The sequence below is a fragment of the Mytilus californianus genome, unplaced genomic scaffold (genome assembly GCF_021869535.1).
Source record: "Mytilus californianus isolate M0D057914Y unplaced genomic scaffold, xbMytCali1.0.p SCAF_4, whole genome shotgun sequence".
Lineage (NCBI taxonomy): Eukaryota > Metazoa > Mollusca > Bivalvia > Mytilida > Mytilidae > Mytilus > Mytilus californianus.
This window is the reverse complement of record NW_026262690.1, coordinates 113,697,375-113,769,463: the sequence shown is the minus strand read 5'-3', so window position 1 is coordinate 113,769,463 and position 72,089 is coordinate 113,697,375. Positions and strand designations below refer to the sequence as shown.

Below are 72,089 nucleotides of genomic sequence, written 5' to 3'. Positions count from 1 at the left end.
CCACCAATGGGTCTTCAATGCATCGAGAAACTCCCGCACCCTGAGCCATTGTGAATCTTCGGTTTTATATTTTTATCAGATTGATTTTTAGATTAATCATTTATATAGAAAATTCAGATAATTGGAGCCAAGGAAATGAAATTTTGAAGTCTGATCATAGTATTTGTCATTGTCTCGCCTGCTATGCGAGACATCGGTATTACTATCCTGCAGCAGCGGAGTAAACAATTTGTATAAAGCTTTATATTTCAGAAAGGTAGAGGACCTGGAAACTTCATACCTTGTATGCAGATACCTTATGTTCCGAAATTTCCGTCTGTCCTATGTCCATTATCCATGACCTCATTTTCATGGTTTAGTGACTGCTTGGAAAAAAATTATAATTTTTTGTCATGTGAATTTCTCATTTATTATAAGTAATAGGACAACTATATTTGGTATATGGGTTCTTTGCAGGTCCATCAGACAGGGTTCACCTGACCTTGACCTCATTTCATGGATCAGTGATCAAGGTTAAAGTTACATGATTAAGTTAGTTTCTCAGATACTATAAGCAGTAGGTCAACTATATGTGGTGTATGGAATGATTGTAAGGGGTACATGTCAGTCTGGCAGGTTTCATCTGACCATGACCTTATTTTCATGGTTCATTGGTTAATGTTTTTGTGTTTTGGTTTGTTTTTCAAATACTTTAAGCAGTAGGTCAACTATATTTGGTGTATGGAATGATTGTAAGGTGTACATGTCTGTCTGGCAGGTATCATCTGACCTTGACCTCATTGTCATGGATATTAAAAAAATGTAAAGTTTATGTGATGCTCGTAGTAAAATCTTTATCTTTAAGACTCAACGTAAAATCAATGTTCAGTAAAGCAGGCGAGACATTTCAGTGTGTGCACTCTTGTATAGAATAGTTACTCCAATAATTATAATGGTATACTAATCTTTGCTTGTTGAGGATTAAATTACATGTAATACCATTTTTTTGGTTGTGGAATTTGCTGTTAATAGACTGGATAACAAATATTTAGAAAATAGAGAAAAAAAATTGCCTAATGAATTAAAAAGATTTTACATTAGAGTTATCTCCCTTTGACCAATACTATTACCAAAGTCTAGTCCAAGTCAATTAGACTCTTAGTATTATAAATCAAAATGAAGAACATACTTGATTAAATAGATAGATAGCTGTTTTTCTAAAGCATTTATCTAAGTTTATGTAAGGAGAATTTTCTCTCCTATGCAGATATTATTATTGCATGAATACATCAGATTCATATAATTTTCCATTAATACCAGAAAAAAACATTCTTGCCATACCCTAATTTTTAGGTCATTTACATGTTTTATGGGCAACTGGATCCATACATCCTGGAACTTGCAAGGTCATTGTGGTAGCTCAAAATTGTGCATGCATCTTTATTGTTATGTGCATTATTCAACTCTACCTACACAATTATGTTAATTTTATCATTTATCATATTTGTCTTAGCCGCAATATGGAAATTATCCTTAGTAAGAAGTTCAGCCCTTTGCTCAACATACTGACGTAGATTTAACGCCCAACAAATGCACAAATGTCATTAAAAAACCAAATACTCTGTCTTTGTTTGATTTAGGGGTCACAACCGCATATAGAGCTATACTTAAATAACCCTAGCCATAACGCATACCTAACCGTAACACTATCCCTAAACCATACCCTAACCTAACCCTAAACATAAATGAACCTTTACCTTCAAGTACAGGGACCTCTAAAGTAAAAGAAGTCTAAATACCGGTACTTTAACATGATGATAACAATTGGAATCTAACATATTATTTTGTGGGAACTTTATGGTAAAGAAAAACTAGATTGTTTGTCATCAACAAAAGTACTTCAATCATGATCATTGTCAATACAAACTTCAAAACCTTATCCATAATATATTTCCATTTGTTCATAGTCATTTTTAATATGTTTTGAAAACCACATATTTTCACAATTTCACCTCAAAAAGTTAATTTCAAAAAAGGGGGAAGCATCAAAAGCAACTATATGGAAGATTTAGATTGCATTTCAAAAAATACAGTAAAATTTATGTATTTTATTTTTTATTTTTGAATTCATGTGTAATTTTAAAAAAGATGACAGAATGGTTTTTGTGTAGTGTCTTGTAACATTTGATTTCGTAAAGTCTAAAAGGTGATATATTCCTTAACATAATGATCTAAGGCCCACAAAAAGAAGATTGAAGAGTTTTTTTTATTTTATTGTATCAGATAACAATTGGTTTAGATTATAATTTGTACTCTTGACGTCCAGTACTTGTGCTGACTATCCCCGAATCAGTGTTTCTGTCTCCTGCTGACTTTAATCTACGATTTTAGAACATGTTATTATAAATTGACATTTGTTTATAATATTATGCATAAATTAGAACACTTTATATTAAATTGAAAACCAATTTATCAGTATAGTTTTGAATAATTTGGACCAGTGTACTATAAGTACATGGATTTTAATAAAAAAAATAATTTCCATCTCACGATACAAACTTGTAAATTATGAATTATGAAAGTAGATGGATCTTTTCTTGACTTTGTGGTTCAAGATTTTTCGGTACAGATAATTATGAGCATTCTCTATAATCGAGCTATTGTCAGGGCATACAGGTATGTAATCAAGGTGTATAGGCCTGATTTTTAAATTGATTTTATCGAAGATAAAGATTTACTTGAAATCATCCTTTTATCAGAGTAGATTTCGTCAATTTGGCATGCATTTTCAATTACCTTGATGGGAATAAGAATGATAAGTTAACCTCAAGTGTTTTATCGAGATTTTTTCTTTCACAATACAGCGCTTTGTTCGTAATCCTGTATGATAGGCCTATGAATGGTTTGAGAGTTTTGTTTAGATGTATTTGCGGTGCTTGATACAAATGCTGGGTTACCTCAACAGATAACATTGATTGTCCCAGTATAAAGAAGCCACTGTTTAAGTTAGTGAATTTTTTGTGAAAGAACTGCAGAATTTATCATGTAAATGTAAAAGATGTTTGAAAGAAATATATCACCTTGAAATGAGGTTAACGAAAAAACATCAAATGAAATCTCTTTCAAAAAGATAAATGTTTTATTTTTCTTTTATTACTTGTACATTGATTGGTTTGGGAATGATAGCAAGGTATTTGGTATGGAGAATAGTTAATAATAACATATATACTGTACTCTGGAGAAAAAAAAATTAGAAATCATAAGTCCGTCATCACTGGCAAAATGTCAAACAAATTAAAAGTAACTCTTCTTGCTAACTTACTATAGGGAACCAGAGGGGAACCAGATTTTATGATTTTAAGATTTGCCAAATTATCCATTTTTAAGACAGATATTTGCAATTTCCCTTTATGTATGCCCTTATGCAAAATTCAAAATACTTTAAGTTTAGACACTTATAAACTTGAACTTTACATAAAAGTCCAGTTCAAGTACTCTCTGATCAAACAGAAAACATCAGTGACATTAGGATCTTTTACGTATTCTTGATAACTTCCTCCTTTGGTTACAATTAAAAAGTTTTAAAATATGATTGAAAATGTAAAGAATACATAATATTACAGGACTTGATATATGTTGTTTTTGGTTTTTTTTTTATTTGGATAATTTGGTGTTTATCTCTTTGATAGTTTGTGCTTAATTTATTCTGATTACACATATCTATTGTTGAAACCCTCTTGGTGTCTTTTGGTCATTTTTGTCATGAGGTTGCTGTCTTGTTTAACATTGACATATACCCTCAAATCTCCTTTTTGTCATGAGGTTGCTGTCTTGTTTAACACTGACATATACCCTCAAATCTCCTTTTTGTCATGAGGTTGCTATCCTGATTAGTGGGCAGGAATTTTTAAATTACATATTTGATTGAAGATGTCATAATAGTTGTGATAATTCACCGATTATGATGCAGGGCTGATAATGGTCTAAAAACCTATAATTAGACCATAACAATCCCCGGGCTGTAATGAGGGTCATTTATCATTTGATGCCTTGCGTCATTTTGTCAAATACTGAACGTAAAAAATGAACAATTTGGTTAAATTTGATGTTGTAATTCATCAACATTAATATGTTATTAGTAGATTTTTGTTGTTCTACAGTAAAGGTTGTTGAACTTATGTTCACTCAAAAAGTGGCTTGATGCTCTGCATGCTTCATCTTCTAGTTACAACAAGGAATCATCATTAACAGTTGTATTTCCTAATTGATGTAGGTCACTGTGACCTAATTACAATTCTTGACATTGTTTTTGTGGAATGGAATGAAATCATTAGTAAATAATTGGCACATTTCTTTCCTGTTCTTAATGAGAAAATAATTAGAAAATTGTTACTTAATTGTTATATGAAATATTGACTATTTTTATTTCTACCAGAAGGTCATGTCTGTTTGTGTCAAGTAAATTAAAATCTACCAGCCAGCCTGCCAGGATGAAAAACTCACAACATGGCATATAGTATAGCACAATTTTAGTGTCTGCAACAAAAGTCACGAAGGTGAGACCTATTGATCCGTACATTTCATCTTAGTTGGTGTTGTCCACGTTTAGGTTCAGTCTGTCATGTCTGTGGTTAAAGTCAATAACTTGTCAAACCTTCATAGAACTGTAGGAAACCTGGACAGTAGCTTCTTTAAAATCAAGAGAGAGCATCTGGAGCAATCTTTTGAAATATATTTTTATCTATTTTCACATTTTTTCTGATAAATGGACTTTTTATTGCCTAACATTTAAATGCAGTCAGGGGATAAAATGTTTTAAACATCAATAACTTTATCATACCGTTATACATGTAGTTGTAAAAACAAAAATCTCGTGTATTTCAATACTCAAATGTAACACACATTTTTGATAATTTACGAAGTATTATCAGTACATGTATGTAGCATTTACATATTGGTTAAAGTTATACAATTCTTCCTTTTAAAGTGTCAGTCTGATTGTAAATATGATATTATTTTACATAAAAAAGTATCCCCTTGACCTTTGATTGACTGCCACCCACGTCTGAAGTTTTTAAAAAAAGGGTATATAATGGTGTATATTTCAGTTGTTTGAATTATACCTTTGGCAAGTTTTCATCTTGCTAATCACAAAGTTTTATCTTGGTGTATCGGTGATCTTTTGTTTTGACGAGGGTACAATGTTTATCCCAATGTTTTCAAGAGTTGTGTCAGTTTTACTGATATGAGAAGTGCTGCTTCCTAAACTTACAGTTAAACTTGATTTCTCATACATTGTTGAATGAGTGTTTTCCTCTCGATGAAATATGTCTGATTCATGATATTTAAACATAGCTTGAAGTAAGAGATTTTAATTAATTTAAATGATTTTATCAACATTAGGATCGCATATCTCTGGTAAAAACATGGTAACACTTTCAAGAACTCTCAGATTCCCCCGGGCGGGATCTGGAAATTAACAAATTTGTGTTAATAGTACAGTTTTTTGGCTAAATTTCATATAATGATTCACATTATTTCATGTAAGAATGCGAAAATCTCTTGTTATGCTTCAATTTTAGTACATTCAATAAAAATGAAGCATTAATGTACCATATTAAAATCGTAGGTGTTTGTGTGTGGCTGATTACTACTTAAAATATTAAAATACGTTTTCATGTTGATTTATTCGACTCAGGGTTATTCTGTGAGAGCAGACGTCTTGAGAGGAAATGACAGTACATGATAAGCCAAACCAAGGAAGCAAACAGATTTTGTAAAAAGGAACTAGTTTTTGAGGTTTTATGCAACATGTTGTAGTTTTTTTTCCTGTTTTATACCACCTGATATGTTACCAGGGATCCTGGTCTGGATCCTGACAGCATTCTAACGTACTCCTGCATACGTATATTGGTAAAAAAGAAAAGAGAACATATGTAAAGAAAAGGCATATAGTTTTATCAATGATTAATAGGAACTGCTGCTATGAAAATGCTTTGAGCTGCCTTGAACTCTTTGGAACTGTAAAAAGAGAAATTTTTGCTAATTTAACGGTTTAGATAAAATAGTAGAATATCCCTCCAGGTGAATTTAATTTCTAAGAAAGATTGAATCATGGGAAAAGAAAAACATGAAAATGAAACCTTGGGAATAGGTTTAACACTAAAAGTTGCAAAACTTGGTTTAGTTGGGGTTCGTCTTACACTGGTTTACTGAATAAAAGAAAGGGCTTGTTTGGATTGGGTTCTTTTTTATAATCTATTATTTTCTATTCTGTAAAACTCTTCCAGACCCTAAAAAATGTGGCAGTTTGTACTGTGCTGTGTATTATTTAATCACAAACATCGTTATAATTATAATTAAATATTTATTTACATTATTTACATTTTGGAATGATAAGTTTATTGATAAGGTCATTTTCTGTCATTTTGAGGCTGTCTAATGTCTCGTTGTGTTGTAGACACAGAAACTTCTATTGTACAAATCTATATAATTGTTTCATGTTGTTATTGCTCGGCTATGTGTGTGTATACATTTATCAAATTTGTATTTAGGTGATGAATATCTATGTTATAATAACTTGTGACTGATCCTATATATTACACATAATAGCAAATATGATCTGCTTAAATGAAATGGAAACTTGAAAAACTTAGAAAAACTATATACCATAATAACAAGAGAAATGTTATTGTCCTTAAGCATAAAAATGCAACTAACCACGATGATAAATATTTTAAACAAGTTTATTAACCCTAAACCAAGTACAGACCATTTTCCGTGATTTATTTGCCGATTTCAGGGAACATGTACTTACAAACCATTTGTTTAGGTGTGAATGTTAGACTAATGTAACATGCTTTGTTATAATTGCATGCGTTGGTTATGTTAATTAATTGTTAATCACAGTTCAGGAACAACTTAATCCAATTAGTGACATACATATCAATTAACCTTTTTTAAACTATTAAAAAGTCAACTAATGTTATTCAGTAATTAAAGCATACTAAATCGTTGCTTAAATCCATGTGGTTTTGTCACAGGTGGATAGTTTTTATGCCCCACCTAGGGGCATTATGTTTTTTGGTCTGTCTGTCCCGCTTCAGGTTAAAGTTTTTGGTCAAGGTAGTTTTTGATGAAGTTGAAGTCCAATTAACTTGAAACTTAGAACACATGTTCCCTATGATATGATCTTTCTAATTGTAATGCCAAATTGGAGTTTTGACCCCAATTTCACTGCCCACTGAACATGAAAATGATAGTGTGAGTGGGGCATCCGTTTACTACGGACACATTCTTGTTTTTCATTTGAAATCCTACCACATCCTCTCATTTTATGAGTGTCTTGATGGGTGGTCATTTATTTCTTTATTCTTTCACTTTTTAGTCTATTTTTCTCTATTCTTTATATATTTTGCCTTTTATTCTGCACTTTTCCCCCATTATTACCTATTCTGTAAACCCAATCCAGACCCTCTTAGATCACAGTGTGAAGGTTGTCTAGTTTCATTTTAGTTGAAGGTTTAGACGATTTATCCACAGGCAAGGAAACATCCTTAAACTAACTATAGTTGATTGTTTATATATAGAAATAAGAAGGTGTGGTATGATTGCCAATGAGACAACTCTCCACAAGAGACCAAATGACACAGAAATTAACAACTATAGGTCACCGTATGGCCTTTTGGCTTTTTATGTCCAGTTTTCATTTGTAAAGATGGAGAGAGTTGACTGAGGCTTAGGGTCATAAAACTTTCAAGAACCTGGTTTCAGACTCAGAAATCAAAATTGGTGTTTCCACTATCAAGCACAAATTTTGTACTCCGAGTACTGAGGAAAGTTTTATGATCGAAAAGCCAGGGTATCGAAATATCATCACCTTGACTTTTCCTGTCCAGCAGTAGTACCCATGCTGAATGGACATCTGATTGGATGTATAGGTACACAGCTACACCGACTTAGAATGGGGACATTAAATCTATTGCCATTTAGAAAATTAAATTTGAATACTGTTGATTTAGAATTTTTACATACATATTTTATTTTAACCCTCTATAATGAAATTACAAAATTTGGTGAACTTCTTATATGAATATTATGAAAAGGTTCAGTGTAGTTTTTTTTGTTTTTTTGTTAGGCTTTATCTGACATATTTGTTTTACTTTAATGCAGTCCCACCTCCCTACCCCCCCCCCCCCCCCCCCCCCCTCCTTTTTTTATGGCGAAAAAAAAAGTATATATACATAATACTAAGAAATGTACATCAGCTTGTATACAATTTCCTTATGAAAAAGGAATAAATAAATATTCCTTAGCGATGAATTTTAATGACAAGAAAAGCATACACATGTATAATGAATAACAAGGCTTGAACACAGAAGTACATAAAAAAATAAAAATGGAGTAATAAGCAGACGGGAAAATAATATGTACAACTAGAAACCAGCAATAATTTAGTAATTCACAGTAATTTTGAAAATTCTAAACCTGTTATTCATTTCATTGATTAAATACATTTTAAAATAAAAAAAATAAAAACTGATGACAAACAGGTAAATTAATGTCAGCTTAAATGGATATATAATGACTGAGTGATGTGTTTGTATTTGTTCTACACCCTAAAACACATTGTTTAAATTTTATGTGTAAAACATATACAGCGATACACATGGTGACATCGGGAATTTACTTTCTGGCCAGTAGTCGATAGGTCGTTACTTATTGAATTCTAAATTGACAGTTTTGTCATCCTTGCCACGAAAGGTTACTTCATTATAGCAATCTAAAAATGTTGTTGATTTTCAGTTAGATGAATTTTAGTCGTAGTCGTCATTAAATCTCGTCCTTTTATGGTGAAAGCTCGTTACTGCTTTGTCCGCTATGATAACAAGGATGGTTGATGTTTGTTCAGGATTTTTATCAATATCTGTATTATGATTTCGGAAGACATGAAAAAATACTAAATCAATCATAATTAAATCCATGTCATGATAAAAGTCTTATTACCTCAAGTGATAAAGTATTTAACACCATTTAATGAAATCTTGGTTACTAAGATTAAGTCGGACTTTATTTATTGAGTTATCTCCCTTTGGATGTTATTTATATTGTTGTTTACTAGTTCTGTAGTCTCTGGGTAATTTATAAGACAGATGGGTGTCAGTTTTTGTGGTTTTGAAAAAATCAGTTGTAAAAAAAAATGATAATTTTGTGGTTTATTGATAAATTGAATTGTAAGCCCAATGAATGTTAGGTAAAACTGAAACCAATTTAAAAAAAAATCATCCTGTTATTACAAATTGATTGATTGATGACTCCTTATCACCCAGCAGCAAATATTACATATTCAGAACACTAGCATGTTTACATGGAATGAAGATGTCCTGTTTTGTACTAGAGGAGGGTCTGGATGGGGTTTACAGAATAGAGAATAATAGGCCAATCTACAGAAAAATGGACCCCAAAAATAGTTTTTAAGAGAAAAATATGGCAAAAACATACAGAATAGAGAATAATGGGGTGCTTAAATATAAAGAATAGAGAATGATGTGCAAAAAAAACAAAAAGGATAGAGAAAATAGCCTTAAACATTAAAGAAATGAAGGACCCCATCCAGACCCTTCTAGACTGACAAGATGAGTCCAATTTTTTGTTGTGGTACCTAACCAGGAATGTGATTAACATCATTTCAGGACTACTACAACATGCTATCGGGTTTACAGCAACCCAACCAATATGACAAGTCATTTGCTATTTTTTTTTATTATGATAGTTAATCTTGAACAAAACATCATTTTTAGACTACTTAAACAAGATATAAGGTTTGGTATTGTCAACAATTTGATAAAGTTTGTGATTTAAGGGGAACAACTAATGGTAAGTTGATGATATTTGGTATGCAATTGTAGTAGCATTGGCATATATATCTCATTTCCATAGAGATTATTTTACTTAGCCCCTCTCAGTAAAGTTCTATTGACTTTGAAACTTACGGTTAGTTTACATTTTCAAGTATCTCCATTTTAAATTTCAAAATCAAAATTTCATACAGGAAAGACTTATCACTGTATCAACAGTTTATTAGTACATTTGTTATCTTCTATTCTCACATCTTATGCCATGATATCCGGTTAAATATAACATTTTTCATTTCTCGATAGTAAAACTATTTTTTGTGGTTTAGAAATTTGTCATAAATTTGACCCTGAACGGTTGCAGATGAAATAATTTCAAAAGTACATATGATAATAAATTGGTTATGTTTTATGATAAAAGTGAATAAACCACAAAAATTATTTTCTGTCATTCATAAAAATATGTAACTGCACCTTAAAATGCCTTTCTAACTAGGCAGATCTTAAGTCCTATGATTTTTATCAGTTTTTCTTTCTTATTTGGTGAATTGAAACAATGGTTTGCTTCTGATGACTACTGATAAAAGTTTACAGAATGTTGGGAAAATATTTCTACACCCTTATTGTATTGCAGCCAAGAATTTGTGGAAATGACAAAACCAAAACTGACAGATGTATATTGTCTTTATATAGACACAACATGTAGATAAATAGTTTGAGGTCCTAAAAAGGGTGTGAAAAATCTTTAAACAATAGTCAAAAATACTTTTTATTTAATTAACTATAAGAAACTTGCATCAGAATATGTTTTGAAATAGTTGGTAAGTGTGAATGACAAGGACATTATGATTTTGTATAGAATCAATTAGCTGTCTCTCCCTCAATCAGTACATAAATCCTCCCCCTAGACCACAACTATGTATATCAATGAAGGACATAAAATCAATCACTCTTACATGCGACATTTATACCTTTTGTGTGAAAACCCATGTTATGACAGATAATACACATTAACTGTCCGACAATATGGATAGAGACGATAGAGACCAACAGTTGTATCGTGACAATACATTATTAACCTTTACTCTTTTCTGAGGGGGATGACACGCTATTGGGATGTTGGGATTTGGGGGTAAAAAAAGTGGAAAGTGGGAAAAAATTACCAAAAAAATGGGATTTGGAAAATGAGCACCCCCTGTCACCCCTCTCTTTTTCTGGAAATATCAACTTTTACATCGGAATTTATTGCATAAAAAATGAGGTAAACTTGCAAGCGCCCCAGATCAATCAAAGGAATGAATGGTAATCATTTTCTGATGGATGTATTAATCCCTACCCCAATTAACTCCAACCTTTTCTTCCTTAATTTTGTTTGACCACACTTCCCCCTTTTGCTATAGAACTTTTAGATATTGAATTTTGTCATAGTTTCATTTTGTGATATGTTCAGTCCAATGAAATATCTATAAAAAGGTAAAATCACAAAAATACTGAACTCCGAGGAAAATTCAAAAAGGAAAGTCCCCAATCATATGGCAAAATCAAAAGTTCAAACACATCAAACGAATGGATAACAACTGTCATATTCCAGACTTGGTACAGGCATTTTCTTACGTAGAAAATGGTGGATTGAACCTGGTTTTATAGCTAGCTAAACCTCTCACTTGTATGACAGTCGCATCAAATTCCATTATATTGACAACGAAATATAACGGTTTTACTTTTTCTAGGTACTTGTGTACTCCTTTCCATAGGTTAGTACAGATGTACTCTTAAAAAAAAAATTAGAAATTTTATTCCTGTTTTGTGCTCTGCCTATGATAGTAGGTGGCATTATGTTTTCTGGGCTGTGCATCTGTCATGTCTGTTAATCTATCAGGTTAAATTTTTGGCCTAAGGAAGTTTTGTATGCTGCTGTCTTATTCCTTTTTTTAAATAAAAGAGGGGGGTTTAACAAACCAATAAAGAGGAAACACTTGCCAGAATTGTTGATTAGGATATGGAAAACATTAACAAACTTAATTATTATTTTGGCCTCTCAGAACTTTTCAATGGCTTTATCAATAACATTGTGTATTTTCTTACCAAGCATGCAACATAAATAGCTTGAGTGACTTATAGCCCATAAAAGTCATGTCATGTTATCATAGCACAGAGACACAGCTTATCATCTTGGACTGGATACTACCAATGTTTTGACAATTTATATATACCAGTCAACACATAATAGTGGTCAGTATCTATGTAAACAGTCATAAACCATGATGGGTCAGTGGACTGTGGTCAGTTAACATTGATATGTCAGTAAAGTTTATGGCCTACTAGGGAACATTAACCAAAGTATTATTCTTGTCTTATAGGTGTATTGGGAAGCTATTAACGGGAGATAAAAATTTTGATGGGTCTTTGAAGATTGGCTAATGTGTTTTGTCATGGTCTGACCACCTGGGTGTAGGAATATGATACAGAGACTTGTCATCAGGAGGCTGGCTACTGATGGTCTGTCATGTTGATACAGAAGTTTATCATTAGCAAATTGACCACTGGTCAGTTAGGTGATTGACCACCCATAGTTTGTGCCGTACATAATAATTCAATCTATCTCCTGTTTATATTGATATATTTTGATAATTTGAACCTCGTTAAAAATTAACATTTAGTATTTTATGAAAATGTCCTTTTTTAAAGTATTACCCTTCATTGAACAGAAAATTCAAGTAAGGTTCATGTTTTTTACTCATCAGTGTTGATTTTTTAAATAAATTTTCCAATATTTCTTTAGAAATCCTAGCAATGAAGTAGATATCAACACAGTTTTGAGATGTCTGACTCACTAGCATTCAGGACACGAATCTGAAAATTTACCTTTTATTATGGCCTTGAAAAATACAAAAGAAAATTGATATCTTTTACAAACCATTTTTCTTTTCATGCTGTCTGCACGGGCTTTCTTTAATAAGAACAACCCTCACATTGGAAATTTACTCATATGGTAAATATTTAGTTCTTGGGAACTGACAGGATTGTTTCCTTGAATTGGGCATTCCAAGAATTGGTTTGGATTTTGGAAATTTGCGAAACAATACAGGTGTCTGTATGATTAAACACAATTGACCACTTATATACCTGTATACAATATTGAAATCACTTGAAAAAGCGGAAGTTAGAAAAGTAATTTGAGGAGTTTAAAACATATCTCCCATTACTACTGGGTTTTTCCCAATTATCCATTCAGCTGGTAGGAGGACAAGTAGACCCTGATTATTAACAAACACCAGGATTTAAGCTTCAGTAAACCCATTTTTCCTGGCCAGAGTAGTTTTTAATTAGTATGCATTCTGGACAATACTTAACTGACCATTAAAATCATCCAGTTGTAAACTGACCAATAAAACTGGTCATCCACTTATCTTTTTATGAGATGGAACCAGAGATTATTTGAACTCTCTATATGACCATTAATTTCTTGTGAGTCATATCTCGTTAATGGACTTAAATTTAACATGGTTTCTACATCAGTATACTTAAAGATAAGTTTAAGCTGCTTATAGGAGGAACTATTATTTGTAAATTAAACATGCTTTGAAGTGTTGTACAATAAAATGTTACTATGTGAATTCTCATTACTAATTAAGTAAGATAGTACTTTCAAAAAAAAAAATGGTCTTGGTTCGGTCAGTACCTTATTGAAAAAGGTTTAAAGAAGTTGATGAAAATTAAAATTGTGGTTTAGATCAGATAAAATTATAAATCTACACAAATTGTCAATTAAATATTTTATTGGTCTAAAATTCTTATAATGGAACATTTACCAGTACAATTAAGTAGAAATGACAGCAAAAAATCAACAATCAATTATAAATAACTGTACACAACGGATACTGAACTATTTCCTTCTTTTCTGCATACCGCTTACCAATAAATTACAAAACATCTGAATATTTTCTGCCCCATATAGTTCCTACAAACAATATTAAAGAATGAAATGAAACAAGATAAAAAGAGATAAATGATTATTCTGTATATTGAAATATATTTTACACTCAATTACACCTCAGCTGTTCGGGAGTAAAATATCTTAATAAAGTACTTTATTTTGATTTAAGATCGGTCTATTCAAGTTTTTATTACATATAATTTTTGCTGTTTGAATATCCTCCGAAATTTCGCCAACAATGAAAAAAAATGTGTGTCTTCAGGTTAGTGAAGAAGGCATATCCGAAAATGTGCATCAAATTCAGTAACTAGTTTTGACTTTCATTTTCTACCACTAGATCAAAACTTATTCTGTATTACTGTCATCACTTGAGATGTTCTTCTTGGAATTATCCCATGATGACCTTCAGAGGCAATTATTATCTTCAACCCCCCCCCCCCCCCCCCCCCCCCCTCCGGCCACCAAACAAACAAACCTGCTGGGGTTGGGGTTTGATATACGAATCACCTTCTCCATATGTCTGTCTATCTGTTAGCTTACTCCTAAACTGCTATACATTTTAATGAAACTTTACACAGTTTTGAACACTACAGAGGATGAGTGCAAAGGAATTTAATTCCAGTCCAACAGTGGCGGATCGGGGGGGGGGGGGGGGGGGGGGGGGGGGTGTTCTGGAGGTTGGAACCCCCTTTTTTTTGACGATCAATGCATTTGAATGGGGACATATAGTTGGAACCCCCCCTTTTAAAAATGGCTGGATCCGCCCCTGTCCAATATATTTAAGGGGAGATCATTGAATTTACTCACTTCAATATAATAAAAGTATTCAAGGTGAGTTTTAGTTGAATCTAATTTTTTCTGTTTTTTTTTTCCTTAACTTTATAAGATTGATAATTTGTGGACCTTTTACAAAGAATTTTCATTTAAAGTTGTTCTGATGACATGCATTGTGGTAATAGTCCAACATACCCGCCCAACCTTATGGAAAATCAATTTATCATCTCCCCTGAGACTATACTTAACCAATTCAATACAAACTAAGCTGGATTAATGTATGAAAATTCCTCTTTGCTCTGGTCAGATTGAAATGTGGCTGCTAGAATTAGTTGATTATGATTGTCATTTTTCAAATTTAAAAAAATGTAATCAAATTTTAAAAAGCCTCTAAAGGGTTAGAAACTTCCATAGGTAAGAGTTTGACAGTAGCAACTGTTTATATTAGGGGATAGATGCTGTGTGGGAGGTGCAGTCTCCAAGGGCGGATCCAGCCATTTTTAAAAAGGGGGAAAGGGGTGGGGTTCCAACCATATGTCCCCATTCAAAAGCATTGATCGTCAAAAAAAAGGGGGTGTTCCAACTCCCAGAAACCCCCGCCTGGATCCGTCACTGGGCTCTTCTTATTAAATTTATGTGCTGATTAAATCTATAGACTCAACATGTGCTTACCTGCAGTGCATCTGTGAACTTCTATTGGGGACAAAAGATGTCACAAAGAAACCCTCTGTCATATTAATAAATGATTTTATTGCATTTCTTTATGGGGGTTAATTTCATACAAACCATCAGATCTTAAACAATTAACGTTTTCAAATTATTAATGATGGCTGTTTGAACTATTATTATCAAAAATGAACTATCGTAAAAACTAAATTTTAATATGGAGACCTATTGTTATTAAAAATAACTGATGTTAATTAACAAATATTTGACCTTATGGAATAATGAGATATAATGCATATTTATGTTTGGTAATGACAATTCATGTTGGCTAATTGTGTGTAGGAATGTGATATTCATGAGAAATAGAAACTTGTCACCTGACACATGTATTTAATCACATGACTACTCAGGTGGAAGATACAAGATTATTATCTTAATGAACTTTTCTTTTCATACTAATTAAACTAATCTGATTTTGTCTACACAACAAGAGCGAGGATTGTCACCCTAGGAAGGAAATTGACATTTTCAGAATTGATTATTGAAATTTTGACATCGTTCATTCATAACAATTTACAATTTTAAATGTCAAAATATCAGTTCAGTTTTCACATGATGAGGGTGGTAAAGGGTGATTTTCGTGCAACATGTTTTGGCTTTTTTATTTCACGTGCAGCCGTGAAAAAGGTTCGTTATTCACCGTGTTTCGTGAAATCGGTAAAAAGATCAATGTGCAAGAAATTTTTAATCGTGAAATGGCAATTTTATTTCGCGTTCTTCCGTGCAGATACCCCCCCTTTACGACCCTCCATGATGAGTGAGTTGTTATTTCTATCATTATACAAAAGTGGTATTTGGTACAAAAGTAAATTATTATAATTACAAGTCCCCCTAGATTTTATAATGAGGAGATTTGTGTACACTTTCCACTAAATGAAATTTATTTAATATACTGTGAAATAAGTTTGATAGGTACATTGATCCTACCAACAGTCAAAACAAGTCATTCTTGTCTGTCCAGAAAAATGAGATTGTTTAGAGGAACAAAGTGTGGAGATGACGAAATATAGGAACAAAAGAGAACTATACACTACAGAGAAAACTAATGATTGAGCAACACTAATCGAAATAAAAACTTGATTGAGCAACACATACCCAAATAAAAACTTGATTGAGCAACACTAACCCAAATAAAAAATCATTAACCCAAATAAAAACTTGATTGAGCAACACACACCCAAATAAAAAACACTAACCCAAATAAAAACTTGATTGAGCAACACTAACCAAAATAAAAACTTGTTGGAACTGCTTTGCTTTGGAAGGGTAACCCTAAATCCATGAATATAAGTACAAGGATAGATACTATATATATAAAACTTTATTTCATCTGTAAATATATCCATTGCAAAAGTAATAATAGTTTGTCTGAAGTGGGCTCTCAAAATACTCTCTTTATGAGTATCACATATGAAAAGGGCTACATTTATTCTCAGTCCAATAAATTTTCAACTGGTACAAAGTAGGTTCCTTTTTTAAAACAGCCAATGAAATGGGGGACCAGGGACTCTTGATAAACTGATAGTAAAATTTGTTTTAGATGTTTTATTTAATTTGTATTTTGTTTGTCACAAGCTGTATTTATGCTATATGTCAATTTAGACTTGTTTGAAAAATTGAAAGTGTTTGCTGAAATGGAAGAAAAAGAGAGGGAGAAATTGATCTATCTTGTAGCTGAGTACTTATGTAAAGAATTTTAGTTTGATTGACTTTAAACTTCCATTGTATTAATGACGTGTTTTGTGATTTTTTTAGGGCTGTAAGACAGGGATTCCAACAGAGTAACCAGATTAGAAGATATAATTAAGTAACGTATGCTACATCTAAGTCGAAGAAATAATCGGACAGAGTCGTAACTTTAGGGATGCCTGCTGTAATCGGACAAAGAACAAGACTTAATCCAAACTATGGATCTGATTAAGTGATGTGGGTTAAGTATGGTTGAAGTCTAGAGGCATCGTAAATATTTGATCGTTATGTGTTTGTTGACAATTTTTCTACGTATTATGAAATCTTACTATAATGATATACGACAGAAAGAGTCAAGATCTTTGTTTAGAGAGGGATTAATGTTTTAATCTGCAGTCTATGTGTATTCTAATGTTTAGAAATCATCAGATTAGAGATGGACTTAAAAGTTAAATGACACTATGCCTTTGTTATCATTAAAGGAATAACCTTTCCATCTATTATTTCTGTTTTGCCTTTAGCATTAGTATACTATAATTATTTAGTCTGACAGATTTTTAGGTTAATAGTACATAGTTTGTTTACACTTATGGGACCATGTTTTAAAAGTGTATAAGCCTATTAAATGATCAATTAGGCCACATCAATTTAATATCATTATAGATCTTTGAATTTTAAGGAACAAAAATCTTTGAGTTGCAAGAAGCAAAATTTTCTTGGGACATGGTCCAGTGACTTCCAATTGATTTTTTCAATGTTAAGTTTTCTGCTTAAAGTTAGATTGAAAGGAACTAATAACTTACAATAGACAACGATATTTTCTATAAAGTTACAATTACTGTCAGTACATTTCAGTTTGTCGACCATTTTCAGGCCCTGCCCACTAAATCATGTTCCAGCGACTGATTAAATAAGGAATATTGCTGTCCATCAGATTGCCTTTTTCTGAATTTTATGCTGACAGGCGAGACATATCTCTGTGTCAACAGTTTATATTGTATTTGGATTGCTGTCTCATTGAAGCATTACGTTGAAGATTTTAACAAATTTTGGTGATTTTGGTGAAAAGTATAGTAGACAGAGGGAGATTGCGTGGAGCAAAAATGATCAGCAAGATAAAATCTACAAATAGGTCAACATAAGTGAAATTGGCAATCTACTCCTGATGGAAATGCCCTTGAATTTCAATTTTTGTCCATTTTTGCATTTTTGGCTATATCTTGAACTTGGTTGAAGCGAAAATGATCATCAAAATACAATACACAGAAATAATTCAACAGAACCGAAATCGACATAAGCTTCCATAATGATGTTAAAACACATGATTATATAATTTCCGCCTTGTTGACCTAATATGTATAAATAAAGAATCCATATGTAGGTATAGATGGTATTTCATAATGTACAAACCAATTAAGTTGATGTGGTTTCATGTCTGGAAATTCTATTCGATAGACAATAGAACTACTATGATCCAGTTCTATTTATAGTTGCAAATCAAACAGCTGTTGCAAAATGTATGTCCTATATTTACCATATATAGTATTTGTAGATTTTTTAACAAAAGAATATATAAATAAATCTCATTTATTTTCTATATAAATAAATCTCATTTATTTTTTTATATAAATTAGACCATTTCATTAAAAACAGATATTTAATCCTACTTTATTGCGACTACTGTTGAGATAAAGAAAAAAGATGAAAAATTGATCATCAATTTTATCGCTACATCAAAGAGGTTGATCTCACATTTCTATCTTAAATCCTTGTTGGATTATAACCATATTGTTATTGCATAAATTTATTACGAAAGTTTATCATAAAATTCCATCCCATTACCCAATGTAATAAGAAGATTAATCATAAAGTTTTTTCTGTACTTTCCCAAACGGACATTACATGAAATCGGCAATAAACTGCAAATTGAAGTCATTACCTTCAATTCTATAAAAATGAAAAATGAGCACATGGAATGTTGAATATGTAAATTTGCATGAAATAATCTGCGAGAATAGAATTATAAATTGTGGTATTTATATTGGGACCGTTGACAGTAAATAACATCTAGATAAGATAGCCACATTGAGGACAATAGTATTAGCTTGATTTATTCCGTTTGTGTTGTTATTTATGCGTAATGATGTTCAGTTTTACTTGTCTCTAGGTAGCTCATACACCTGTATGTTTATCTGTATTTACCAAAAATGGTGATTTACTTTCTTCATAATTTAAGATCAAGTGGTCTGTTTTGATTGTGATTTTGGTACGGAGGTTTTTCCCACATAATGGACAGAAGATAAGTCTGTTGTTGAACGATATAAGGTTTGGACAGTGATTGAGACTGATCCAAGTTTCCTGGAGATGGGCTATTAGATCTAGTATTACACTTCACATCAAAGTTTGTCTAAATCACCACTATTATATATGTTTATATTGACTCCTTATTGTAAAACAAGTTTATCAAAGGAGTTTATATTTTTTAAGCTCCATATTTGAACATTATTATAGTAACCTTTTAGTTAGTGGTCACTGAGAAAGTGTACTTCACAGTTTCATATCCATTTCATATACAAACAGCTTTACATAGTACTTTCATAGAACCCTGAACATTTATCTTCAAAAATCATTCCTACACCGATACTAGAAAAAGAGGTTCCAAAATAAGTTTAATTTTTTATGTCAAGCCTTTGATAATAAAGGGGTATTATGTTTTCTGGTCTGTGTATCCATAGCCAACTGTCCGTCCCGTATCAGATGAAAGTTTTGGTTTAAGGTAGATTTTGCTCCAATCAACTAGAAAATAAGTACATACGGTATGTTCATTATGAACTGTTAAATACACATGTATACCAATTGGGGCTATTACCCAGATTCCAATATTCACTGAGCATAGAAATGTGATAGTGAGAGTGAGGCATGGTATCCTTTGGACACATGTTCTTGGTTTACATAGAAATGTGATAGTGAGAGTGAGGCATGGTAACCTTTGGACACATGTTCTTGGTTTACATAGAAATGTGATAGTGAGAGTGAGGCATGGTAACCTTTGGACACATGTTTTTGGTTTACATAGAAATGTGATAGTGAGAGTGAGGCATGGTATCCTTTGGACACATATTCTTGGTTTACATAGAAATGTGATAGTGAGAGTGAGGCATGGTAACCTTTGGACACATGTTCTTGGTTTACATAGAAATGTGAGAGTGAGGCATGGTATCCTTTGGACACATATTCTTGGTTTACATAGAAATGTGATAGTGAGAGTGAGGCATGGTATCCTTTGGACACATGTTCTTGGTTTACATAGAAATGTGATAGTGAGAGTGAGGCATGGTATCCTTTGGACACATATTCTTGGTTTACATAGAAATGTGATAGTGAGAGTGAGGCATGGTATCCTTTGGACACATATTCTTGGTTTACATAGAAATGTGATAGTGAGAGTGAGGCATGGTAACCTTTGGACACATGTTCTTGGTTTACATAGAAATGTGAGAGTGAGGCATGGTATCCTTTGGACACATGTTTTTGGTTTACATAGAAATGTGATAGTGAGAGTGAGGCATGGTATCCTTTGGACACACGTCCTTGGTTTACATTGAAATGTGATGGTGAGAGTGAGGCATGGTATCCTTTGGACACATATTCTTGGTTGATATTGAAATGTTTAAGGAAATATAAGATAATAAAATGCTCCGCAGGTCGCAGCTTGATGCGACCGCAGAGGTCGAACACTGAACAGTTGGGGGAAGTATGGACACAACATTCAAGCTTGATACAGCTTTGCATTTGGATTGTGATTAAATATTTGACACAGCATAGGTTTCTAACACAGAATGAATGTGGTCTAAGAACTTAAAAATTTTAAATTGGATATTCACCTATTATGGTCCAATATCCAAAATCTAAATACATGGTTAGATTCAGCATATCAAAGAACCCCAAGAATTCAATTTTTGATGAAATCAAACAAAGTTTAATTTTAGACCCTTTTGACCTCAATGTGGACAAAGTTGATAACGGGGCCCAAAAATCAAAAATCTAAATACATGGTTAGATTCAGCATATCAAAGAACCCCATATATTCAATTTTTGTTGAAATCAAACAAAGTTTAATTTTGGACCCCGATTTGGACCAACTTGAAAACTGGGGCCATAATCAAAAATATAAATACATGTTTAGATTCAGCATATCAAAGAACCCTAAAAAATTAATTTTTGTTAAAATCAAACTAAGTTTAATTTTGGACCCTTTGGACCTTAATGTAGACCAATTTGAAAACAGAACCAAAAATTAAGAATGTAAATACACGGTTAGATTCGGCATATCAAAGAACCCAAAGAATTCAATTTTTGATGAAATCAAACAAAGTTTAATTTTGGACCCTTTTGACCTCAATGTGGACAAAGTTGATAACGGGGCCCAAAAATCAAAAATCTAAATACATGGTTAGATTCAGCATATCAAAGAACCCCATATATTCAATTTTTGTTGAAATCAAACAAAGTTTAATTTTGGACCCCGATTTGGACCAACTTGAAAACTGGGCCCATAATCAAAAATCTAAATACATGTTTAGATTCAGCATATCAAAGAACCTTAAGAATTCAATTTTTGTTAAAATCAAACTAAGTTTAATTTTGGACCCTTTGGACCTTAATGTAGACCAATTTGAAAACGGAACCAAAAATTAAGAATCTAAATACACGGTTAGATTCGGCATATCAAAGAACCCCAAGAATTCAATTTTTGATGAAATCAAACAAAGTGGACCCTTTTGACCTCAATGTGGACAAAGTTGATAACAGGGCCCAAAAATCAAAAATCTAAATACATGGTTAGATTCAGCATATCAAAGAACCTCATATATTCAATTTTTGTTGAAATCAAACAAAGTTTAATTTTGGACCCCGATTTGGACCGACTTGAAAACTGGGCCCAAAATCCAAAAACTAAATACACTGTTAGATTCAGCATATCAAAGAACCCCATGAAATCAAGAATAAAACCCCATTGAAATTGGTCAAGAAATAAGCAATTTATAGGAAGTATCTTCTTTTGCACAATCCTGTGCTATTAAATATTTCTTGCTATTGCGCAATACTGTACAATTGACAATTTCTTGCTATTGCGCAATATTGTGCTATTGGATATTTCTTGCTATTGCGCAATACTGTGCAATTGAAGATTTCTTGCTATTGCGCAATACTGTGCAATTGAAGATTTCTTGCTATTGTGCAATACTGTGCAATTGAAAATTTCTTGCTATTGCACAATACTTATTATATAATAATTTACACATCCTGTTTGGTGTGTATCTCCTACCATATCATTATTATTTGATTTTAATGTAAATCAGAAATAACCAACTTAAAATGGAAAATTTTAAAAGAAACAAAAAAGGAAAACAAAAATAAATCCCCCCCCCCCCCCAAATTTTTTGAACCCCCTTATGATTCATCACCCCCAAACTCAATCCCAGCCTTCCCTTTGTGGTATGGTACCTTGCAGTACAATTTCAGAGAGATCCATACACTTGAACACAAGTTGTTGTCTGGAAACTAGAAAAATGTTTTTTTTGTCCCTTTTTGGCCCCAAATTCCTAAACGTTTAGGGCAATTACCCCCAAACTCAAACCCAGCTATCCCTTTGTGATATGGAACCTTGTAGTACAATTTCAGAAAGATCCATACACTTACACACAAGTTATTGTCTGGAAACTAGAAAAATGCTTGTTTTTGGCCCCTAATTCCTAAAATTTTGAGGCAATTACCCCCATCATCAATCCCAGCCTTTCCTTTGTGGTATGGTACCTTGCAGTACAATTTCAGAGAGATCCATACACTTGAACACAAGTTATTGTCTGGAAACTAGAAAAATGTGTTTTTTGGTCCCTTTTTGGCCCCCAATTCCTAAACGTTTCGGCAATTACCCCCAAACTCAATTCCAGCTGTCCCTTTGTGATATGGAACCTTGTAGTACAATTTCAGAAAGATCCATACACTTACACACAAGTTATTGTCATGACACTAGAAAAATGCTTGTTTTTTGCCCCTTTTTTTGCCCCTAATTCCTAAAATTTTCAGGCAATTACCCCCAAAATCAATCCCAGCATTCCTTTAGTGATATGGAACCTTGTGGTACAATGTCAGAGAGATCCATACACTAACACACAAGTTATGTCTGGAAGTTACAAAAATGCTTATTTTTGGCCCCTTTTTGGCCCCCAATTCCTTTACTGTTGGTACCATAACCCCCAAAATCAATCCCAACCTTCCTTTTGTGGTATTGAACCTTGTGGTAAAATTTCATAAAGATCTCCACTTAAACTAAAGTTAGAGTGCGAAAACCAATGTGTCTTCGGACGACGCAGGACGACGCCGGACGACGACGACAACGACAACGACGACGACGACGCCAACGTCATACCAATATACGACCACAAAATTTTTTTTGCGGTCGTATAAAAAGACTTCATCAATCATCATGTTAAGACTGTTATTTATAGCTTGCCATATCATATAGAACTTTTTATTATTGACAACAGTGTGTTGATGTATTGTTGGGTTGCTGTCTTGTTGATGTTTATGACACATGCTTTTATTTAAACCGTAACCATTGACATATCAGACATTGATTTCAATCAATTGAAGGTAGGCTGGCTTTTGGAATCATGATAAAAAGTGGAGATAAACTCAATGAACATGATGCATGACACCATCTCTTAATAAACTGCTTCGCTGAGCGCAGCTGGATACGCCCGCAGAGGTCTAACCCTGAACAGTTGGGGCAAAAATGGACACAATATTCAAGCTTGATACAGGTCTGAATTTGGATTGTAATTAAATATTTGACATACATCTATTATAGGTTTCTGAATAAATGTAGTCAAAGAACTTGAAGTTGGTTATATGAATTGAATTTATATTCAATTAAAGATTTCTTGCTGTTGTGCAATACACTGTGCTGTTGCGCAATACTTAGTAAATCTGTTGTCAGACTATAAACAAATAAAATTTATAAAATTCTAAAGGGAGCTTACATCAATAGATATAAACAGTTCACCAAAGTTTCATACAAATTGCTGAAAGCATTTTTGAGTTTTTGTCTGAAAACTGGAAAACCCCCCTTTTTTAATGAATAAACCCCATAATTCGGAAATGTAAAATCTAAAATTTATAAAATTCTAAAGGGAGCTTACATCAATAGATATCAACAATTCATCAAAGTTTCATGAGAACTGCTGAAAGCATTTTTGAGTTATTGTCCAAAAACTGGAAAATCCCCCTTTTTTTTATGAATAAAACCCCATAACTCGGAAACGTAAAATCTAAAATTTATAAAAATCCAAAGGGAGCTCATGTCAATAGATATAAACAATTAACCAAAATTTCTTGCAAGTTGGTGAAAGCATTCTTGAGTTATTGTCCGAAAACTGGAAAATCCCCCTTTTTAGCTCACCTGGCCCAAAGGGCCAAGTGAGCTTTTCTCATCACTTGGCGTCCGTCGTCCGTCGTCCGGCGTCGTCCGTCGTCGGCGTTAACTTTTTACATTTTGAACTTCTTCTAGAGAACCACTGAATGGAATGAAACCAAACATGGCATGAATGTTCCTTATGAGGTGCTGACCAAGTGTTGTTACTTTGTAGCCGATCCATCATCCAAGATGGCCGCCAGCGGGGGACTTAGTTTAACATAGGACCCTATGGGAAATGCATACAAATGACTTCTTTTAGAGAACCACTGAATGGAATAAAACCAAACATGGCATGAATGTTCCTTATGAGGTGCTCACCAAGTGTTGTTACTTTGTAGCCGATCCATCATCCAAGATGGCCGCCAGCGGGGGACTTAGTTTAACATAGGACCCTATGGGAAATGCATACAAATGACTTCTTTAAGAGAACCACTGAATGGAATAAAACCAAACATGGCATGAATGTTCCTTATGAGGTGCTGACCATGTGTTGTTACTTTGTAGCCGATCCATCATCCAAGATGGCCGCCATCGGGGAACTTAGTTTAACATAGGACCCTATGGGAAATACATACAAATGTCTTCTTTTAGAGAACCACTGAATGGAATGAAACCAAACATGGCATGAATGTTCCTTATGAGGTGCTGACCAAGTGTTGTTACTTTGTAGCCGATCCATCATCCAAGATGGCCGCCAGCGGGGGACTTAGTTTAACATAGGACCCTATGGGAAATGCATACAAATGACTTCTTTTAGAGAACCACTGAATGGAATAAAACCAAACATGGCATGAATGTTCCTTATGAGGTGCTCACCAAGTGTTGTTACTTTGTAGCCGATCCATCATCCAAGATGGCCGCCAGCGGGGGACTTAGTTTAACATAGGACCCTATGGGAAATGCATACAAATGACTTCTTTAAGAGAACCACTGAATGGAATAAAACCAAACATAGCATGAATGTTCCTTATGAGGTGCTGACCATGTGTTGTTACTTTGTAGCCGATCCATCATCCAAGATGGCCGCCATCGGGGAACTTAGTTTAACATAGGACCCTATGGGAAATACATACAAATGTCTTCTTTTAGAGAACCACTGAATGGAATGAAACCAAACATGGCATGAATGTTCCTTATGAGGTGCTGACCAAGTGTTGTTACTTTGTAGCCGATCCATCATCCAAGATGGCCGCCAGCGGGGGACTTAGTTTAACATAGGACCCTATGGGAAATACATAAAAATGTCTTCTTTTAGAGAACCACTGAATGGAATGGAACCAAACATGGCATGAATGTTCCGTATGAGATGCTGACCAAGTGTTGTTACTTTGCAGTCGGTCCATCATCCAAGATGGCCGCCAGCGGGGGACTTAGTTTAACATAGGACCCTATGGGAAATACATACAAATGTCTTCTTTTAGAGAACCACTGAATGGAATGAAACCAAACATGGCATGAATGTTCCTTATGAGGTTCTGACCAAGTGTTGTTACTTTGTAGCCGATCCATCATCCAAGATGGCCGCCAGCGGGGGACTTAGTTTAACATAGGACCCTATGGGAAATACATACAAATGTCTTCTTTTAGTGAACCACTGAATGGAATGAAACCAAACATGGCATGAATCTTCCTTATGAGATGCTGACCAAGTGTTGTTACTTTGTAGCCGATCCATCATCCAAGATGGCCCCCAGCGGGGGACTTAGTTTTACATAGGACCCTTTGGGAAAAACATAAAAATGTCTTCTTTTAGAGAACCAATAAATGGAATGGAACCAAACATGGCATGAATGTTCCTTATGAGATGTTGACCAAGTGTTGTTACTTTGCAGCCGATCCATCATCCAAGATGGCCGACAGCGGGGGACTTAGTTTAACATAGGACCCTATGGGAAATACATACAATTGTCTTCTTTTAGAGAACAACTGAATGGAATTGAACCAAACATGGCATGAATGTTCCTTATGAGTTGCTGACCAAGTGTTGTTACTTTGCAGTCGATCCATCATCCAAGATGGCCGCTAGGGGGGGGCTTAGTTTAACATAGGACCCTATGGGAAATACATACAAATGTCTTCTTTTAGAGTACCACTGAATGGAATGAAACCAAACATGGCATGAATGTTCCTTATGAAGTGCTGACCAAGTGTTGCTACTTTGTTGCCGATTTACTGTTCAAGATGGCCACCAGGATATTTTATTAAATAACGGGACCAATATTAATCAAAATTTGGCCTCAATCATTATTTGGGTATCTGTTATGATTTTTATCTATCTTTACATGATTTCTAAAACCAAAGTAGAGTCAGGTGAGCGACACAGGCTCTTGAGAGCCTCTAGTTTTAATGAACAAAACCCCATAACTCGGAAACGTAAAATCTAAAATTTATAAAAAACGAAAGGGAGCTCACGTCAATAGATATTAACAATTCACCAAAGTTTTAAGCAAATTGGTTAAAGCGTTTTTGAGTTAATGTCCGACATGTTGACGACGGACGGACGGACAGACGGACGTACAACGGTATACCATAATACGTCCCGTAAACGGGCGTATAAAAACACAGGCTCCACAATTCTTTAGGAGCCTGGATTCCTACCAATACACCTCTAAGACCTATCATTAGAGTGTGGATGATGGTGCCCTATCAGTGTAACTTGGAGCCCCAAAACATTGATCAAATGATCACAAAGATCATAATGCAGGGCCTGGAACCCAACAATAAAATTAAGATGGAGCCCCAAGAGCCTGTGTTATCCTCTCAAACTTTAATTGAATCTGATCAACATGAGATGTACCTTCAGTTTTCTGTGTAGTTTTTTGCTGAGTTATCAGGGATTTTTTCGTCAGTAATGGACAATGGTCCATGCCATATGCCAAACTGTAAATTGCTAGGAGTGAAGACATGCTATATTTATTAGTGACTATTGTGATATTAGACCTTGATGGGAAGTTCCAATCAGGGGATTTTTGTCTTACTTCTACGATACTTGTGAAATGATGTTTTTGTAGACAATTGAGATTGTATCATTGGAAAGCTGGCTATCTATACAACGCAATTTCCTCAACCAATACATATGAATTGCCCAGTTTGTTGAGTGTTGAGATGGTATCTGCGTTTAGAGCTTCGAATAACATAGGATACTACCATAAGTATATTTGACCTGGATTGTCCGGATCCGGTTTGGTGGTTTGATATAGTACCTTGTTTAGTGGACTTCGTTAAAATTAATTTAAAAATTAGGCTAAGTGTGAATTTGATCACTTGTACGACAAGTATTTCAAGTAGTATTTAGTATAGATTGACTTATAATGACTACAACATTAGCTTATAATTAGTCAGAAGGACAATTTGATATCAGTTTTCAGAAAAAATTGAAGTTTTCTCAGTAATGTTCAATTTGTTAACCTTGATCAGCCATTTAAGGAAATGTATAGCTAGAACCAGGTGTACTTGTTAGGAAGTAGCTACAAGCTACCAATTAACTGATTTTCTAAGGCCAAATTGTCTATATGGCTTGTTAAAGATGGAGTGAATTATGACGTACGTCCATAAGCACATGTTTTGCAATAACTCAAGTTTGCATTCACCAATTGTGTACCATGGGTTCAAGAGGCAATCCTTACAGCATTGTTTTTACTTTATGATAAAGAATGGAAACCCTACGTATTTGATCTATCAAACAGAAAAAAAATTATTGACTAGCTTTGGTCCTTTGATTTGCAATTTTTTATTGCATGTATGTTACTATATAACCTCCAGTTCTATTTGATCTATAAGCAATAACGTTCATACTTTTTATTTTACAAATCAAAATTAAGTGGTTATATTGTTATGTAATTCCCTTGCTAAGAACCAGGACAGAGGCATTGAGCATTTGTTCACTTTAATGAAAATTATCATCTCTATAAGTTACTGACTCTCAAACAAGACCGAAAGCTAACAATTTTGAGTTAAAAGTCTTAAAGATACAAATTTGGTTAAGTTCTGGCCTGATTTTAATCAACAAAAGACAGATGCATTTTATTTCATTAAAAAAGGAGATACAAGAGGTATTCAAAAACTATAAATCATTGTAAGATAGACAATAATATGATAAAAAGAAAAAAGATTGACAGACAAACAACACAATGGTTAAAAGAACGAAGATGAACAGACAAACAACACTATGACAAAAAAAACTAACATGAACAGACAAACAACAACATGGTCAAAAGAAAAAAGATGAACAGACAAACTTATACAATAACAAAAAGAAAAAAAAATAAACACATAACACCATGGTCAAAAGAAAAAAGATGAACAGACAAACTTATACAATGACAAGAAGAAAAAAAATAAAGACACATAATACCATGGCCAAGAAAGAAGGTGGACAATCAACACTGGCCAAAAGATGAACAAACAAACAATAGCATGGTCAAAAGAAAAAAGATGAACAGACAAACTTATACAATGACAAAAAGAAAAAAAAATAAAGACACATAACACCATGGCCAAGAAAGAAGGTGGACAAACAAACAACACCATGGCCAAGAGAAAAAAAGATGATCAGACAAACAACACTAGGGCAAAAGAATAAAGATGAACAGACAAACAACAACATAGTCAAGAGAAAAAAAAGATAAACAGACAACACTATGGCCAAAAAGATAAAAAGATGAACTGACTAAACAACACCATCGTCAAAAGATAAAAACAACACTAATAAACAGAGAAAAAGATGAACAGACAAACGATACTACGGTTAAAAGAAAAAAGATGACAAAAAACAGCACTATGACAAAAAGAAAAAGGACGGAAAGACAAAAAACACTTGTAAAAGGACTAAGATAAACAAACAATACTATGGCCAAAAGAAAAAAAGATGAACAGACAACACCATGGTCAAAAGAGAAAAAGATGAACAGACAAACAAGACTATGGTCAAAAGGGAACAAAATGAACAGACAAACAACACTATGGCCAAAAGGGAACAAAATGAACAGACAAACAACAATATGACCAAGAGAAAAAAAGATTAACAGACAACACTATGGCCAAAAGATTAACAAACAACACTATGGCCTAAAGAGAAAAAGATGAACAGACAACACTATGGTAAAAAAAGAAAAAGAACAACAGACAAACAACACCACGGTCAAGAGAAAAGATTAACAGAAAAACAACATCATGGCAAAAAGATAAACAAAAAACAACATGGCAAAAAGGAAAAATTAACAAACAACACTACTCAGAAAACTAAAGATTGAACAACATTAACCCTATAATAAAGTAGGGGTGAAGTCACATGCTCTTTGAGGGTAAATAGTTATCAAAGGTACCAGGCTTATAATTTTTATACGCCAGACGCGCGTTTCGTCTACATAAGACTCATTAGTGACGCTCAGATCAAAATAGAAAGTCAAACAAGTATGAAGTTGAAGAACATTGAGGACCCAAAATTCCAAAAAGTTGTGCCAAATACGGCTAAGGTAATCTATGCCTGGGATAAGAAAATCCTTAGTATTTTGAATAATTCATACTTTTGCAAACAGTAAATTTATAAAAATGGCCATATAATTGATACTCATGACAACACCGAAGTGCTGACTACTGGGCTGGTGATACCCTCGGGGACGAAACGTCCACAAGCAGTGGCATCGACCCAGTGGTGTAAATAGTTATCAAAGGTACCAGGCTTATAATTTGATACGCCAGACGCGCGTTTCGTCTACATAAGACTCAATCAGTTACTGATAAAAAAAGTCATACTGGTCTATTTGAATTCATCAAAAAAAGTCATCACTTTTATCCATTAACGTAATCTCCATTTTTATAAAGGAATGAATATAAATTTGCTAAATTTCTAGATATGAATATTTCATTCATTGTGAAATTTTTTGGATATGGGAACAAGGATTTTTGTTTGCAAGCTATCAGATGATTTGTTTGCATATATTTATTTTGAATGAATACAAGAGTAATGATATTTGTTTGCGACGGTCAGTTTTTTTAAAAAGGGAGTACCAATATCACAAAAGATAAAATTCTTGAATGTGTTGTAGGCATGAAATAACTTGCAATATCAAAAGTTCACAGCAATTATTGAAATTACTATTGAAATGAAAATGTTTTTGAAGAAAAATGTAAATATTTTTTACTTATGTATTGAAAATATTTCAATAATTAGGAATTAACAAGAAGATACTTGTAAACCAGTGCCAAAAGTTCAGCAATTAGTCATAAAGAAAAAGTAAATATTTATCAGGGAAATCCAAATGAATTCTGTTCTCCATAACAATAATTATAGTGTCAAATAGCAATTACAGGATACCGACAAAAAATATACGAACAATTGTATCCTTGTCATAAGCATATTGTTTTACACAATGACCGTTGGTCAAAGGGTATACTTCAACACAAATGTATTGAATATTATCTTTTTACAATTGTTGATAGGTGACGTCCCCCGTGGTTTGTGTAACAATCGGAATAAAGGGTTCACCAAGAGGGCATGAAGACCTTGAAATGTTTTTTAATATAATTATAATTGTAACCTTATCGATTGAGGCCTTATTAAGACATATTTACCGCTGGTTGAGAGTATAATATCAATAATGGATTGATATTTTGTACTTTTTATCGTCATTGAAATGTCATATTAAAGTAATTGCCATAGTTTACCCCGTGTTGTGAATTGTATCCTACATGCTAAAGTCTCTAATGGTTCGACCATTAATTTAATAAATTAAGTGGACAAGATATTTCTTAATTTTCTTTTGATTGCTGCCAATTGAGAATCAATGAAATCTCTAATAAAATGCTCGTATTATGATAGCAGGTCATACACTTATTTTGACGTTGGTTAATATTTTATGTTATCATATTTAATGATGTTTTTAATAGTTAACATAATAATATCGAAATAATACGGTAATATGGATTTTTATACATATTGTTTTGGTTTTTGTTGCTGTCGTAAATACGCGAATTTCCTTGTTTTTTACATGGGCAATTATACCACATCTTCTCAGTTTTTACATATATATATATCTGTAGATGTTATACCCATATAGATATGTTGAAGGCCGTTCGGTGACCTATAGTTGTTAATTTCTGTGTCATTTGGTCTCTTGTTGAGAGTTTTCTCATTGGCAATCATACCACATCTTATAATTACATTTATGATATATCAAAGTACAGCTGCTGGATAATATTTACCAGTGAGGTCGAACCAAACAAAGTCAAGATTGACCGAAGCAGCGCACACATTGTTTGCTTTCAAATCCTATATCAATGTAGAATTATCGTTGTCTACCATTTAAAAATAAAAAAATGTTGTAAACAAACTCTACATAGATACCAGTATTAAAATTTTGCACGCCACATCCGCGTTTCGTCTACAAAAGACTCATCAGTGACGCTCGAATAAAAAAAGTTAAAAAGGCCAAATAAAGTACGAAGTTGGAGAGCACTGAGGACCCAAAATTCCGAAAGGTTTTGCCAACCAAATACAGCTATGTGTACGAGTTATGATTGTCAATGAGACAAAATTCCACCGGAGACTAAACGACGTAGAAGTTAACAACTATATTTGTTTTTCGTTCATTGCTATAAATTAGGCTGTTGTTTTGCTTTTTGATCTTTCACATTTTGTCAAACTGGCTATGAGGTATGAGTTTTGTTCAATGTTGATTGATGGCTTTAGGGTGACCTTTAATTATTCACATCTTTGTCTTTTGGTGGTATGAATAATTGTCTCATTGGCAATAATACCACATCGGTCTGTTTTAATACAAAATTATACCACCTATTGGGTGGTATACTGCAATCACCTTGTCCATCCGTTTGTCCATAAAAAAGAGGTGAAAGATACCAAAGGGATATTTAAACTCATAAGTCGATGAGGGGCCTGATGGGTTATTTTCGTTCTTCGTGATCGGCGCATTTTCGCTATCGTGATCCGTTTTTCTACAGATTTCTTTTTTTTTGTATTTTCGTGATCCGTGATCATGGAAATTTATTTTCTGTGAATCGTGATTGACAAAAAAATCAACTCGTGAATCGTGATGAGACCACCCCCCCCCCCCCCCCCCATCAGGCCCCTCGTCGATGACAAACCTACAAGGCATGGAAAATTATGAAAAACGACCAAGAGACTAACAACAGTATACAAAACACAAAATAGAAAACTAAAAACTGAGCAACACGAACCCCACCATAAACCCGATGTGATCTCAGGTTTTCCAGAAGGGTAAGCAGATCTTGCTGCACATGTGGCATAACTTTTGTTACATATTACTAAGCTTCTGTATTAAGGAATAATTTACTACTTGACCTGATCCTTTAAAAAAAGATAAGATATACCTTATTAGCATGTGTTTGGAAATGAACTTGCATATGATTTTGTACAAGAAAACAATATATTGAAGGAAAATAATTTTTTTTTTAATTGCTAACCTTGAAAACAGTTTAAAAATTGTTTGTTTTTGGTTGGCAAAATCGCAAAATTTACACATATTCACCATTAGAAATTTTGGATACAACAATTTATGAATAGTTGACTAGAAATAGAGCCTTATCTGGTTTACAAAAAGTTTCAGATTTTTTTTAAATATCATTCATATATAGATATAAGAAAATGTCGTATGAGTGCCAATGAGACAACTCTCCATCCAAGTCACAATTTGTAAAAGTAAACCATTTTAGGTCAAAGTACGGCCTTCAACACGTAGCCTTGGCTCACACCGAACAGCAAGCTATAAAGGGCTCCCAAAATGACTAGTGTAAAACCATTCAAACAGGAAAACCAACGGTCTAATCTACATACAAAACGAGAAACACTTATGAACCACATCAACAAACGACAACCACTGAACATCAGATTCCTGACTTATATAGGACAGGTGCAAACAAATGCAGCGGGTTTAAGCGTTTTGATAGGCGCCAACCTTCACCCTACCTGAAACAATAGTGTAACATCACAACATAGAAAGACACTATGAAATATCAATTGAAATGGCTTAACTCAATCAAAAGACATATTAACAAAAACAAGTGAACATACACTGAACGAATAAATTTGATCTATGACACAATATAAATACAAAATTAATAAAACAAGGGGGTTAGATGTAAAACAATATCAGAAAGACAACCATAACCTTGGACAAAATGCCGCCAAATAAAATAACGTACACAGGTAAATAAAAATAATTTTGTTGTAAGGTATACACGGAGTACGGAAATAATTTTTACAAAATAAATAATTTTGTTGTTCCTTGTACGAGAACAAAACTGAAAATTTATCGTCATACTAAACAATTTTCTAGGGTGGTATATATTAAAAATAGTGAGACTAGGCAATTTAAAGTTTGAAAGTTATGTAAAAAGTTAGCAAACCTAAAATTTAGTATGTAAAAGCATTGTGAACAGCCAACTCACCATATCAGTAATTGTATATGTGAAAATTCTGAAAAATGGACCATATTTAAAAAAATCTTGATGACAGATGTTAGAAACATGCTATTGTTTGAAAAAATTAATGATCAAGTTTACGATCTGTATCTATCCATCAAAATTATGTTTCAAAATAAATAAATATTCATATAATTATGACTATTATTACTATATCATAACAGGTTATAGTGAAACTATAGTAGTTGTACTTTTACTACAGTAGCATGATAGAATGATACTATTAAACGTGATATATCGTAGAATCAGTCCATGACTGGACGATCAAAAGACAACCTATTATTCACAGTCACTAACTGAATCCACTTACAGTTTAAGTAGATCAAACAGACTCATTGATGTTATCATGTATTTATGTGGGCCGGATCAGGAAATTCCAAGCAGCTCTTGTGTTTTAAGTAATGATAATTATCAACATATTTAGACCTTGGTTTATTAATTGCGTTCTTTCTTTTTCACAAACATCTTAACTTTTCCATGCACGCTAGATATGTGTATATTTAGAATGAAAGGTTGTCTATATGTGGATGGATAGATAAGTTGGAGATCGTTATTTCTACTTTTATGAAGATTATCGACTATTATATTTGCATGTGCAAGACATTTTTGCGTTTATACTATATGCATGTAATAGTTTACACTGGACATAAAACCGTAATACATCATCATCAATTTTTAACAAACTGCAAAGATCTGATGGTATTACTTATTATCTTTGCTTGGTCATTTCTTCACTTGTGGCTCTTGCAGTCCAGAAAGACTTTAAATAAAACACTGTGATGGCATTCTTTATACAAAGTATTCTTTTTTGTGTTTTATAATGGTCATATGATTGGACACATGTAGGTCTTTTCTCTTTTCTTTGAGTTAGTTTCATGTTTTTTGCTTTGTTGACAAATAACATTTTTAGTTCTTACTTTGATAAAATTGCAACAAACTTAAAGCAGTAAAAGTCGACTGGAAATATCAACATACTTTTCAAATATGTTTCTTCTAAACCGTGGGCCATTTGACGTACGTTTACTTCCAGGAAGACATGCGTATATATTCTGACGTTTTTCACATGGAAAATGTACATTTAACCATCCGTCATAACAGCCTTTTACCTATGTTAAACAGTTAAACATGTGTTTGAATACCTTAAAGTTTTTCCGGACAAACAGTTTGATGACGAAAAACATACATTTTGTACAGAGAATGTAATTGATATAAAACAGACGTCCAATGAAAATCGCGCTCAGTGGAACCACGATATCCTAAATGCAAACGACTTCTGTAATACGTATGTTTAACACTTTACAATGTGTAATACATACGTTATACGTACGTTTTATTACAAACGTGAAACAGGCGTTGTTATTTTACCTGTGTAATCTGTATGAGGCTCTGAATAGAGGGGTCTTCATTTCTGCATTTTAATTTTTGGCCGAGTGGTCTAAATAGTTCAACTACTGTATCACTAGCCTGTCAACAGTGAGGTTGTGAGTTGGAGTCCCGCATGTGGCAGGTGCGTTCGACTCCAATTTAAATTGACTAGGATTGTCAGTTTTCCTACCGAAGGTCGATAGAACCTCCCGGCCGTCTGGCTTACCCAACTAATAAAAGATGGTCGCCACGAAGTAGCCAATAGTGCTGAAAGTGGTGTTAAACACCAATTAATCCATTTGTCAATCTCTTTATTTTTTGTCCCATTATTTCTATTTTTTAAATCCAAATGTAGACCCTCCCGTATAACGAAGAGATTTTCTTTATACGTAAGACATGATCAGCTTTTATATGCTCTATTTTAATTATTGATTGATTTTGGTAAAATATCGGTAAGATTTTGCCTCGGAAATTTCGTATGTCAGTGGCGTTACAAGGTTGTAGCGTTCTAATTTCAAATATCTAGTTTAATTCCAAGGTGGTAACATGTTTGCATAGTACTATACATTTGTAAATAAACATTCTATTTATTTTTGCATCTAATCTATGCATATGCAATACGATAATATAGACACCTGTATCATTGTTAGTAAAACCTTTCATCCTTAGCAACCATTTATAATGCCAACGTTTCCTGAGTGTATGTACTAATGTATTGATAAAAGACGTACCTGTGTTTGATAAATGTATTTTGGATAACACAAATTGATTTGCTTGTCTTGTCAGTGAACCACTACGAATGGTTTGATTTTCATTCTAAAATTCGTTTCCTATCAATTTTAGACAACGTTTCTGAAGACAGACAGCTACATCGTATCGTTCTTTAACGTTCAAGGCCCGTTGATAAAACGACTGAATGAAGTTTGTTGTATTTTCCGACTGCTATTGGCAAAAAACACGTGCGCTTAATTTGCTGTTAATTAAATTGATTGACAATACACTTTATATGATTTATAATGACTGCATTTTCAAGATTTTGCCCTTGTGTTTTTTTCCTCGCCTCTGGTGTTATATGAGGTTTCATTGATAAAAAAAAAGGCTTTTGTAGCATTCTTCATGGCTTGTGTTTGGCATAATGTCATGTTTGTATGCGTTTTACCATGAACTAGGAGAAACAACAATGTCAAGCACACTTGTGGTATCTAAAGTACTACCTTTTTTATCTTATCTTTTGTTGATGAATTATCCGATAGCGTCACCAGAGTTGATCGTCAATCTCCCTGCACTAAGTAGTTAGGAGCGAAACTGTTTTGGTTACAGATTTAGCTCGCCTAGCCATCGGTCCTATGATTTTCCCCTACATTATGTAGAAGAACATGCTTGCATCATACGACAATTGCAACATGTAGTTGCCAAACATAGGCTAATCCATCAAGGGAATTTCTCTTGTTCTGAATACAAAACGCGTGAAATTGTCAGAACTATGACTAAAACACGTTTTCCCGGAAATTTACCTATAAAACCCCTTCAAAAATTGCATGCTTTGCTATTGAATGGAACTTCTACTTTTCCACACCTAGCTAGACACTTGATATTCATATATCAGGGTTTTTTATGGGAGTAAAGTTTGTATCATTTGTTAAAGACCATACATGTGAGCAGTTGACATGTCTCCCCCAGTTTTTACCTATAATCTCCTTCCAAAATATGTAATAGGAACCTTCTTATTTTCTACATCCAAAACCGGGATTCGTATGTTTTTTTTTTTGTTAATTTAAAGTTTATTTGTAAAATAAAATGCGATCTATATTCACCTTGCGTTCAAAAGGGTACACATATTTATTCCACTGCGAACCTGGTGACTTTGGTTATTCAAACGACATTGAAACTGTTTGGAGTCTGGCAGGGGAACATACATTAAAAGGGACGGGCTTTTGCAAAATTTGCAAACCATAGGTTGTCCTCGGCTTAATAAAGAATATATCGATAAGTTTACCTCCAAAAAATGTTCGCCTCACTCCGCTCGGCGAAAATATTTAAGTTTGCGCCCCCTAACCTAAAATACATTAATTTTGAAGAAAAAATAAATTGGCTTAAAAGATGCATAAAATAATATTAGTAATATTTCGACTAATTTGCCATCAGAGGTAAATCAAAATACTAACGTGACTTGTTAAGAATGAAAACAAATATCTATTATTATCCTATTGTTTTTTCTCAGGGGCGGGTCCAGGATTTTAGGCTAGGGGGCGCAAACTTAAATATTTTCGCCGAGCGGAGTGAGGCGAATATTTTTTGGAGGTAAACTTATCGATATATTCTTTATTAAGCCGAGGACAACCCATGGTTTGCAAATTTTAGGGGGGCTCACGCCACCGCCTGAATCCGCCCCTGTTTCTGTAGGGTATATGATTTGGTAACATTATTCTCGTAGTTAAATGTAAGCTTTCATAGTATAACTGTCTACATTATACTTTAGTATTTGTCTGACATTTGGTCTGGTCTTCAATTCAACATTCTTTCCTTACACGAATATGCATCTATATTGCTTTGTAAAACGATTTGGTTGTCAGATGGATTTCTTCACTATCTCACCTGGGAACGTTATCACTTTGCACCTTATCTAAGGTAGAAAAAAACATAATTGAGACGATATTGCTGATGTAGTCCAGAACAGCTTTGTCCAGGTACGTTGCAGACTACCTGCCAATTTTTTACCCAAGGATGCATATCTTCTACATGTCTTTTATAGCGCAATACTCATCTAGAATAAAAACTTCAGTCAAGGGTCGGTACAAAGGTCAAATTGAAGGTTATCGGACTAGGTTTGAATTATTAGTAAATAGCCTGATTCTGCAAATAATACCCGTCATTATCCAGTTTGTATACACGTGCTCGAGAAAAAATAACTCATCATTTGGTCATTTGCCATGTTTTAATGTAACCATTTATCACAGACATTGTAATCTAATTAAGTTTATTAAGATGAATGTTGAAATCTTCCTTTTTCAACAAATCAGATGGATGAAAATAACTTTTCATTCAAGTTTTGAGTTTAAGTTCAATGATTCTTCTGTTCGTCAGAGAATCGTCTTTGCATGTTTAATTGTGTTTCAAATCAACAGATGGTTTCACTGAGGATGCAAACGTGTCAGTCATGCATCTCGAATAATACCTGATCGAAGGTTACATTAAATTTTAATTTTATCGGTCAGATTGTTTTTAAGGAAGTTGATCAGAGTTTTTCTTATTGCAATTGATTACAGTTGGTTTGTCAAAGGAATTCATATGACGTTAATGTCGGATCTTACAATAGACTTCATGAATATATTTAAAACTCTCATAATTTCTTTCTTGGTAATTATGGACTATTCGGTGAATTTGAAGGTTAATACATACTAAAATTCTTCTAATTGTATGTAAGAATTGAAATATTTTTTTTCAATGCATCATGATTTTGGGATTTCTAGAATCTGTTGATTTAAGTTTCTCACTAACACATAACCAAATGGACAGAAACCACCATTACTGGAAACACATAAGGACCATTATATATTTATTTGTCTTTAAAACTTTTGGTCTAAGCGTACCTGATGAGAGTTATCCCATAAACAATCAATCACTACAATGTTGTAGCTCCCGTCTTTGTAATTTACACATTCCACGCAGAATATGCCATATTAGCAGTTCTGACATCATCAATTCAAGTCTCACTCTTGCGATGAGCCGATGTTAGCATATCGAATTTCTATTTTCCCCTTATATTACAGTGACACCAACCTATTATTATTATTAATATTATTATTTTGCAATTATTAAACATAAATGTAGACTAAACCGTTAAATTGGTTTCCATCAGTTGTATGCATGGTGGTATGCAAGTTTCAATTTGAAGTCAATGCTGTACTGACATTTCTAGACTGTATACATATATTTATCTTTAAATATATCTCCCTCGTTAAAGCCTCGGCAATTATAAACATCATCTGTTTAGAATATCGATAGTTTTCTCATGTCCTATGCACCATATGATGTAATATTTTACATTATTATCAAACATACTGACGACAAACTTGAGAAGTTCTATAGTGCCGAGGTCAAATTAATGTTATCTGTTATGTTAAGTAAATCTTGGTTATATTTAAATTTCAATGAGAGTCTCTGTTTTATCTTCTTCCTGCATATTGTGCAATTTGTAAAATTGCCAACACTAATTAAATTTGAAATAATAATGTACAAAATATGATCTATAATTGTACGGGGAAGTATGTTTATCATTTTGCAACCAAAATTAATTTGTTAGTCATGTATATTAGACAAGAAAAAAATTACTGCATTGTTACATTTTTTTTAGTTTCCTATTTAGGATGTTATATGTAAAAAGAAAGTAAAAACATGAATCTTATGTATATATTGAATTTTTTTCGCTTAATATTATACAACACTATATATTCAAGGTATTTCTAGTCAATTTGGATGGGACATTTCGTCTGTAACACCATATCAGTATATCCTTATTCAAATGAATAAAGAAACAATAAAAAAAAACAATAGTCGAAGAAAGGTGGACAACACCATGACCCAAAAAGTAAGATTATCAGCCAAGCCCACAAAGCATTACACACGAAACTTAACATAGAGGAGCAAGAACCGCTCCAGAACACCGGGGAGAAAATCCTCTGCTCCTGAAGGGATAACGGTTCCTGAACCACTAGTATCATCAAATATATACTTATCATAATACTTTATTTTAATTCGATATTCGTTTTTTTTATCATTTATATTTAGAAAGTACTTTAGATTACATGTGATCTACTTAATAAAACAAATCAGTATTCTGATTTTGGCATCGGATAAGTAACTCTTGCATTGTGCGTGGTTAAGTTTCTTGTAGTCAACACTAAACCTACTATATATATATATATTGCATTCGGCCTTTTTCCAAAAAAGTACTTGCAAAACCAAATAGTCATACTTAACGATATTGCAAAGTTGACCTCAAAAGAATTTGGCTATTTTTTAGGTCCTTTTTATTATATAGCCCCATGTGTTTAACGTATTTTATACATGCGGCCTGTCTTTAAAATTTTTGGCGTTGAGCGTTACTGATGAAGTTAATTCCAGAAAAGTGCCTCGGACGCATGAACTTTATATAGTGTTATTTTCTTTCACTTAAGTCTTAAAATTTGCAATGTCAATAAACCAATGAGAAGGACTCCCCACAGTCCAATAATTCTGTGAATTCAAATGATCCTATAGATGCAAAAGCAATACAATTTCAATTCAATATCAATATGTTATTGCCATTAAACACCTAATTTTGTTTTGTGACAAGATATCAAATAAGTTTAATAAAAACACTAGCATGTTGAATTTTTTTTTAGAGAAACCGGGCTTATAATTTAGTTCGCAAAATGCACGTGTATACGAGACTTGCAGTGGCGCTCAAATGAAAAAAAGTTCGAAGGCGAAATCAAATACGAATATGAAACTAGTTGACCATATAACTGAAAAAAATAGGTAGTCTTCGGACTTTAGTTCAAAACTGTTTTTAAGGGGAAAATAAATACTTTATTGTCATATAAATCATGGTGATCTGTGACACAATGCCATTAATGAATAATAAACATAAACAAAAACAAAAATGCGATCATCGGAGCCAACTATAAATTTTTTCCCATAAGCCAGTGGTTGCTATAAATTTTCTTGATATTCTCTGCTTGTTCGTGTTACTGAAATTAATGATCTTGTAATTGTTTCTAAAAAGATTATGTTACAGGTGCCGTGCGTGTTTTCAGCTCGTGGTCATTAATGTTGTCATCTAAAATTAGATATAAATTTAATAAAAAGTTTTATGCTTGATGAAAAGATCATTAAACTCGGAGGTTGTACGGTACACGTGTAAGTTGAAGTGGTCATGGTGTTCGTCAAATTTGACATGATAAAAGGTCGTTACTTTCCCCTGTACTTAGCCTGTGTTATAAACACACTGAAACACTTTGGATAAAAGACATTAGTGATAATTAAATAGATAAGTATTTCATCTTTCTAATATTTACTGTCTGATTGCAGTGACCTACAAGGGTGAAGGGAAAGTGAAAATATTAACAGGGAAAAACCTAGCTTTTCTTCCTTAATTTACATGTACATTTATGAGTATATCGAATGTCAACCATTCTTTCAAAGCATTCCGGCATACTTGAAGTTTAATTAGATTAAATGTGGCAAAGTTTCCCTATAGACACTGTTGCACATACACAAATAAACATCTCCCGTTTTTTGGCATTTCCGCCTTTTATATTTCTTATATATAAAATTAAAGTCGCATACAGAAAAGGTTGCTATCAGAGGGAAGTTAATTCTTATGTACCGAATGCCTCAGCACACATTAACAATTATCTTTTAAATACATTCACAATTTTATGTCTTATAAAAGAAGGAAAAGACAAAGTAGAAAAAAAGATTTGAAAAAGAAATTTTAATGTCTTTCATTGCCAATGATAAAATCTGTAATTTTATGTTCCTCATGCTCAGTAAAATGGAAATATATTATGATTTTTTGTCACCCCGTAAAATTTAATTGCGTTAAAAGAAACAAAGGTACTATAAATTTCATCTTCGCGGTGGTTAAAGTGTAACGTTATAGTAAAAACATGATATTTAATTGCAAATAAAAACAAAACAATTTAAATGTAAACATTTTATCTAAACAATCAAGCTGTATCAGTAGAAATTCACCGGTAAATTCTCAACAAAGCGAACATTGTGAAAACTGTAGCACTTTATCTGCTTAAATTTCTTTTCTATATCATTTCTCCAGTCTTTTATCGTTTTGTTTTGTTATAAAAAGTAAACAAAAATCTTTGGTATTTACAGGTCGTTAGGAATCATCTTGATACTCGCTGCTATCAGTATCAAAGTGAAGTTTTATCAGAAGGTCAATATAAAACATCAACAAATCTCTCTTCTATTGTTTCAATTTCAAACTCCCTATCTATTGTTTTAAACAATATAAACTTTACACTTGATGGTTTCCATAATATGAACTCTATACTAAAGTGTTTCTATACCGTTAACGCTATACCAAGTTTTTGTTTTACGTTCGATCTAAGCCAGGTGTACCATCTATCTATCCTTTTGTTGGAAGTAATTAACGTTTCTGTAATCTATACAAAATCTTTACACTCATATTGGAAATTTTTAACGAATTGTAAGAAATTTGTAACTGTTAATTATGGGAGGTCTCAAATTGATCATATTACAAACTGGCGCTATTGTTTTAAAATAAATGCAGATTTTAAATCTCCGAAGAAAAAAAATCAGTTTTATTCAGTAAAGCATTTGATATTTTTAACTTTTTAATTCTTAGCAAGCCTTGAATTGTCGCCCTTTGGTCTGTAAACTGAATATTTAATGACTGCAAATTTAATCGAATGCAGCAAAATTGTACCTGACAAGAAATAAAAAACGCAATTATCGTACTATCAGACTATAAATGTCACTAAGGAAATGAATGCATGCGTAGAATTGTAGTTCCTATACACCAATAAAAAAAAATTGTTACAAGAAAATACGAAACTGAACAAGAACAAATAACAACATGCCGAAAATTAATATGGATTTTTGTTGCCTCAGTAAAATGTCTCGTTGTCATAGAATCACAAAAGAGCCATGAGTTGAGGAACACACTGGCACAGTTAAAGATGAGGGTGTTCATCTAAATATACTGTGGGTAAAATTTGAAAGATATAGATTTCTGTCGGGTTGAAGAAATAAACCAAAATTTAAAAAAAAGCAGTACCTTATATACTTTACAGTTTAGAGCGAGCGAACGTAATTTTAATTTGACCCCACTGAAAATAATTCAAAAAGGATAATAGTATATATTGTTCAGGGATTTATATTTCAAACAAAATTGCTAGTCGGGGTTACAAATTTCGTTGTACTCCTTTAATATTACAGGACGATAAAGGTTGGTCTTATTTTTTTCAAATATTAACAATAGTTGTGAAATTTAGAAGTGAAATGTAAAGAAATGTTGAAAATACTATTTATATATATTTTTTTTAATGATATCAAAAACTTGATTCTATAAAATAGTTGTCCGAAGGACTCCAAAATACTTATGGCGTAAACATGATTATTACATTGTAAAAGCTTATCAAGTATACCATGCATATAATTTGGTACGCCATACGTGCGTTTCGTCTACATAAGGCTCATCAGTGGCGCTCGAATCGAATCTAACACGAAGTTGAAGAGAATGAAAATCCCAGAAGTCCGATAAGATGTACCTATACGTCAATGGTAATCTGTGCATGGGAGGGTTGAGCGCTCACAAACATGTTTAACCTCGCCACATACTTTATGTGCCTGTCCCAATTCAGGAGCCTGTAGTTCAGTGGTTGTCGTTGGTTAATGTCTGTCATATTTGTTTTTCGTTAATTATTTTGTTATAAATTATGCCGTTAGATTTCTCAATTGAATTGTTTCATAATTTTCATGTCGGGGCCTTTTATAGCCGACTATACGGTATGGGTTTTTCTTATTGTTGAAGGCCGTACGGTGGCCTATAATTGCTTACATCCACTTTATTTGACCTTTGGTGCATAGTTGTCTCAGTGGCAATCATACCTCATCTCCTTATTTTTATATGGGGATAGAAAAAACCTTAGTGTTTCGAATAATTCAACATTTTATAAACAGTAATTTTACAGAAAATGAGCACATCAATAATATTTCATGTCAACAAAAAAGTGCTAACTACTGGACTGTAAATAAGTTCCACGATTCCTCTACTTTATTGGGGTATATTGGTAGCAAATCTACTCTTAACATCAAAGTCGGTCTTAATAATCTAATTCTTCTTTGCAGGGTATTGCTTATTCTATTGAAAGTCACGAAATGCTATTCAACGAAAACAAACATCCCGTCTATTTTAGGATCTAAAGTGGCGTCCAGATCAATTTTTAAAAAAATCATTGAACATGCTCAACATGTAGTCAGTGTATTCAAACTTCTCTTTTTACCAATTTGTATGCAAAAGTTTGAAATTAGAAACTAGGGGACATGTTGAATTGAAAAGATAGATAATGCTGTTTAACCGAGTCAAAAGGACAATTGTTGGTTTATTTTTATGGTCGAAGGCTATGATTCCTTGACGGTTCACAATCAATATCGTCAATCTAAATCTCACTAAAGATCAACATGGTTCTGATGTTTTATTCATTTTAATACGTTTTTCTATTATTATGCTCGTAGTTCAAGGATAGGTCGAATTGGACGCCGTACCTTTCGCCAATTCTATCTTTTTCACGCTGGAAAGACTTTCATTGTCGAGTTGTTTATTACGGTCAAGTTGACTCGACCAAGGAAATCGAGAAAATATATGATAATGTGATATTGAAGGGCAGATAATTTACACATGAATTAACAAGGCATGTTTTTGAAAAGCAATGAGTTTTCTGAAAGGAATCAACGATTCATTGTTATATCTAATATGCATATCCCAGGGTGTAATGGTTTATGTCTATACAGCAATTTGGTTTGTTTTGTACAAGTGACAGGGTACTAAGTTCAAAATTCCTGTGCTCATCAGATAAGACTATCTGTCAATAGTATATCTATATATGGTTATAGAATTTCATATTTTACTAATTGTGTATTGACTGTTTCCTGTATTTTAATAAGAGAAATATTAATTATAGTTAGAGGATAGATATCAGCTTTGAAAATTATTAACCACAATGCACACACATTGTATTAGTTTTTGACTTTTAACTTCGACATTCCGGCGCAGATTTATCGATCCAAAACTAACACGTGCTAAGTTCCTGTTCAAAAAAATACTGTATCAGGGAAAAAAATTGGCAATATGAAACTACAATCCTTAATTGTCTTGTGAAATACTATAACTTTACTTGATTATTAAGAAAAACATAAAAGCATAAAAAAAATTTAAAAAAAAATTGAGAATAGGAAGGGGGAATGTGTCAAAGAGACAACAAACCGACCAAAGAGCAGTAAACAGCCCAAGGCCACCAATGGGTCTTCAACACAGCGAGAAAATCTCGCACCTGGAGGCGGGCTTCAGCTGGCCCCTAAACAAAAATGTGTACTAGTTCAGTGAAAATGGACATATAAAATTTATGAACTAAAATTAATGAAAACATATTAGACTTACAAAGGCCAGAGGCTACTGACTTGGGACAGGCGCAAAAATGCGGCGGGGTTAAACATGTTTTACATGATTCCGCATGCACAATACGTATTTCGATCGACAAAAAGCCAATCTCCGGCACATAATATAAGTTATATATGAGTGCACAATATTTAGTGTAGTCTTACGATATATGGAACGGAAGAGAGATCGACGAAAAGCTGGGAAAGCCAAAATGTAAAAACGTTGTAAAAACACCTAAACAAAACAGCAAAAACTATTTAAGACTTAATTTTATGAAATTTACACGTAACTATTTGAATTATGGTCATTACGAAGCACCGTCTGCTCGCCGTAAGATACTCTCCCGTAAATATAGTTCTCCAGCAGCAGTACCAACCCAGGGATCAAACATAATGATACAATTTCTAATAAAAGTATTGGCTACTAAATGAAATTGTAAGAAATTCTCGGCGTCAAAAAGCAATCTCGCGATAGAATAACCACCTATGATGAAAAAGGAGGGGGTGTAATCGACATCGGAGAACAATAGTAGCCTGGGTTCCTGGCTCAACTTGCAACGCGAATCTTGAGATTGGGCCGGGATACCAGGCTAAGAGCAATAGACGAACGAAACAATCAAAAGCGAATGAAACAAGCGTTCGATCAGAAAATAAGATTTTTTGGGGTTTTTTTTGCTGTGTTGTTTGACTTCCGGTCTCATTGATGTATGCCCCATATCTCCTCGGCTTATTCGTGTATTTACAAACATAAAAGTTAAGATTTTAGACAGTTCTAGCTCCTATTGAAATCGGATGTTATATCAAGTGCTTCGTTAGAGTAAGCATATTGTGCTGTCACGTTTTTTAGTGCAATCTATACAAAATCTCTATCAGTCTTTTTTCCCCTTGTTCATATTTTGACACCTTAGATTTAACCGGAGTACCCGAACAGTTGCACGCGAATTGACTCTTAATTTTACTTTGGTATACATTATTTTGCATGTTTGTTACCAAATCTTAAGGGTTTTTTTATTGTTTTATTTGATTTTTTTGTCATTGTATGTTCCTATCAATACCTTCGGATTGATTTTTTTATAACCACAATAAATGTTGTTATATCTATTTATAGCATATGTGTATCTTTCCGTGCACTTCCCAAGTCAGGCTCACCGAATCATCAATATATTTGACCACAAGTTAATTACTGGTTGACATTTCTTTAAAATGTTATATTGACAAGAAGTAAAGTGTCAGCAGGGTTTAGCCACAATTAGTTAAGCATGTTTCCTTAAAGTAGGATAGACACGTAACTCTTTAGTCGCAAGTGAAGTCAGAATCCAGTGAGCCATTTCAAATTCTCGTGCTAATATAAATTGTCCATTTGGTGTTGTAATCAGGGAAGTTATCTTGGTTCAGTCTAACGGTATTTTTACTTCGTCCGTCCTTATATCTGATCCCGTGTCATGTGTCAATGTTTTCACATTAATCTTAAATTATTAATTAGTCCTGATGAATCAGAAACATTGTCTTTCCATCCTATTGATAAAGACATGGCACAGGAACCACATTTGTCTGAAATTGATTAATTGTGGCTTTGTTTCGTTTCTTAAAAAAATTGTGATTATTTGCAAACGACAAAGAGACAACACGGTGCTAGGCAAACACAGCCAACTCCGACTGAGGCAAATTGTTATCCCAATGGTATATTGAGTCTGATACTCTTATTTTTTCGACAAATAATTATACTATGTATAAGTATACCCCGCTAAGTGGTAATTTGAATAATTTATTTTTTGCTCGATTTTTTATTGTTAATATTATTGATATTTACTTCGGTTTGCTCATTTGTTTTTACCGTATTCTTAAATTACTAAAGATATGCATTTTCATATCTAAAGTTATTACTTCAGCAAGCTCCTGTCCCATTGCTAATTAATGCACAAGATTTTTGTATTTAATTTTTTTAATGTCACAAATAGAACACTTCAAACAAAAATTTCAATCACGATTCGATCAATGTCTGTAGCCTTGAAATCATTAATCTTCATTTGACTAACAATTAGATCAAATATGACTCAGAATGGCCGTGTTGATTGGTCCCCATCACCTTAATGTTTATAAACATTATGGATTACAACCGAATTTGTCAATTTGATACCCATTTACATCTTCTATTGTGCCAGATTTTCTTTGTAACATATGACTTGAGATACCGATACAAACCCTTGAATGACGATTGGAATGTCTTAATGATATTAAATTGCTATAATGAGATTTGTTGTTACATTGTTTGACCACTTTCTGTGTTAGAAAGTGTTGGCCTACATTTTATTTCGGACTGACAGAAGTGGGTCTTTATTTTGAATTTGTCAAATTATCTAATTTGTATAAGAATAGCATTCATTTTCAATGAACCGATAGCTTAAACGATCGCAGTCCTAGCACAAATTTAGCGTTATATTTTGGACATATTGTGTGTTTGTTGTTAATCAAAGAATAGGAAATGGACAATAGGAAACTGAATCATCCCATTTGTCATAGATTCTAGGTTTGAGTCCTAACCGTCATCAATTACACAAAACAGTTCTAAGTGTGAAACCGACGTGAAGATAAAATACACGATTATTGTATTAGTTCTATTCAGTCGTACGAGTACAAAAACTAATCAGCTTGCATGGAAGCATATTTGGTATCTTTGGAATTCCTACTGTCCATTTGAGTTAAAAGTATGAAAATTAATGTTCATAACGTTTGGTGCGTCCGAAGCGCTTTTCTAGATTGAAAGGTTAAAAGTCGTACTTTTTGTTTTTTTTTAAAGATTAAATGGGTAAAATCCTGCCTAAGTTGTATCTATAGTTCATAGTGCGTTTGCTGATATTCGATGTATTCTCCATATTATATTCCCATATCCACGTAGTCAAACCTACATGGGGATCTTTCCATGTCTTGATTTAGACAACAATTGTTACATTTCGTTGGACACTTAAATTCGTGGATAAAGCCATCCACGAAAACCACGAAAATTGATACCCCACGAATAAAGGTACTTTCACAGTAACCTTCTTCAGGAACGCTCATAACAAAAAAATTAAGTCGTCGATGTATAAATACTTAAGTAGCTTTATGACCGAACGGGACATAAACAGTATAGCCAAAAATCATCCAAGGTCAACTTGGTCCGGGGGAGGGGGGACTAGAATCCTAATTTCTTAATCATTTCTCAATTTGGTAATGTAAAATTTTATAAATTCATGTTATAAATCATATCAGTGTCAAAGCACTGACTACTGTCCCCCAGCAGCGGTATCCACCTAGTGCTAGACAATGACAAAAAAACTTAATTAATTTGGTGTGTCTGAATCGCTTTAAGTGTTGTAAGTAGATCCCACAGATGTAAAACAAAACACTACAACTTGAAACGTTCACGAATTTGATTTGTCATGCATGTACCCTTGCTTAATCTGTAGTCTTCAAGGACACAAACAACCCAGTTAATTGTTCCTATCTGTTAATTACATAGTTTTTATGTACTGGATAGCCCTTTATGAATGCCGATTCATTAACACAATATTTTTATATCTTATTATGATCACGGTAGATAGTCTTCCACCCACAATAGTCAAAGGTATAAAGACCCTTTGATCTCCGGAGTCTTTTGTTTTAAACGTTTGATTGGCGTGAAACATACATGCAAGTTACTACCAGACCAAAGTATATGCTAATGCCAATGATCTAATGGTTTAAATCCATTACGTCATCCTATATATTGTTTAATTGTCAGACAGGGATAATAGTGTCATATCTTTAATTACTGGTTAATGTAAAATGTCCACATGGTACAGTAATTTATCTTTTTTGGAAAATACTCAACTTCGTATAAACAACGTGCGTGGTATGAGGTTCGAACTACTCATTTACTATATATTTGTTTTGATTAACATATTTTTGTAATGATTCTTGTACCAGTCTCGAAAAGCTTGGCATTTTTTTTAAAGAATAGGGGTGGTCGCACAAAAGTGGCAACACACAGGATGGACAATTTATATTAACTCTGTGTTAGCCCCTTTCATGTCAAATCGCTTTAAACTTCGGTAAAGTGAGACTTTGAAGACACATTTAAAGGAGTGAAAGTGCATTGGATAGTGAAAACTAGATTTTTGTAATGTTAATTGACTTATATTGCGTCGAGCATTATCCCTTTACGAAAAAGGGCACATATAATTACTTATAATAGTTCTGTTATGTCGGTTAACAGCTGTGTATAGCGCGTCATAATTATGTTTTATGTACTTTGCTCTCAACTCACAATGCAAATTAAACTTTTAATATCAAAAACATTGTTATGAACATACTTTATTTACTGGTTGTCCTTTTAGCGGTATGCGTTCAACAAGGTCGGCGTTTGTTCCTGTTTTTAAAGTGTATTTTCGAGACCCGCGTCTATCGTACAGAATGTTTATCCTGGTATCTTTGGTGGGTTTATTCGCACACACTTTGGTATTAACATTATTGGTAAACGCTATATATATATAACTTGTTTATATCCCGGCGAGGGAAGAACAAAAAATTTGCGAAAGCAAATTTAAAGATCTAACATTGTTGGGTTGATGTTTAGACGAGTTGTATATATATATAATTGGCAGTCAGCAGGGTTTAAGAACATCCGTTGTTCGACCTGTTAGTCAAATGCGTTTTGTTAAAATATACTTTTTCACTTTTTTGGTCTTTTGGAAAATGTTGTTTGTGCTGTATTTAGACCCCTTTAACAAGAAATTTGTTTGACATGCACACGTATAAAAATTGCGGTTTTTATCCAACGCAATCATAGGTTTGAACGTTGTTTTCAATTTAGACTTGTTTATATAATATATATATATATAAACAAGTCTAAATTGAAAACAACGTTCAAACCTATGGTTGCATATATATATATTGGATACAGGCTCCTTCGAGTTAACCGGGAGTGACCATGGGTGGAATATAACGACTGCACTACTTGAGTCGGTGTTCATTGAAAAATAAAGAAAAGTCTATCTTTTTATATTCTTTTGTACCCGTGACTCGAACAAGCATCCGACAATGGAAAAGAATCGAGAGATACCAAAAGGACAATCAAATATTATAAATCGTAGAGAAACCGATACTGTGACACCATGGCAAAAAGAAAACCGACGAAAAAGCAACCAACAGTCAAATACACGAAATATAGTAAAACTAAAGATTGAATACCACTAACCCAAATAAAAACCTAGGTGTCATCTATAAGAAACTGCAGATTACAGTTTACATAGAGCAATGGAAGTCGTAAAAGACACGGTCTTGTCTGTGGGACAGTTTGATTTTTTTTAAATTAACTGTAGTATGCCCAAAGACAAATCCCCTGTGGTTGATGAAAGTTCTGTTTTCTTGTATACTGACTTTTTTTGACGAATAAGCTTGAACGAAATAGATGATTAAAGGAAAGATTTCATGTACACGTGAAGAAAACTAGACGAATTATCCTATTGTACAACATGTGTCAGTCACTAATGAGTATATTTACGTCCATTTTATACTGTTCCATTTTACAAATGGCCCTGAATATCTTCCTTGACATTGGCGTTTTAAAACAGTAAACACTCGAGAAAATGATCGAAATTCTATTGTTTATGAAGTACTACGTTATCTTTGTGGTACTTATTGATGTCCTGTATGAGAAGTATATTTATTAGAATAAAAAAGTATTGTATTGAGCCGCATATTGATCAAAGTTAGGAGGGAAAAAGCCTGACTGGTAAAAACTATAGTCTATAGATTGTCGTGGTAGGTCTGAGAACCCATTGTTCTTGTTCCTCTGTGCATTACTATCAGTCTAATAAACTATACCGAACAATACCCATAAAAATAATGGTAATAAAAAACCAAGTAAACACTTAAATTTTCTCTAATTGGTCAAGGGTCATATAATCTTTTACTAGCTAAGTTCGATGTAAAATTATGAGTATTTACCTTTTGACACTTATCCATTTAAACGACAACCGCATTCGGTTCATTTTACGTCACAAAAGAATATTAAAAGCGATACGTAAACATGTTTATTACTAACATTGCACGTATTACAACATTGGGAAATTCTTTCCTTTTGTAAGGTGTATAACGTCATAATTTTTATATTTCAAGGTTAGCCAGTAAGAAATCTCGAGTGCTTTGATGTTTAGGCGAAACGTTGGGGGTCGGTTAATGTAGAATACTAGTATATTAATAGTTCCAGGGAAGTGTTTACCGTATGATAATGAGTATTATGAAAGTTCTGTCAATGGTGATTTTCTTAAGCTTAGCACGTGTCATTGTCTGATGTAAAACTGACAATCGATACTGCTTCAACAAATCGGAAAACGTCGCAACAGTCGCGTCCGTATTAGATAGAATTGTCGATCAAAATACAAAATAACTTCAATAATATCAATTTCAGATACTTGCCACTGGTCGTTAAACAAGCAAGCAAATAATCGATCAATTATATAATGAAATACTTGCCACTGGACGTTAAGCAAACAACAATCAATCAATAATATCAATGAAATACTAACCACTGGACTTTAAGCAAGCAACAACTAATAAATCGATCACATTAATATAAAAGAAATATTTGCCACCGGACGTTAAGCAATTTTAGTTAAAAACTAGACGTTATGCAGACACCAACAAATCAAGAATAATTCATGGAAGCTCTAAAATATTTGTCCAGAGTTTAGTAAAATTATGAATGACTACCAGATATCTTCCATTAACATCGAAATGAAGTGCACACACACACACACAAACACACAGAAATGTGTCATTACAAAAAATACTACTATACCATAAATTTAAAGACAACCTTCTTTTTGATAAAAAGTAATTACTCTTCAATTATGTAAGATTAAAGTGGGAAATCCCCTAAAAAGTTGGCCCTTTAATAAGTGTTGACTAACTCTCGGAGTCTTTCAATAGAATGTATTGACTTACAGCGCTCACAAGTTATAAACACACCGAGATATACAGGAAAATTGCCTTTTATCCCCAACGTCACGTATAACTGCACTGAGTCATTTTTTCAGTGTTCAGAAGTCTTGTATCAAACTGATGTTCTAAAGTGGAGTTTTATTGTTAGGATTTTATTGGTTGTTGTACCCACTGCTTAATATGATACGAAAGAATAAAAACAGACCCCATGTTGAAATAATTTGTTTTTGGTTTCACATATACAAGAATTTTCTTGATTATTTTATGGATATGCGAAGATATAATGCTTTCAGACCAATGCGTTTTCAAGGATAATGTTTATCAGACCAATGATGTCAATGAAAGTGATGTAGCGGTCACTTTCAGAACCATGACATGATTAACGACTGAACACAATAGAAATCCATGACTTATTGCGAACTTTAGTGGCAATTAAAGTAAACGACAATTATCTAAACGGAGAAATTGAACATTTAAATTTGTAACGGTATTTCAAATGATTTTATGAATGATGCTAAACCCAGCAGGGTTGTAAGAACTTTTATGTTTGACACCTGAATGAAATACTTTTATCCGCTTTTCACCTTTCATATCAAACGCTTTTTTTCATAATTTGATTTTAATGTCTGTAACTATTACATTTGAAAATTAGTCAGTAGACAGTAATTAGTTTCACTGCGTGGGTATGCTGTTACTATTTGACTGTCAAAAATATTAACTTTTTAAATGACTTAAATTGTTTCCTGTTATTATCAACACGTACAAAATCAGTACTAGTATGTATATGTATACAATTTCTTCATTTACCAACTATGTCAGTTGCTTGCACAGGATACAATAAACTAAGTATGATAAAACGGCTGAAAATTATACCACAAGACGTTTTATTTTGCTAACAGCTATACAATATATGTATCGGATGTTTTATTGACTCAAAGCCATTTCACAGCTTCGATGCAATCTGTCACAACTAGGTGTTAATCTTTGATTTTTTTCGTTCAATAGTGAGAACAAATATTCCGGTTTAGAGGTTAAGCGTGGTTTAGAGGTTTAGCGCGATTTCCAGTGTCTCTACGGAAACTATACGCTGTTAATTGATCTGTCATGCAGATTGTGTTATGGACATAGTTAGTTTTGGTTTGTTCCAATGGGTTTAATAATCCTTTTATGGTTGCGGAGATTTGGGATAGAGGGGAATGTTGGCTGTAAGGCATCATTACGTATTTCCTTTGCTTTTGTTTCAACATGCCATCACAATTTATCATGTAAAAATGTAAGAACACAGTGAATGACCATACACGACCTTACTACCTCCTGTTTTCTGACACCTTTTTTACTTGTCAAAATTTGTTTGGTCAAACATGGTCAACTTTTGCTGCCCCGTCCACCCCCACCAGTTTAATGTATCTTTCTCAACTTATGTGGTCGACGTATTTCTGTTCGGGATTTGTTTCCTAATTCAATTTTGAAATTCAATGAAAATGACAAACGCGCATCGTAGTAAATTAATAGCTATGACAAATGTCGCCTTAAGGCAGATTACAGGAATTCCATACAAAAAATTGGATTCCATTTTTAAATATTTCTGGTTTTCCCTGAAGCTGGGTTGAAATATGCATAAATTTAATCCGTTCGGTCATAAATTACAAAATATTATACCCTATAATTTGTAGTTAGATAACTGCGAATAAATAACAATGTATAGTACGGTAAGGTTTCTGATCTGTATTGTTTGGTACCTCTCGGGTGTCACCCACAGGATATTAACGGCTCTTCTTTCCAAATTATGACTCATTATATGTTGACAAATAATCAGAGTTTGTAACCGGGTACATCCTTATCGATTGCAATCAGACACTTTGATTATGATTTTTTTAAGGGAAAGGTTTACCGGGTTTCATTAAAGATTTTGTTGACGTTTTGTATTAAAATCACGCCAAGCTACCTTTTCGTTTATTGTGTGGGCTTAGTTTTGTTTCAAAGCATGCATGGTAATAACTGTCTTGTCACGAGGAGTAACTTGAAAAGATTAAACAACATCTTTATAATAATTGTTTAATAGCACGCACATTTATTTTTTCCCTAAACAACCTTGAGGGTCTTCATTTGTGTATTCTTTCATTTTCAGGCCATATTTCTCTATTTTTTTATTTTTCAAGTCAATTACTAGTAGTATACTCTTTTCTTTATATCGAAGCACCCCATTATTTTCTATTTTTGTTTTTTTCCTTGTTTTCACCCATTGTTTGTATTCTGTATACCCTATCCGTGCAGTCTCAATAATACTAACGAAGATCAGAACACCCGCGAAATTATTCAAAAGTAAATTATAAAACGTTTATAAAATACCATTCATCGTCTTGAGCAGCAAGAGTTAACGGAACATATCTAAAAGGTGAAAGTACCCTGGAAATGACAAACTCAAATATAACATTGTGTGTTTGTATTCAGATGGGACGGCAACTAATCAGTGTTAAGATCTTTTAATATTGCCTTTTGTAACAGTTACGCCCCTTAATTAGGCTTTTACACTGATTAAGTCTTCAAATATTGAGTAACATTTTATTTTGTAGGTCGAATTTTGTATTGCAGTAGTAACCCCTTTGTAAAAGGAAGGATGGAATCTTGCTGTTTTGTTCAAACTTCAGAGCCCATCAGTCAAACACAAGACAGTTGGATAATGCTGATTTCTTTGCGTGACATTTTCGTAGGATGTTACTAGTAGCTAAGCTAAATTGAATGAGTTTGGGACAATGGAATTTTCTCTTTATTTAATCAATGTTTGGCTAATAGCAGGTAAAGTGACTGAATTTTGATACGATGCAATTAGTCACACCTGTGTCAATAAGACATTGCTGCTGAGGAATTTATAAAAAAAATTGAAAAAAATTAACTAGGAAATTTCGGCGACTTATTTACTACTTAAAGTACTTCATTTTTGGTCGTAAACATATGGAGGTGGGAAATTCCAATTTTATCATTAGAATTAAATGCCAATCTTCTTGAAATATGTACAAATGAAAACTCCCCGAACTAGATGACGTCGTGTCTTACTTTTTGTTGTCGCAACCTTTTCGGAATGCTTGGAAATTTCGTAATGATGGACATACTATAGTTGTCGTAATATTTATCCGAACTGCGCCAGAAAGTATAGTAGAGCCTTTGAGACCTGTATCTCTATCTGCAGTTAACTTAAAATGCTCGCTATAGTAGTATCGTATTTAAGGTAACCTCTATAGAAGGTAACATTTTACGTCAATGATTTTATGTTTTATTTGTAAAGGACTAAAAAGATATTCATTCAACAAAATTATCAAATCAGCTTATGTTAATAAACAGATTCGGTTGCAGGGTGTTGGTTTTTTTTTCATGTGCCAATATATTTAGACAAGGTACGTCACTGTTTTATGCGTTCTCATTTGTCAAGTCGTCATTTTCGAGGACGCGGAGTCTGCTATCTCAATCTTCTTGGAACATGTACAAATGAAATGTCCCCGCTTCGCATACAAGTTCCAGGCAACCCGTGTCTTACTTTTTGTTGCCGCTTCCTTTTCGGAATCCCTGGGACTTTTTGTAATGCTACATATACTAGTATGCGTAATAATTATCCGAACTGCACCAGAAAGTACAGTAGAGCGTTTGAGACCTGTAGCTTTATCTGCAGTTAACTTAAAATGCTCGCTAGTAGTATCGTATTTAAGGTAACCTCTATAGAAGGTAACATTTTACGTCAATGATTTTATGTTTTATTTAATGGACAATAAAGATATTCATTCACGAAAACTTATTTAATCAGCTTATGTTAGTAAACAGATTCGGTTGCAGGATGTTTTTTTAATTTTATAAGCCAATATATTTAGTCATGGTACGTCACCGTTTTAGGCGTTCTCATTGGTCAAGACGTCATTTTGGAGGATGCTGAGTCTGCATAGCGAAATTTACGATGACGGAAGTTATATTTTTGACTTGGTTCATTCTACAGATATAAATATCGATGATATGCTTTGACGACTGGACTTGCAGTTAAATCACAGAAAATATCAAGAAGTGGATTCATGAGGGAAATACTATGACTCTTTCGAAATTAAAAAAAAAAGCAGACTTGACTTTCATATGTTTCTTGCTCTAGAACTCTACATCTATATAAAACTAGCAATGTTGTAACAGAGGGTTTTCAAAATGAAGAGCTAACGGTTAAACTCTACATGTCCTCTTTTATTTAGTCTCTTTTATCATGAATAGAATGTGGAACTAGAAAAAAAGCTGCGTAATGCTATCTATTATTATTTTGAAATTGAATTTGCAGAACATATTTAAATGAAAGATGGATAAATAAATAAAATGGAACGGGGTTGGGGTTGAGGGGGGTTCAAATTGCATCCAATTTAAGTAATTGCATGAGTTTAACTTGACATTGAGAACGTCTGTATCTAGAGGATGATGTGTTTGTTCATGAAATCGTCTTTATTTCATAGATGTAGCCCGATGTAAGCCAGATCAAAAAAAAAAAAGATTAAAAAAAATCTTATTTTTTTTTCATTATTGTGAACAGAGGAAAAATTGGAAAGTGAAGGGACGATCGATAAGTTTCAGAACAACCGAATTGGCCCCCAAGCAACGAGCGAAAAATCTTTTGGCGGACAAATCTTTAGGTCAAAAGAACACAATAAAACGAGTACACACTTACCCCCTAGAGTTGACAGAAAGTGACATCGAATTTATTTTTTGATGAGAGTACACAATCAAAACACGTAAAATAAACATTAGCTTGACGGTATTTGAGGGTATATTACAACTTCAAAGCATTGACCTACGAGTCCGGGTCTTCTGTGTTAAAATCCCCTTGTCAATAAATGATCTTTATTATTTCATGTCACTAGAAATGACTCTATCATAGTCAAATTATGATATGTAAGGTGCTTATGAAAACAATATTCATTAAGTCGGGTTTTTGCTAATGCACTCTTACACTTGAAACTAGGCCTATCTTTGAGAGTCTATACTTGACATCAAAGAAAATATAACAGTCCCCTGTATATAAGGTTTATGTACAGGTCAAATTCAAGTTGTTCTTACTTTACATATTTTGTGAGTCATTGTAAAAATGCCAAAACATTTTTTTGATAGTATTCGTGTGTTTTTGGTGTCTTGAGTGGTTTTCCCGTAACAAGATGTTTCCTAATCATAGAAAATTTTGCATTTCCAAAGGACAATTTAAATAACTGGAATTTGTATGATTTTATATATGAGGGTCTGGATCGGGTCCCTCAATTCTGTTCTTTAATTTTTTAAGCCATTTTCCTCTATTTTTTACATTTTTTTCCTATTATTCTCTATTCGGTAAACCCTACCCAGACCCTCATATATGAATAGAAACAGGTTTAGGGTATACGTCAATGAGACAGCAACCCAAACGACACATTTTTCGTCAACAATTAAGAAAAACTACTCTATAAATTCACCGAATTATTTTCCTGCTAATCAGTTTTGGTATTGATAAGCAACCTTGAATATGACATTTCTCAAAATAATCTTAAAGATTGTGTTTTTTTAGGAAAAGGGGGGATTCAGGAATAAAAAGAGGCGTCGAATAAAATATTTGTTTTAAAAGATTAAAGTTATAATCAAGAAGTGGAAATCCAAAGCGAATGTGAAATAATGGATGGAAGGAATTAATAAAAAAAAAAACTGGAAACAAGACGGTCATAAGGTTATATATAATCATTTTGGCCATGAAAAGAAAAGACAATTATTTTATAAGGAATGCATATAAGCTAAGAGTGTTTAAGACTACCATAGCAGGTATGGATCCAGCCATTTTAAAAAGGAGGGTTTAAACCCCCGGAATACCATTAAACGTTCATATTTTTTTTTTATAAATCGAAAAGAAAATGGGGGGTTCAACCCCCGGAACACCCACTGGATCCGCCAATGGATAGCCGTTCCTCAAATATCGCTTTGCCAAAAGCTGAATTTTTTTATGCTTTTGCTTTCTCTTGTTCAAGGTTTGATTTTCTTTGTTTCTTCCTTTTTAAATTCATCGCTTTGTTATCTTCCACCTATGATTTATTGACTGCTTTACCGAATTATTAATTTAACTCGTTTAGAACTTTATTCATGTGTTGTATGTTTCTTATGTACATTAACATAGCTTTAATTCATGTAATGTTTGCATTTTAACCCGTTAGGGATTTACCTTTTGCAATACTGAATAAAGTTATTAAAAAATGCAATGAAATCGTTACCTGCAGACGACCCAGTCAACATGCATGTAACACAAAACGTTTTCGCGCCAATTTCGCCGGATCTATAATGCCTATGTGGTAAAAATCATGTAAACATAGTATCGTTCAATGGCAAATAAAGTGGTCTTTGACAAACAAGTTTTAATCAAAACAAAATGCTAAATCGTTGCAGGGAGTATATTCCTTTAATATAAAAATTCCGTCTTTATGCCATTCATACGAAAATTCCAAAGTCAACAATTCGACATTAGAGCTTAGAGTGATTTTGGTTCATAAGAGATACTTTGAAGTTAAGAGAATTGCAGTGATAAGTTTATTCCACCTATCTTGCCATGTTTAATCAGAACTTTTTTGTGTCATTGACGCACATCTAACGTATACCAGAAATGTCAACAAATAAGTGTAAATACTCACCTGGACAGGTGAACTTCAAAGGGTGAAGCAAAGTTTTAATTTGTCACATCATTTGTTTGAGTTCGTTTTAAAGAAATGAAAATTTTAACGTTGTTTTATGGTAAATATTACTGAATTAAATTACCGAGCTGGTCCCTTGCTGAGTTGGGTTTACAAACGAACGGTCGTAGTACTTTGACGTAGATGTCGAAGCATTTAATATGTCCGTAATTATACCTTTACTATAGGTAAGCATTTACCGGATTTTAACCTTGCTCTAATCATTACTTATAGCCAGTACAATGAATTTTTCTCTCTCTCTCTCTCTAATTTTCATATTCTCAATGGGCATTGCTTAATATCAAATATTAAACGAAAGGTTGTTCACCGATGAAATTATTGATATTGACCGTTAGCATCACACTCAAATATACTGCATGGTTTACATTAGAAAGGCTTCTGATCAGAAATGCTTAGAACCAAAAGTCGTTTGGGATGTGAAATATGTATAGATACATGGAGGGTGATGGGATCACAAGAAGATCGAAGGCCATCAAAATTACATTTGTATTAAGGTCTTTGTATTTAATGCTCCTAAACGTCATAATCATTTGGTATCCCAAATTTGTGTCCAACGCATCTGAATGCTTATACTAAAATCTCTTGCAGATCGGTTTGATACATATTTTTTCAGAATTTTTTCAAGTATATTTATTATAAATCGTAGCTTTTCGGATGATGAAACATTTGAGACGATGATTGGTTTGAAAGCAATGTGCATCCAACCTTTATTTCTATCTTATCAACTTACAAAATGATTTCTGCTGTGTCGTGTTCTATTTGATTTTTGTTATTGTGTCATGCTAGATTGTATCTTTGTTATTGAGTCGTGCTCTTTTGTATCTTAGTTATTGAGTCGTGCTCTTTTGTATCTTTGTTATTGAGTCGTGCTCTTTTGTATCTTTGTTATTGAGTCGTGCTCTTTTGTATCTTAGTTATTGAGTCGTGCTCTTTTGTATCTTTGTTATTGAGTCGTGCTCTTTTGTATCTTTGTTATTGAGTCGTGCTCTTTTGTATCTTTGTTATTGAGTCGTGCTCTTTTGTATCTTTGTTATTGAGTCGTGCTCTTTTGTATCTTAGTTATTGAGTCGTGCTCTTTTGTATCTTTGTTATTGAGTCGTGCTCTTTTGTATCTTTGTTATTGAGTCGTGCTCTTTTGTATTAGGTTGTTTTTTCGTCCTCGGTATGTTATTTTGTTGTGTTGTCGTACTCGTGTGATTTTGTTGTTGTTAATTTTGTTGCGTTGTAGAGCTCGTTTATATTTCTGTTGTTGTGTCGCTCTACCCTGTATTTTGTTGTGCTGTGCTGTTTTGTGTTCTTGCATGTTATGTTGCACTGGTTTATGTTTTTTGTTGTGATTTCCTGTTTTGTGTTTTTGTAATGCTTTCTTGGTTTGTATTTTTTAGTTGTCATGTCATTCTCGTTTGTATTTATGTTGTTCTGTTGTGACCGCAGTTATTTATGTTGTTTGATTATCTTGATTATTAGGTGTATATACATATAAAGAACGGCAAGATGGTTTATCCAGTAATACTATGCAACTGAATGTTGGTCAATATTGTGACTTCAAAACAGACAAATTTAATAAAGAATATCACTATAGTGTAGAAGCTTTGAACTAACTGCATCTAGACCATACTTTTGTGTTGTTACGATTACTAGTCCGGTGACTTATAGTTGTTAACTTCTATATCATTTGGTTTTTGGTGGAGAGTTGTCTCATTGGCAATCATACCACATCTTCTTATTTTAATAGTAAGCACTAGATACAGCTAGATTAATTTTCACGGTACTTAAAAATCAAACGCTGGTGAAGAAGGGAACAAAGAATCATACATACACAACTCCTGGTGAAAAAAAGGTACAAAGAACCTATGCACAAACCATGTCTGTATAGATTGATTGATTGATTGGTGTTTAACGCCACTTTCAACACTATTTTGCTATTTCGTGGCGGTCAGTTTTTATTGGTAGAGGAAGCCGGAGTGCCCGGAAAGAACCACCGACATTCGGTAGGAAAACTGACAATCCTAGTCAATTAAGATTGGGATTGGGAGTCGAGTGCACCTGCCCCGTGCGGGAGTCGAACTCACAACCTCAGTGTTGACAGGCTAGTGATGCAGTAGTTCGACTACTTATCCCACTCGGCCACCGAGGCCCCTTCCTGTATAGATAATTCCTTGTGAAACAGGGTACACACTAAGAGAGAACCACCGACCTTCGGTAGGAAAACTGACAATCCTAGTCAATTAAGATTGGAGTCGAGTGCACCTGCCCCGTGCGGGAGTCGAACTCACAACCACAGTGTTGACAGGCTAGTACTACAGTAGTTCGACTACTTAGACCACTCGGCCACCGAGGCCCATTCCTGTATAGATAATTCTTTGTGAAACGGGGTATACATTAAGAAGCATGCACTATCAAGTATACATTTAAATTGCGAATAACCTATCATAAAAGAAAGCTTCGGTACGAATCGACGTACAGTCTGTCTTAAAAGGAAAACCGGAACTGACAGTAAAATTATATACATGACAAAAGACGTCCTTCAAGATATGAGTCGTCTTCCAAGACACTATATGCATAACAATAAAGGAACTGAAAGTTACACTCAGTTCAAATAAACAAGCCAACGCCCCTCTCTGTTGTATTTCAAAAATCGAAGTCCTGTTTCTTTTCAATAAGTAAAACCAACAAAAAAGAGAACAAAAAATTTATTTTGACACTTAATTAAAAATATCTATTGACTTCGAATGACGCTTTACATGACGAATAATCATCACCTACAATAGATCACTCCACATTGGTCTGAAGGAAGAAATAAAATCATATCAATTGTTATAGTATTTATATTATCACTCCGCTTTCGTGTTGACAGTTTCATTTAATAACGATATTACAAACAAAAAAATTGTCATTGAGTATTCCGCACCGATTGACCCCGCGGTATTTACATTTTAAACTATTTTTGAAATGTTGTAGTATTTGATATGTCGCACCTGTCCTATTTAAGAGGTATTGTTGGGCAATTATAATGTTTTTCTTGGGATTTGTTGCTTTCAAATAGTGGTGATTACGTGATGGATACCAAAAAATGCACATTTATTTAAAGGTTTTTATTTCCATACTTTCGCAAGATTAATTGGGGAGACGAATTGCATGGTAGCTGTACATGAAGTAGAGAAAAAAAGAAAGAAAGTTGCATTTAAGAGGGTCTTGATGGAGTTTACAGAATACAAAATAAGGGGGAAAATACAGAATAAAGAATAGCTTAAAATGGGATGCTTAAATATAAAGAATAGAGAAAAATAGCCTGAAAGATAAAAAATACAGAAATGAAGGACTCCCATCCAGACTACGAGGTTGCCTCAGAGTCTTATAAAAATAGCCGATGACAGCTACATAACACCTTAAAGCAAAGTTTAAGACGGAGTAGGATCTGATAACCCTTCCGGAGCACCTGAGATCACACCCAGTTTTTGATGGGGTTTATGTTGCTCAATCTTTGGTTTTCTGTGTTGTGTTTTGTGTACTGTTGTTTGTCTTTTCGTTGTTTTTCGGTTTTTGCCATGGTGTTGTCAGTTTGTTTTCGACTTGTACGTACGAGTGTCCCTTTGGTATCTTTCACCTCTCCTTTGATGCGTCGCATCTAGCGTCGACTTTACTGATAATACATAGAAAGGTGAAACACCAAGCATATTGGGCAGTATAAAACAGACTACAACAATCACCAACAACCGACTCCGTAGAAGAAATATCAGACATACACACACAGTTTTAAGTGCGCACACAAATCTCCTTCTTAGCCTATCTTGATAGAATATAGAATGCATGGAAAAGGGGATTGTGTCAAAGAGACATTATCCTGACCATAGAGCAGAAAACAGCCCAAGGCCACCAATGGGTCTTCAACGCAGCGAGAAAATCCGCACCCGGATGCGGACTTTAGCTGGCCCCTATGTGACAAATAAACATCACCTACCATAGTTCACTCTATGTACATGTACTATAGTATGTCGTAAAACTACAACACACTTTTAACACACATGTAATACATGTTTCTGGCAGCATATGCTGGAGAAAGCAACTAATTGCAAATAATAACCGTGAGGTCTTCCTAAACTGTGAAAACTGTACATTGAGGTGTTCCTGCACAAACCGTTAATTAATGACTTATGACGCTGAATGGCCGTGCGGGTGTTACATGTAGGTGTCGCATCTGATTGTCGTCTTGTGAGATATAAGGCTATATAGGTCGTCGACAAGAAGACCTTCCCATATTTTCTGGTAACTGGTTCCATCTGGTATTTTCAGAAATCAATACTCGTGCTTTTTTTTATTTTTCAAACCGGAAAGAAAAATACAGTGAAGGAGGGAAAATTGTTACGTATTTGGTAAAAAAAGGAGTTTTATTCTATTGTCATTTCTACGATGAAGCAAATGAATTTCGAATGTTTGAGAACGGAAAAAAATAATGAGCTACATGCAGGGGTGAACAGTTCAGAAAATACAGATCAATGTGCCTTATTGTACAGAAATAATTATTAATTGTGAAAGAAATTAACAGTAATCTTTGAGGTCAGATGCAATCAGACTTTATTAAACTGTGCAACAAATATATACAAGTGACATTTTCTTCAATAAAGGACTTTTTATTTACAGAACTAATTGGCTTAAGCTTTCTCTATTCTCAGCACAAACTATGTTTTGTACTGCACTAAACTAGAACTACACACAAAAATTAGTACTTGAACTTGTTGATCTTTGAGATGTATTATTTAATTAAGAAATTAAAGTTTAATTTAGATTTTAATGATAGACTTTTAAATCTTTTATTGTATATTTATTGTGGTGTCAAACCATTTCTATTGTGTAAATGTATGTATCAAAATTTACTTTCATTTCTAGTATATTAAATTGAGTCCACCCCTGTTCATTGAGATAACCAGGTCTTGTCAATATCGTTCAAACATTGGCCATCACTGTGCACCGATTGAACTGGAATTTAATGGCGCACTCGATACTCCCACTGTCCATTTACAATAACCGGAACATTGCTTTTAATATGATTTGAATTATTTTGTACTTTTTCTGTTTTCATTTATTTGAGTTTGAAAGTTTCGGATTGTATGCGGAAACTGCAAATTAATTTGTGGAAAGGATTGTGAATTCCTATACAATCCTTATTATAAAACCGTTTGACTTATCCCTATAACCTATAATATTTATTTGTTTCCTATTGTGTATTGTTATTTGTTTTTATACTGCAACTAGTTGTGTTTATTTCCTAAATATAGTAACAGCTATATTTTGCGCAATGTCAATTGCATCATGGATCACTTTTTCCACAATCAGGGGTTCATTTAGAGATGAAAATAATTTGAAATTTGTGTTACAATTAAAATAGCTATCAATGTATTACTTTAAGTTGCAGTATAAAACAATATTAAGTCAATGTTAGAAAAATATTAACTTTTTTTTGTATTCGGCACAAAACTGGGGAAGGGCTCGGTTAAACCTCGCCTATCCCCAGTTTTCAGCCTCATATAAAAAAGTTTATATTATTCTGACATTGACCTGATATTGTATATTTAGCAAATAACTGACATCTAAAAGATCACATAGTCTATGTTAAAGAATTGCTCACAGAAGACTCACGGAAATAACTGACATTTTTTTTCCTATAAAAAGACAACCTACTCTGATCGTTTATTCCAACAATACTCAATCCCAGAAATCGAATAGACGTATAAATAATCAGAATGAAAAACAGAACGGAAACAAAAAATAAGAATATTAAATTTCAAGATCTAAGTTCCCTATAATATTATAGACTAATATGAATGTAGGCATCACTTGTATATTACAAGACAGATCCATAGACAAACATTCTCCGAAGTCAGCAGATGAAATCTTCAGTCAACCCCTTATAGGAGTTATTGCCCCTGAATTACGATTTGTTTTACAATGCAAATCATGAACATGATAAGAGTTACCAATTCAATGGTCTAGCTTTGTTAAAGTAACTGTTATTTTGATATATCTTTAGCATGATTTACCATGACTACAGTTACCGTTGTATTGATAAAGTAATTTCGGTTATATTGACCTAATCGTTAACATTAGCTACTGTTAAATTGATAGAATCTTAAACATGATAAGTTATTGTTATGTTGATCTTATTGTAAACGTGATAAGTTATTGCTATGTTGATCTTATCATAAACACGATAAGGTACTGGTAGTTGATCTAATCGTAAACATGATTTCATCTGCTGACTTCGGAGAATGTTTGTCTATGGATCTGTCTTGTAATATACAAGTGATGCCTACATTCATCAACTACCAGTAAAGTTGATCTAATCGTAAACATGATAAGTTATTGTTATGTTGATCTAATCATACACATGATAAGTTATTGTTATGTTGATCTAATCGTAAACATGATAAGTTATTGTTAAATTGATAGAATCTTAAACATGATAATTTATTGTTATATTGATCTAATCGTAAAAAAATATGATAAGTTATTGCTATTTTGATCTAATCGTAAATATGATAAGTTATTGTTATGTTGATCTAATCATAAACATGATAAGTTACTGGTAGTTGATCTAATCGTAAACATGCTAAGTTATTGTTATTTTGATTTAATCATAAACATGATAAGTTACTGGTAGTTGATCTATTCGTAACATGACAAATTACTGGTATGTTTTTAATCGTAAACATGATAAGTTATTATTCTGTTGATCTAATCGTAACATGACAAATTGATGGTATGTTTTTTAATCGTAAACATGATAAGTTGATGTTGAATTGCGATACAGAAATCAAAATGATTCAGTAACCACTACATTGATCTTAACATAAGCGGACACTTTCAGTCATTTTTCTATCTTAACGAGCATAATAACAACAGTTACCCTAATTCAATCATAAGCAAAGACGATAAAGTAACTGTGAGCGAGAACAATTTCAGTTTCAGTCAATTTGCTCTTTTGGTGAACATAATTGCAAATTACGGTTACCTTAGTTTAACCATAACAAACATGATTATGTAACCTATCTTAAAGTGAACGAACACAATTTCAAATTCGGTCATTTTGCTCATGCAATGAACATGCTTACAAATTACAGTTACCTTGATTTAATCATAACAAACATGATTATGTTATGTAACCGTTATATTGATACCTTACAGTTACCGTTATTATAAATGCATGATTTTTATCGTTAGTTGGTCGAAATTATCAATTCTTGGCTTTCCGCTTATACCAATAACTTACTGGTTACTATTTCTTTTTATTTAACTGCAAAAATATAATTATATTGAACTTATAAAGTACTTTTAATCGTAACAGCTTTAACTTCGGCTGTTTGATTTTAAGGTTTTTCGTTCAAATACATAAAATAAACTAGATAAATTAGTAATGAAATGAATCGGTAAATAAAACTAATTTATAATTGAATTTTCTTACAATAAAAGGACATTGCGGCTTTATACGGATATTATATTATTTTTTAACATGAAAAATATTGTAGTAACTCAAAAATACATCTATAACCACTAATCAGCTGACTTTTTATTTATGTTAACTTTAAAAGGTGACTGAGTGCAACTCTTACTTTCTGAATCGGGCGTGTCATTCTCCAACATAAAAATCAGAAGGACACTATTTGAAAGTATTGATGTTTTTGCCTCATTTAATACGCAATGTATATTAATTTAATTGTTATGACTTCAGCACACTAACTTGAACTTTTCGGTCATTAGACAGTTTAAGCTTCAAGGAACGCCCGAATTGATTGGTTGCTACTTTGATATATGCGGGTTCAATTTTAATTCTTATTTTATTATTGAATGACTAAAGTCAGTGCGTTCAGATGACCATAATAATATAGGGTGTGTAAGATGGGTATACAGCCGGAGACTGGTTTACAGCTTTTGGGTCTGGTATGCAAGCTCCACTAACAGCAAAGAGGTACCAGATACTAATTTCAGAGTGCGCATGCGCTGAGATAAAACTCTTTACTCCAAAGTTACAATAGATACTGATATGATTTCTGATAAGGGAGCTACAATTTGATTTTTAGGTGGGGGGGGGGGGGGGTGGGGGGGCTAGGATGAAATTTGAAAAAGGCAGGACAGGGGTTTCGAGTTAAAAAAAAAGGCAGGATGACAATTTATGTAAAAATAGTCAGGATAAACGAATAAAAAAGGCAGGACAGAGATTACAACTAAAAAAGATGCAGGACAAAATTTTTCATCCCCCATAAAAATCAAATGGTAGCTCCCTAAACAGATATATCATGTGTCAAGAAATTTAGATTAATTTCTTGCGCCCCTTTTTTAAAAGCACCCTGTATTTGATATAATATATTCTCTTGACCGAAACAGTGAGTCGACATTTAGATGTGTCCAAAAGGACAAGATTTCACCAAAAACGGACATATCATTATGGTCTAGACTCGACCGGACCTTAATTGGTTTTACTCAAAATTAAGTGTGCTGAGTAGAAAGCATCAAATACTAGTTCTAACCAAGTCGCAGATTTAAACCGAACCGCTATGATCGAGCCCAAGACATGTCTCTCTCAATAGACAAATTGCTTTTGGTATCTACTAACTCAGTACATTAATTTGTACTTAGTAAGATGAGCTGATATTGTAACCATGATGAACCTTGACAATCTATATAGACATGAACCTTGGGTTGCTTATATCACTTTCAAGTCAAAATCATACTAATTATTAAAATATTAATTTTAACAAAACATTTCAATTTTTCTTATCTATTTTTAGTATAAAATTAAAAGTTACTTTGATCTGATTGTGAGTTTTTTAAAATGTCATTTCTTTGCTCACGTTTATATGTACCGAAATAATGCGATATAATACAAAAAAAGATTTGAACAATATTATCCAAATATTAGACATATTGTTTACGTAAAAGATAAAACTCTTTATTTGAATATAAACTAATATTTTTCAAGGAGTTTTATTCATTTGATATAGATTAAACAGAACTTAATAATTGTATTTATTAATATTCAGCAATATTGTTAAAATACGACCTTGCTGTCCTTTGATTTTAATGATATGTAAATAAAGGTGAGCGTCATTGACAAAAAGTAACAATTACACTTTTATATTAATAAGCATACCGCCTACTAAATCCTGTCCTTACGGAGTGCGTTTTTCGGAACGACTAATTCACGTTTTTTTGACATTTACCATAATGCAACAGACATCCGTAATTCCTCGCTCATAGTAAACAATCCGTGTAAATATACCACTCTTCGTAATTCATAACAAGTCTTTCTATTTTATTCATCTTGATATGAATTTTTAAAATATAAAAATTCGTCCACACCATCATTATGAAACAATTTTCTATGAATCCATTGTTCATATTTTGGTTTGACCTACAGACCAGGTTATACTATAGTATTAGCATAACACAAAATTTACACTTTAAAAATTCGAAGTCGTTTGTGAGTTTTTCAACGGATGCAGGTTGTTCCGATTCAATTCTACCGTGTTATACCATGTTTGTAGTTTCTATTAAGAAGAAAATTTGACAGATTCTGAATAGCATTTTACAGTAAGCTGACGTATGATCTTTTTCAAAGTCTTGCTTCTTCTAATGATGAGTTAAAACGTCAAGTTTTAATGTAGGATAAACGGGAATGAAGAAGCAACCCAACTACCAAAATAGACATATAAAAGTCACCATATACTGCCTTCACCAAACGACATCTAAAGGTCACAATGTGCTGTCTTCATCAATAGACATCTAGAGGTCACTATATACTGTCGTCACCAATAGATGTCTTGAAGTCACCATATACTGTTGTCACCAAAAGACATCTAGAAGTCACCCTATACTGTCATCACCAATAGATATGTAAAGGTCACCATATACTGTCTTCACCAAAAGACATCTTGAAGACACCATATACTGCTGTCACCAAGACATCTAGAGGTCACCCTATACTGTCTTCACCAATAGACATCTAAAGGTCACCATATACTGTCTTCACCAATAGACATTTAGAAGTCACCATATACTATCGTCACCAATAGACATCTAGAGGTCACCCTATACTGTCATCACCAATAGGTATGTAAAGGTCACCATATACTGTCTTCACCAATAGATATCTTGAAGACACCATATGCTGTCTTCACCAATAGACATCTAGAGGTCACCCTATACTGTCACCACCTTTAGTTATGTAAAGGTCACCATATACTGTCTTCACCAATAGACATCTAGAAGTCACCATATACTGTCTTCACCAATATACATCTAGAAGTCACCATATACTGTCTTCACCAATAGATATCTAGAGGTCGCCATATACTGTCTTCACCAATAGACATGCAGAGGTCACCATATACTGTCTTCACCAATAGACATCTAGAAGTCACAATATACTGTCTTCACCAATAGACATCTAGAGGTCACCATATACTGTCTTCCCCAAAAGACATCTAGAGGTCACCATATACTGTCTTCACCAATAGACATCTAGAGGTCACCATATACTGTCATCACCAAAAGACATCTAGAGGTCACCATATATTGTCTTCACCAATAGAATCTTGAAGTCACTATATTCTGTTGTCACCAATAGACATCTAAAGGTCACCATATACTGTCTTTACCAATGATGTTTCCAAGCCCTAAATCATACCGAATGTATAGAAAAATTATTGATTAATTAAACATAAACAATTAGATAAAAATTATTGACACCAACATAAAATGTTCATTTTTAAAGATATCAAAAAGACAATTACATCAATAAGACGAATTCCCTGAATCAAGAATGGCACATTCTTTATGTGCCTGTCCCAATTCAGAGCCTGATTTCGTAGGTCGTTGTTGGTTGGTTGCTGTCTGCCATTATTGTTTATCGTTATTGTTGTAGTATTAATCAGGCCGTTAGTTTTCTGTTTTGATTTGTGTCTCGTGTTGTCATTTCGGTGCTACTTATAGCTCAGTATAAGATATAGGGTTTGCTCATTGTTAAAAGATCGTAATGTGACCTTTATTTGTTTATATATTTATCCTTCGGTCTTTAATGAATAGTTGTCTCATTTGCAATCATACCACATCTCCTTACTATTGCATAAATATGTGACAGGGTTAAATAACTTAACCGGTATTTTATCTTGATTAAATTGAGAGATGCACTTAAAACGCATTTTAATAATTTGAACCAGAGAGAACCCCATCATAATTAAAATATAACACCAAACAAAACACACAAAAAGATATAAGCAATACTATGTATATAATATCGTATTCCTGAATTTGAATTTTCCCACTTAAAAAAATCGTAGATGGTTTCGAAAAATCAACTGTTAATTCTTATATATCCAAATTATGAAAAAGTTTATTTATATTATTGACCAATTAATCGATTCTGAGGTTGGGATTTAATTCCTAAAATTCCATATGTGTGCAATGTACGGAAAGTACATTACTAGTTGTAGTACAGTACAGTTTCATAGCTTGCTGTGCTCATTGTTGAAGGTCATACGCCAAGTCTCTGATGTATAGTTGTCTCGTTGGTCATCATACCACATCTTCTCATTTCTATATGGTGTCGACCTTAGTACTCGTTATTGAAAAAAATATAACAGCACCCGATAATTTTTCACAGTCTTAGCAGATTTTAGTGACTTTTCTTTTTAAAAACTATTCTCGTTTTGAAAGAGGAATCTATATTTGACAGAAGAAGTCAAACAATCGTTCTTTGGTTTTCATTTTACTGCATAGGTCAAATAAAAGTCAGTCAAACTGCAACTCGTATTTCAATAAAAATTCGGTTGTAGCTTCCTATATAAAGGGATTATTCACAAAAATGATATCTGTCATAAGATGTCCCTTTATCATCAAATAAATAGCTTTATAACATATATAAAATAGGTGTTTAAATTGTCGTTAGTTAAACTTTAGAACCTTGAATTAGTCAAACTTTGCATTGGTCTCGCTTCAAGGTTGCTTAAAAGTCTATCAAACATTACAACTGCCATTCATTGATACTTACTGAACGCTATACAATATTTTCAATAAGTATTAAAACCTCAAATTTGGTGTCTAAATACTATGACTATATACTGTTCATGACGAATTCTACGGAGTATTATATCGGGTAGAAACTTTGCCAATTTATACGTGTATGTTTCAATATAGGATAATACAGCTCGTCTTTGTACAAGTTTATTTAATACAAACCTTGTTTATATACTGTATATTTTGGCCAAAGAACGAGACAGTTTTGTTAACCTTTCAGTTATACAAGTCATACAGTATAAGATACAATAAGTGATCACATGTTCGAAGGACTGATTCAATTTCCATTTAGCCTGTCTCTCGTGGAAGTCAAGCAGAGGGGGTTTTCAGTTGAATTTTTTCACATTTGTTTTATTTTAGGGACTACAATAGCTGACTATACCGTATATGGGTTTTGCTCATTGTTGAAGGCCATACAATGACCTGTATGTAGTTGCTTTTAAAAATCCAAGTCATTTGAACTCGGGCGGACAGTTGTCTCATTAGCAATTATACCATATCTCCTTATATTATAAGTATAACATAAAAAGTCTACATTAATTTTATAATGTGGATTTATTTTAAAGAACAAACGATAGAGTTCATGTTTCCTTCCTTGACAGCACAACAAATGTTTTCGGTCCTGTCTGTATAATAATTCTATCATTCATGTCAGTTAAATATGTCTAGACTGTCTCTCCGAACAGGACATAAAATTGAGAACGGAAATGGGTAATATGTCAAAGAGACAACAACCCGACCAAAGAGCAGACAACAGCCGAAGGTCACCAATGGGTCTTCAACGCAGCGAGAAAATCCCGCACCCGGAGCTAGTTCAGTGAAAATGGACGTCTCACTAAACCCCAAAACATATAAATGAACTAAAAATTAAAAAAACATTTTAAATTAAAATG

The 72,089-nt window shown here is 33.3% G+C and overlaps 1 long non-coding RNA gene across 1 annotated transcript; it reads left to right on the top strand.

Moving 5' to 3' along the window:
* The first annotated feature begins 42,140 nt into the window (after positions 1 to 42,140).
* LOC127699169 (uncharacterized) lies at positions 42,141 to 55,758 on the top strand. The gene is made up of 2 exons (XR_007981118.1): positions 42,141 to 42,200; positions 54,982 to 55,758. It is a non-coding gene; the product is annotated as an uncharacterized LOC127699169 (long non-coding RNA).
* Positions 55,759 to 72,089: the final 16,331 nt, after the last annotated feature.